General features: G+C 26.9%; 2 protein-coding genes and 4 non-coding genes across 7 annotated transcripts; 5 read left to right on the forward strand and 1 right to left on the reverse strand.

Moving 5' to 3' along the window:
* Positions 1–14,337: 14,337 nt before the first annotated feature.
* LOC107164102 (uncharacterized) lies at positions 14,338–29,406 on the forward strand. Of its 2 annotated transcripts, none has more exons than XM_015511797.2 (19): positions 14,338–14,837; positions 15,860–15,951; positions 16,274–16,338; positions 16,414–16,686; positions 16,783–16,856; positions 18,730–18,871; positions 19,134–19,351; positions 19,937–20,068; positions 20,736–20,924; positions 21,871–25,388; positions 25,448–25,595; positions 25,660–25,734; positions 25,792–25,932; positions 26,008–26,072; positions 26,147–26,214; positions 28,174–28,406; positions 28,484–28,561; positions 28,627–28,689; positions 29,104–29,406. In XM_015511797.2, exons 1-19 carry the CDS (start codon positions 14,805–14,807, stop codon positions 29,212–29,214), a joined length of 5,718 nt encoding a protein of 1,905 aa, XP_015367283.2. In that variant the 5' UTR covers positions 14,338–14,804; the 3' UTR covers positions 29,215–29,406. The 2 variants fall into 2 exon arrangements, with proteins under 2 accessions (XP_015367283.2, XP_015367282.2); XM_015511796.2 differs by having other exon boundaries at positions 14,339–14,837; positions 26,147–26,238.
* Positions 29,407–31,958: 2,552 nt separating this feature from the next.
* Secp43 (tRNA Selenocysteine associated protein) lies at positions 31,959–38,338 on the forward strand. The gene is made up of 6 exons (XM_089220483.1): positions 31,959–32,623; positions 32,687–32,875; positions 34,680–34,839; positions 34,952–35,117; positions 37,041–37,219; positions 37,340–38,338. Exons 1-6 carry the CDS (start codon positions 32,402–32,404, stop codon positions 37,459–37,461), a joined length of 1,038 nt encoding a protein of 345 aa, XP_089076609.1. The 5' UTR covers positions 31,959–32,401; the 3' UTR covers positions 37,462–38,338.
* A 2,579-nt stretch (positions 38,339–40,917) lies between these two features.
* Positions 40,918–41,080, forward strand: LOC149058716 (U1 spliceosomal RNA). Its single transcript, XR_016190664.1, has one exon. It is a non-coding gene; the product is annotated as a U1 spliceosomal RNA (small nuclear RNA).
* Positions 41,081–44,874: 3,794 nt separating this feature from the next.
* On the reverse strand, positions 44,875–45,037 carry LOC149058717 (U1 spliceosomal RNA). Its single transcript, XR_016190659.1, has one exon. It is a non-coding gene; the product is annotated as a U1 spliceosomal RNA (small nuclear RNA).
* A 5,720-nt stretch (positions 45,038–50,757) lies between these two features.
* LOC149058718 (U1 spliceosomal RNA) lies at positions 50,758–50,919 on the forward strand. The gene has a single exon (XR_016190665.1). It is a non-coding gene; the product is annotated as a U1 spliceosomal RNA (small nuclear RNA).
* Positions 50,920–52,907: 1,988 nt separating this feature from the next.
* LOC149058719 (U1 spliceosomal RNA) lies at positions 52,908–53,070 on the forward strand. The gene has a single exon (XR_016190650.1). It is a non-coding gene; the product is annotated as a U1 spliceosomal RNA (small nuclear RNA).
* Positions 53,071–72,089: the final 19,019 nt, after the last annotated feature.

Here is a 72,089-nt window from a genome sequence, read left to right on the forward strand (position 1 = left end):
ACATATTAGTTATTAAGACAATTTTATTATTACCATAACCTATTCTGTAAGTTATAGCTTTTTACTGTAGCTTCGTCTGGATATAATTAATTTTCTAATGTTAATGACTTAAAACCTTTTAACGTAACATACTTTCGGATGTATGCAGCGTGTTTCTTCAATATAGTGATTCAAAAATGTAAAATTATATTTATCACTAATTATTTAATTTATTTCTAACTATAATTTTATTTACGATTATTTCTTCTAGCGGTGGTAATTCTCATTGGTGAACAAACCAGTGCGTATGACAGTATAATTGTACCGTATAATATAATATTTAGTTATTGCCAATATACGAAACGTATTTCACGTATATCTAATAACGAAGCATAATAATGACATATTTTCGGCGCGGCGACACAGGCATGCACCAATAATAGCCACGGAGCTCAACATGTTAAAGAACCTGCAAATGTGCGTAATTTTTGTTCCTTATTTTTTAAATAAGTGAAAGTGAATTAAACATACTTTCTGTGGTCCGACACCTTTTCTATGTCCAATAATTGTAGACAAATCACATTTTTAATTGAAAGTGTTTCCTAACAAACATAGTCCAGACAGCAACGAATACATCCATTAAAATCGGACTTCAGGAAGCATCCTTAACTAACTTAATTAATTTTAATTTTAAACATCCTTTTTTAGTGAATGTCTGCACCATGAAACAAAACTACTGTCCAAATTTCATACTTATAGCTTCAGCGGTTCCGGCCAGATGTTTTTTTTTCATTTTTACCCCTTTTACCACTTTTAACACTTTTAATTCCAGTAGGGGTTGAATTTTCAAAAATCCTTCCTTAGTGGATGCCTACGTAATAATAGCTATTTTTATGCTAAATTTCAGCCCGATCCATCCAATGGTTTTAGCTGTGCATTGATAGATCAGTCAATCAGCTTACTGCTTTATGAGAATTACACCAAAATAAGAAAATCACTAAATGAGAAATCTAGTGAAAATCCAATGTTGTCAAAATTTGAATTTCAAACGCTCTTAAAAACTTAATTTGACTTTCTCATCGGTATTTATTTTATGATAAAGGTTTACAAACTTGTAAGAAATCTTGTATTAAATTTTATAAATTTCTAGCTTAAAATAATTTGCGAATTTTCGTGATTTTTACGTATTTTGTCAAAATTCAAACTTTGAATGCTTATAAAAAAAAAATACAACTATGTATTTCTATTATTTTTCAACTGCTATTGTAACAATATTTTAGGAACCTTGAATAAAATGTTTAAGCTTTTTTACCCAACAAATAAATTTTAATCGATTTTAATTTAAAAAAAAACTAATAATGATCAAAAATTGAATATGCCTATAAAAAGTTCAACTTAAGTCGACATTTTTTGAAAATTTCATGGTGGATAGAATATACCTATATAAACATTTAGTGGAAATCGCATGCATCTATATGGTCATATTTTGTTTTAAAGTTACATCTAAAACCAAAATCGAAAACAGATCGCACGTAAAATTTCCCGTTTTTTCTTTAATTTTTAGTTTGTTTATCCCAATTATTAAGAAAAATATTGGGAATTTTTTACTTTTGACCCCCTCCCCCCACCAAAGTACCAGCAGTATTCACTTTATGATCGAACGAGGTACTGAAGTCGAACATCGAAGCACTTTTACTGCCACAAAACGTGATGACACACACAAAAAAAACACACATCATTGTAAAATCAATACATTCCTCGCTCCGCTCAGAATCTAAGATTCGAACGTCGCCATAAATTATTCTAAAAGTCAAAATAATTTTAAAATTACGCCATACATTTAAAATGCTTATATTAAAATTTGGTAAAAATTTAATGTATCTGCAGTAGTTTGCTTTTGAACTACGATATGAAAAATTCAAAATTCCAACTTTAAACGCTCAAAAAACATATTGATACTGTTTTTTTCGATATTCAATTATCATAGTAAATAAACCACATTAAATGAACAATCTATGACCTTATACTACTTATTAAATTTTTGATTTAAAGTTTTCAACCTTACAAAAAATGTTTAAATTACTTTTAGAAACAAAAAAAATCAAAAATTCCAAATGTCAATAATTTATTATTATCCATAATATACATTATACAAATAGTTCAAAATGTGTCAAAATATTTTGTATATGGTAATATGTTTAGAAAATACTTAATTTGTGAACAATTTAAAGCATTAATTTTTAATTTATACAAAAAATAACATATTGATTTTGTAAAATACTGGTTCTACTTAAAAATGCCTGTAGGACGTAGGTATTCGTTAATAATTTTAAATTCTGAGCTAAGGTGATAAATTTATAAATTTTACAATTTATGTAAATATTTTTTTCGGTGTACATGGAAATAATTCAAAATATTATTAAACCAAATGATTAAGCCAATTGGAAATTAATTCAGTAATTTATAGCAGAAAAAATAATGTATCATTATAAAATCAATACATTCATTGTTCTGCTCGGAATCTAAAATATAATCTAATTATAGTCGTTTTACCAATTTGTCTATAAAAATTATTTTTCATGAATTTGTTTCTATTACTACACAGAAATTCATAATATGATACATAAACAAATATACTTGGCAACAATTCAAAATTTAAAATCCATTTTTCTCATTGTTAAATTATGAAGTTTTTAAGTGTGAAAAAAATATACTTATATCGTATTATGTTTTTAAATATCCTGTTTATTTATTACTACATAATTTAGAGTAAATAATGAATGAACAATTTCAGTAAATCGATTTATCTCTCTACACTTTGTGACATTTAATTGATCCATGCGTAACTGTTAGCATTAAACTTTCACTGCTTTCGTCTGGTGCACAGGCGTTAAACAAAATTAGTTTTTTAAAATTCGCAGTTTTTATGTAGATTTTCTATCACTACAAAACGTACTTCATTGCCGCGGCCCTCGTCTGGCATAATGGGTGTTCGTAAAAAGATAAATAAAATTACCGTCCTAACTTTACGATCACATTTCCGGGGTTTATGACGAAAATACTTTTATAATATAGTAAAATCACAAGTGTATATATACTATATACTATACACTATATTTATTTCCTCTTTTTATGATTTCATATCTTTATATCCTTCCTCTATGTATCCTTATAGATAGTTCTGCAAACATTTCAGGGCGTCATGCCGTCATAAGAACTCCTAATTCCTGATGCACGCACACTAAAGTAACACAAAATGTCAAAATTAATAGACTACATTATCATATATGTCTTACTATAACATTCATAAAAAATAACCTTTGATTGTATTTTTATTTATTTTTGTAATTAGCTATTTTTTCGAAAACACTGGATTTAAAAATGTCATTGTGTGTATAAAATATTAAAATGTAATAATATAAATTTCAATATTATCCTAATTTTGACTTAAAATATCAATAAAAAAATGTACATTTCTTAAAGTTTTTATTCATATTTTTCAAACGTAAGAAAAATATGAATATAAATACTAATATACTAACCTTGTATTATATTTTCAATTCTTAGCTATACAAATGGAATGTTGTCTTTATTTTTAATCATACAATATAATACACAAATAATCGTTCAACATAACTATTAATTAATCCTCAACTTTTTTTTAGCTACATCAATAACAGCATATGATTTATTTTTTATTACATTTTCAAGTCTTTTTACCAAGTGAAAAATTATTTACAGACCATAATTTTTTGAAAAATAATTGAAAATTTCTCCTGCCTATAATCATGCTCAAAAAAGGTCAAAATAATTTTATAAATTTTCAAGTAAAGAAATACAATCATTTGGTGAAAATTTATAATATCTACAGCTGGTTTTGCATAAGAACTCCTGTTTTACTTTAATTTTTTTCCCGACGCTTTTTAAAACGCTTTCTACTTGTAAAGTTGTAACTACCAAAGTACCAACTAGATTTACTTTCTTATCAGAAAAGATACTCAAGTATAAAATCAAAGCATTAATACTGCCCAAAAATATGATAACTAAGATACAAAAAACTAAAAAAATATACTATATATCATTGTAAAATGTCTTATAAACTAAATTTGTTGCTATAAAACTCTCTTAGTCTTATACATACATAAAACAAATAAAAGCAGCTCGATTCAAACTTACGCGATTATTAGTTGAATGTCGCGCTCGCGCTTCACGCGTTTGTGATATCCGAATTCTTTTACGTTCTTTTCGGTCGTCACGTTCTTGTGCACTTTGGTTAGATTGGTAATTACCTTGGTTTGTAGCATTTCGGGTTTTTCTACCTAAATTGTTTCGTCGTATAGGAGACATATCAAATAGTTATATAATAGTTATCATAGATAACTTAACACTCTGCACAAAACACGATATACGAATTTAATTCGTGTATTAGTTGACAAAAGCAAACTCAATAGAGTAGGTAACAGAAAATCCAAGAAAAACAACACTTACGACATATTGACAGTTTGTTAATGTTTCAATTTTCAACTTTTTTAGCAAAAATGTACGTATATAATATACATACACGAATAATGAAAAAAAAAATCTAATGGTATTGTAAATTGTTCATCTACCAAATCATTATAATTTTAATCGTTCATTAACAGAGAGCTCACAAAAAATCGACCACCATAGATGATGTTCCTGATCAGTGATTACATTGCCATGGAGACGATCAATATTATATTATCCAATTATAGTAAGGGCTGTTTTAAAAAGAAAAGGGCTGGTTTAAGGGTCTTCCCAGCAATTCTTCGAATTTTTCTCGCTGTAAAAACCATCCTTGGACTTCAACGAACATTAAAAATAATAATTGGCCAAATTGGTCCAGGCGATGTTGATTTATGCGCTTACCAACACATTTTGTGATTCGTTTTTATATTATAGATTCACTGAAATTTATAATACACATATTTTTAGAAAGTTTCAGAAGCAATATGGGTAAATATAATAATATTGATCGAATAAAATAAAATAAGTAATAGTATGGAGTGTTAATGAAGAAGATGAATTAAAACTTCTCCAGTCATCACCTCTTTTGCAAATCCGATTTTGGTAATAAAATAAATAATTTCTTCTAGTACCATAGAAATACAATCACAGTTACGACAAAATTGTTTATATTCCTATGTCATAAAAACAAAGATTCATGAATATTTTGTCAAAACTTTAATGAGGTAAATATTTATATTTTATAAAATGAACAAAAGTTTAATGCTTAAAAATAAATTACTTTTTTTTTTAAACTCGTAACGTTATTGTCAATATTCTCAATTTCTGTATGTGATCTGTGATCAACAATAATTAAAACGAACGTTCGAAAACTTTGAGACAAAAAGAAAACAACTATTATTTGAAATCGTGTTAATTAAAAACAGAATTTCACTGATTTGAGTAAACATTTACCTCTTGTTAAACATTCAGTTCGTGATTTAAAAAAAATAACCTGTTTAATGCATGTACTAACTATTAATACGTTTTTTTATAATAATAATAATTATTATTATTATCATCCCCTCCGTCCTCACATACCGTATCCCCCTACATTGACCCTTAAAAACTTGTGAATATACTCTTGTAATCGTATTATTCCATCTACATAATGTGCAGTAATAATAATATAATTATTGGTAATGAATCTAATTAATGTTATCTTAGATTATTTAAACTTGGACTGATGTTAATGACATTACATTAGAACAGTAGCTAGTATCAACAAAATAATAATTTTAAACTCAATAAATAAAGTAGTAATGTATAGTATTGTATATAATTGTACGTATATGTTACGGGCAAAGTGGGAATCGGGTATTGTGCACAATGCCCGATTTTCAAGGTCAAAGTTGGAGTAAGTTAACATATTACCCAGGCATTGCATACAGTACCCAATTAGATTTGGACACTGTAGATTAAATGTATTAAAAATTAAATACAACATCCAACAGAGTACTTAGAAAAGTTGTTTTTCACTGACTTAATAACTTGCATCACTTTTTTCGTTTTTCCCGTTTATGTGTTTGATAACAGTTTTACATCCTAGAGCTTTTTCTAAGTCTTCCTCTGACTTTAATGTAGAGATCAAAAATGCGAACGGAGATAAAACCTTTAAATTTAATAAGAGGTCAAATTCACTTTAATTTTTAAACGAATGGAGCTGAGCTAAACGTAATCTGCTGAGCGTAAATTTGATATGTTATACACTTATAAGACGGAAATAACATATGTGGCTTTGATAGCGTATTGGCGTCCTATTAACCAATAACAGACTACGCGACGTTGCCGTAGTGATAATAATCATTAGAAAATATCGAATTGGAATTATTTTTCAATTTCATTTTGAAATATTACCTAGATATAGCCATAATGTGCGCGTAATATACTATAATACTATATGATCACTTTATCGTTAAGATCATACGGATCGGTTCGTATTATCGGTAGCTGTCACATTGTCGCGTACGAATAAAATGTCAAAGTATAGTTTTGTAGTGATACTGTTACGTATAAATGCAATTTGATATAAATTTGTGCAGCGTGCTGTATTTGATTTACTTTGCCCACTTGAATCTAAGCAGGATACACTTTGTCCGTGTAATCTAGAACAACGCCCGGTCAATCGTCAATGTATGAATAATTTGAGTATTAAAATGATGATTCTTATGATTGTCCAAAATATTTTAGAATTGTACACAGTGCGCGGGCATTATAATATAACAAGCATGTTTTTATAAGTTTTATTTAAATATAATTAATACCGTTAAGAATGTATTTATTAAATATAGTTTATGTATGATCTAAAGATATGTGATGCGTAAGTTAATAAATTAAGGAGTGAAAGTGTTGAGGAGTAGGATTTTGTTTATTAGGGATGTTAGATTGTTAAAGCAGCTATAGGAGGGGGTGTAGGATTAATTTTAAATCGTTTAGGAAATTGGTGACGATTTCCAGAGATTGATTGGATGGTGGTGTGTTAGCTGTGGCTTCGGCATATGAGAGTTGTTTTTAGGTTTGAGCTTTCATGTCCACTCATACGAGGTGCAGGTAGTACAGCATGTATGTATATTACGAATTATGACTACTTTAATGTTTTCAGAAAACATTATTATCTATAATAGTGTGCTAAAATAGTATAATCTTTTTATACCAAAAATAGTTCTTTTCGGTTTTAATGATATTCGTTTTTTATTCAACTTTTAGTAGGTTAAATTTGGGTGTTAATATTGGTTTCTTTATCAACCGATTTCAAGTATACATGCAAATATAGGATAAATTGTTATTTTACGTGTGAAAATCCCCAATAATATTCAATATGGCACATTGATATATACGTAACTTTTTTTTTTAATTTGCATTTTATTAAAAAAATAATTATAGCAAAGCGATCACAAACATTTATGTAACTTTATGCTGAAGAATTTTTTTCCAGGAAAAATACTAAGCAATTAAAATTGAAAACTATTACAATTTCAAGCATTAGACACAAAATTTAAAATCTAATATAATTTACATATTTTCGTGATTTTTGAATCAAAAACTTGAGTGTACACTTTTTTTTTTATTCATGGACAGAAAAGTTAGTTTATTTTAAAATTATATTGAAAATGTTTTCAGGTGCTTAATAAAACGTATAAAAAAAATGTTGAATATAATTATTTTTAAGTACATAACATGTAACGTTCATTCAAAATATAATTTCCTCGACCTTAGTTAGTTTGTTTTATGAATAAAACATTACATTTCCTTTATCCAATAATACATATTAGGTGCATAATATTATAATTCTCTTTTAAAAATCAAAATTATATAAAATACTTTATTATATATTATTAAATACCTAAATTAGTAAAAAAGTACTATATGGATGGTGATGTGGTTTCTAATCCTAATTTTGACTGTAATTTTTTTATACCTACTTGCAGTATTTTACGTTACTATAATAATAGTGAATTAATTAAAATATTCGGTCGTGTACAAGCGTGTAAGAAAATAATAAAGAGTAGGTACATATAATACCCATTATTATTTATTTCTACGCACCGCGAGCTGTCGAATAGTTTTAAAAATAAGCTATTCTGTTAATTATGAGACACAATTTACCAAGAAAACATGTGGTGGCGTACAATTTTACATTACGAACACATACTACGCTTCACGTGGTTTTTGGTTACTATTCTTGAAACTCCATTATCATATTATTATTATACATCTAATGTCATCTACCATAATACCTCACCGATCGCGATATTTCGGTCACGATGTCAACGAATTTCGCATCAAAAGAAAAACCAGTATTTAGATATAATATTATATAACGCGTCCCTGTTGCAGTCACTACGGCACAAATACAAACGAATTTTGGCCCAAGTTCAATTTCGTATTGTTTGGTGCATATACACATACATATATATAAATTATACTTGTAATTTTAATTTTTTGTTCATTAGGTAGCCCTCGTAAATATTATATTAATATTATTCAGACACCGCGACGGTGGTGATTATTAATCGCTATCACGTGGCCGCAGATAGTATTTTGGACTCGCAATGTGTGTGACAATTATTATGTGTTCCTATAATCTTATGACGATGATGATGATCATCGTCATCATAATAATAATAGTAATAATAAATAATATACTCATTCGGCGTAGAATATATTCCGCTCTCCGGCAGCAGTGTCGGTCCGTTATTTTTGTTTTGATAAAACGCGGTCGTCACACATATATTACACACCAAATATACATATTCCGGATGAATCTTCCAGGACACTTCTTTCCTGTGCCACTCATAAATCCATCCTCAGATGAGATTCGAACTCTGCTGTTTACCGCAGTAACCGTACCGTGCTGACAAACTTCCGGTTTGAGACCTATGTTCGTACGCGCGTGTGGCATTTCATTCACGGTTATTATATATTATTTATATTATTAAAACAATATTAAGCACTTGCACACGCTTATTTAAATAAAAATATTATCATCGCTGACTGTCATGATGACGTGCCCTCATCATAACGGGTTGCTTGGTATGGAAATACTTTTCGTTCATTTAGTTAATGGATCTATTTAGTGTTCGACGTCGGAGATTGACTTCGTTTTGCCGTCAACTTACATAGGCCTCGGGCAAACGTCAAGTATCCACGTAATTAACATCATTAAGTCCTAATGCAACCGAATGGAAAACTTTGTGAAAAGGGAGGTCGGTTACGCATTACGAATGATTTCAGCATAATATTATAGGATTTGACTCAATAACTTGAACGTTTGTGATGGGTTCGATAACGTTTAGAGCAATTAAGAATTTATCCTAGCGCCATAACATAATTTCGATGACAAAAACCCTTAAAATATTTCAAATGTGTATGAATGATCTGTGATCACTATATTATAGTGTCACTAAAAAACTGGATTTTTAGTTAATTGCAAAAACATATTTGTTTTTCATTAAAATATTAATGATTATTTCGAAGAAAAAAATTATATCAATTTAATTATAATTTTAAATTGTTATCGTGAGGATAGATATGAAGCATATTTTTTAGAAGGGGTGAATAGGGATATTAAAGAGTAATATTTATTTATATTATGATAAAACATTTCCTTAGTTATGCAATTTGGTAAAACATTTCTTAACAATCTTATTATTAAATTATATTTTATGATGGAAAGTATTTTTATATTTCAACTTCTTGACACAAGGACAAAGACTGAAAGAAAAATCAATTGTTGAACAATGACTATTAAAACTGCTATAAATAAGGGATGATGTTTTTGCCTAGACCTAACGCACAAAGTTATCGTAATCTACCTAATATAAACTTGATTTATTCTTAGAAAATTTAAAAATAAATTTTTAATTTAAACACTTCATGATTTAGAGGAAACAATCAAGATCATAGGTGAATTTGATGAAAAATTCGAATCTGTTTTTAGAATTCTCATAATTTACAGATCATTCGATAGGAACATTGTTAAAATAAAACACATCTAAATTCCCATGTTGTGTGTGTGTGTTAAACAAAGACAGAACATCTGATATCACTGTTTTTCAATCTCCTTAAGTTTAAAACTTTTTAACTAAAGATTATTTGTACAGGTGTTAAATAAACTATATTAATTAATATTAAGAAAAGGCTACACAGACATTTGTTAATTCCATCTTACAAGTGTGAAACATACCAAATTTTAGGCTTAACAGATCACGTTGATCTCTGAAAGTTTAAAAATTAGATTTAATTAATTAATTATACATTTTAAAGGTAGGATTATTATTTGAGGCATCTCATTTACTTTTTATTATATTTTAACTTTAAAGTGAGTCATAAATATTTTAAGATGTAAAGACAATTTACAATTTTAAAATACTCATAATTTGCTTTAAAATTAAAATACAATAAAATATACACAAGATGCACAAGACCTTGCCTTAAAATTGTATGATAGGTTACTATACTATTTTTAAACTTACAGAGCTAAACGTGATTTTCTGAGTGTAAAATGTTCTGTTACACTCCACGAAAACAAATGACTGTGTAGCGTCCTTTTAAATAAATCTGCTAAAAAAATCCCAAGAAGGATTATCTTCACGCTCCTTTCCCACTCATTAATCCACATTATTTTTGTTGGAATCCTATTATGCCACTTACATCATTTTACAAATTACAGTTTAGGTGCTGCACTCTATCGATCAAATTGATCAATGTTAAGGGGGTCGAAGCCATAGATAATAATATGTATATATTATGTTGTAGGCCATTTGGAAAATTTGTCTTTTTGGTAAAAGCTAGGCTTTTTGTAATGAGGTAGCCTGTTTGCGAACTATTTATTATTTTTCCGAACAGCCTGCTGTATTTCAGGCTTATTGCATACAGACTAACAGCACTTAGGCGTTTTAAGAACTACGATCTTTATAATATAACCATTTTACTTATTTTAAATGTGAAGTTTAGTTTGTTGAACTTAGAATATTTATTCAAACTATAACCTCCAACTTATAAACTATATCAATGACGTATGTGAACATTCTCGAGTGCTACTAATTGAATAATTGCCTCATTATGATTTATTATTTTTTTTACCGACTATTTTGAATCACCCACTTCCATAATATCATATTTTTTAATCAGTCTATATTGCTCTTGCTCTACTCACTATTTTTTTTTTTTTTTTTTTTGGTTCCTGGTATTTTAGCAGCTGTTATTTCAAAAACAGCATCGGATATTGTTGGAAATTATAATTTGAGTCAATATTCTAAGTTCAATAAACTAAACTTCACGTGTAAAATAAGTAAAATAAATATTATCATATTATAAAGATTGTAGTTCTTAAAACGCCTGAGTGCTGTAAGTTAGTCCGTAAGCAATGAGCCTGAAAAACAGCAAGCTGTTTAGAAAAATAATAAGTAGTTCGCAAACAGGCTACATCATTGCAAAGAGCCAAGTCTTTTCGCAAAAATACCAATTTGCCAAATGACCTACGACATATACATGGATTAGACATCCCTATAGCTATTGCCTATTAAGCACGATATGTTGTGAGCGAAGAGTCTACTCGTTACCATATTGGTTATATGCGGTTACATATGGTTTATGATAAATACAATTTTTATCATTCTGATTTGAGCCAATTTTTTGAATAAAATACGATAATTCATTTTAATATTATTTATTTATTAATATTAATTAGGTACATTATATTAATATTATTTATTTAAAATAATTTATAAATGTTTATATTGCGATATCACTTCCAAAAATAATGACGAACATACCTTGTTTTTTCATTCGTAAATATACATTTTATTGAATTAACATGCATTTTTAGTTATTCTATTATTTACACCAATAAAATATAAACTTATAAGCAATTTAATGCAAATAATATCACTTTCCAAATTTTTCCCTTCGATGTGAGCCTAAAATTGCGTTTTCTTTATTCTTTATCACTTATGGTCGATACCCCACGCCAGAGGCGGTTTGAGTATACTGTTTTTGGTGCACTGCACCACCAATGTTAGGGGGATGGGTGGTCTTGGTTGAGCATGTGCTGACCGCAATGTTTAATTTTAATGTTCAATAAATGAAAAGAGTAATAAAGTACCTAATCAATGACATATGGTAAATGATAATCGTGGCTGAAACTGTTGAAAGCGTCGAGTTAAGAATATAAGGGCCTTATAAATTATAAACTTATTAAAAAATATTTATTTGTAATTTCTATTATGATGATGGTGGGGGGGGGGGGTAAGTGGGTGTCTATATATTGTTTTGGCGTCTTGCACCACTAAAGTATAAAACATTCAAACCGCCTCTGACCCCACCTTAATTATAATTAACCACTTTGGCAACGAGTATACTCTTCTATGACACTTAAATACATTGTCTGATACTCTGATGTCTTATCCATGTATATATCAATATCATCTATGGTCAAAGCATGACATGATTAGACATTTCATATTACTGCATTTATATTCGAGCTGTGTCAATGTGTGAAAAATAAATGAATGTTAATGTGTGTGTAGTTGTTCGTAAAATTAGGTATTAAGTGCCGGCATGGACGGCTCAACATCCACATATAAATTTCCGTACGCGCAGGCACATGTCAAAGATATAGGTTTTATCAAATACGCCATTCTATTCTGCAAATGACAAAAGTGCCAAAAAGCTAGACACAATTAAAAGACTAGAATTCGATGCATTTTAATTTTAAAAATTGGCAGTACGCTGTCGTTCACTGCGCCGTCGTCGTTGCACAACGTGAACCCCTGCAGGCTCGGTCATCTTGGTCCGACAGTCCAATTAATCCTCTTGTGGTCGTTTCCGTTAGACGGCAACGGACATTTGCTGATTTTGCACCAGCGTTTCTGCTCAAAGAGTCAATGATTTTTCCGAATAGTCTGCAGTGATCGTACGTCAAAATTCTATTTCAAACAAACGCTTAAAGCTAAAAAATTTCAATTTTTTAGATTAATAAAAAAAAATATGAATTAATATTGATTATTTTTCTTTTTTTTAAGAAACTATAATTATATACATGTTTATTTTTAGGGTTTCTATTGCCTATGATTGGTTACATAATTTTAAAACAAATAAGAAATAGTCAATTGATTATTGATACCGATTTTAATAATTGTTTCACCTGTGCAAACATCACAAATCTAAAAATTCCAGAAAAAATTAGTTTCTATGTTTTGATATACCTAGTTTTAGATTTGTGTGAAATCTTTAATGGATTAAGGATGGGGTAAATCCGTAAATCCACGAGTAGTTGTCAATTGTCACGAGAAGTGGACAGTGGTGAACATCACTACGCCAGATATAAAATTATAATTTCAACACCAATTTTGAATCATATTATAGAGTTGGTATTTTTAACGGGCAACGAAGTACATGCGGGATCATCTAGTATTTTATAAAATTTAATTATGGTACTTACTTATTGACATTTTAAGTTTAAAACAAATAATATAATTTAAGAATTATACTGTCATTTTTGAAAGATTTATGTTAATGATTTATATTTTTTTAATGAGATAAAAATTGAAGTTTTACACTAAAAAAATAGTGACTTAAATTTCACCGATTTAACTACTAGGAGACACAATACTTGTCTTATAACTGTCGGGAGCCAATTAATGTTTTAGATAATTGACGTGGGAGAAACGTCCGTGGGTTAGTTTATTTTACATCGATAAAACAGCACAAAATCTAATTTTTGATTACAATAAAATTATATTTGAGGTTTTATATTTATTAGACATTAGACATATCTTCAATACGATAAATACACTGGCTGCCAATAGATAAAAACGCAGGTATGTAATGTACCATATCTAATAAGTAATAAGTAATAATGCTCCAAGTCACCTTTGCAAGCTAAAATTACTTTTTTAAATAAAAACAAAAAAAATATTTCCTACATAAAATATACAAGAAGTGAACAGATTCAATTATTTTTTCAAAATGAAAATTATACTTTTGGAGATATGAAGTTATGGAGATAAATTATTATTCTTTCACTTATTGGTCACAGAATAATATATGAAATTTCATATAATATTCTGTGTATTTGTTTAAAAATTTAAAATATTAGGACATGAAATAACGACCAGCGTTCAACAGCCTAAACAAGTTTGTTCCAAAGAACATCGACAGTCGATATGTTTTTATAGTGTCTTTGGAATACAGTTTTGTTGTTGTTTACATTACCAAAATTCACCAATTGGGTATTTGCTATTAATTCCGTTAACGGTCAACTTTACAACTACTGATAACGTTATGATTCGACGTTTGACCTAGTCGTGAATCGTCGAATTGTGATTGTTTCGTTTTCGTAGTTCGAGGGAGTCGTAATTTCATACAACTTTAGTATCGTAGTAGCATTGATTATAATCAATGGTAGTAACTAGTGGTAGTAGTTTATGCTCATAACAAACTTACTATATATATAATATCAAGGTAATACATGTCTTTGGTCGTACTGTCGCAGCCAATAGTTCTATTATCATATGTGTAAGTTGTTCGTTGCAATCGTCGGTCGTAATAATATTATCATACGGTTTAACGTATTTAGTATTTACTATTCAATATTTAACGGTCGTATTTTCGTATTGTCGTACACTCGTACAATAACTTTCATGTCATATTCTCGACAATCATACAGTAAACTCGAAAAGCAATTATATATTGAAACCGAAAAGCCGTATAATTACCAAACCAAATTACGTGTTCATCACACATTTATTCATATGGCATATGCCTATATTATATGCCTGAAATATTAAATCAAAATGGAAAATTTCGAAAGCACTATTCTTCGTTGGGTAAGTCGAATATTATGATTTTATCTCCGTTAGTCAAAGTATTGTCGTTTGAATTAAGATTTTCATATTAATACACAGTTTGTCTCAGTAAAATAAGTTTTCATAACCAATAGCTTGGCAAAATAGGTAACATTAAAATTATGTTATTTGTTAGGTACCTTACTAATATCTATACTAGTGGTGGGCATATATGGATTTCAAAAATCCAAATTATTCGGATTTGTCAAATTGATTTTGCTGTTCAATGACTCATTTTTATATACTAATATTTTAATTCTATAACATAATTTTTAGACATAATGTAATACAGGTATACCAAAGTTAGAACACTATTTAAGTACCGGTGATATCATAAAACTTGAGTATTAATTTATTGTTAAATTTTTATTATAATAAAATAAAATTATTGATTTTACCATACATTGAAAATAATTGTAAGTCGTAAATCACATAAAAAGCAAATCCATAAATCCAGATAATTCGAGAAATCCGGATAAGAATTTGATTCAAATCCAGATTTGGATATTCAGATGTCATGCCCATTCCTAATCTGTACCTATTACCTACCTAGGCCAATAATTCATTTTTGTATTTTAAGGAAGATTACTGTACTTGGTTTAAATAATGTGCACAACATTACTACAATATTGATTAACCCAAAATTATAATGCTCGATACATTATTATTTACTAACTACTGATGTACTGCCTATTATAATTCATTATATTTTTGACAACTAAAACAGAAGGTATACACAAACAAATTATCATATATATTATATAGTCAGTCATAATTACATCTTTTTGTATCTCTTCAAAATCTATTAATCTTTTTTTTTTAATTATTGATTTGTGTTGCTGATATTATACTGTATATACGAGTATTAAACTAATGAAATGAAAATAGTAAAATACATTTCATTTCTTTTTATAAGTACTAGTTACCTACCTGTGTTAACCTGATATCAATTGTAACATATTATTATGTACCTTGATTAATTATTATACTACAAACATTTTCAGATGTGTTTATTTGATGAATTTAATAACATTGAATATTCAAGTACAAAACATCTGATATCCAGTACATCGTTTAAACAATTTGTTGATGATGTGTAAGTATTGTGTTTCATTTATTATATCAATCATACCTGAATATAGATTGCAAACATACTAATAAATGTTTTTTTTAACCTTACTACAACATAAATTCCAGCATAGGTATGCTGGATTGTAGTTAATAATCACTTCACATTTAAATAAATCAATAATGAGCTACTCAAAAATCTTACACGTAATTTAGTAGCCCACTATTGGTTCATTCAATTTTAGTTAAATATTTTTTTTGTGCTACTCAACATTATTTTATTACTAATTAAAACCTATGATTATATAATATTAAATATATTTTGATTTTTTAATTTTTTAATTTTATAGATTTTGTTTAAAATGTTCTTCAGCTTTGAGCACAGATGATACAAAAGTTTACAACACTATAAAAGGTATTATTTAGTTTTAAAGTTAATTTATTCTAAAGTTTTTGTACTAAATATTTTTTTTAAATATATTTTAAATAGTGAACTATTGTGAGTTTGAAGTACAAAACTGTGAAGATTTATATAACGAAGACAATGCAATTTATGCATGTATTATTGTTTTGCTACATGCATTATTAAAATGTACTAATGACAAATTCAGAAATCAGTTGAGTGAAAGAATGGATAATGAAGAGCAAGTATTACTCGCAAATTTCTTAGAAGCTACACAACCCTCATTATTCACTAAGCAAAATATTTCCGAAGCACTGCTGTTAATAAATGATTCTAAGCATACCTCTATTAATGTTTCAGGTAAATTTAGAGATTTTTATTTCTATTTTTAAATGTAGCTGTAGCTGCTATACTTGTTTCAGTAAATAATTGTATTTTATAAATATGTATGTATAGAAATATGTTCAAATAACGACACACCAATCAAATCAAAATCAATGCGCCGTAGCTATTTACAAGAATTTTGTCAGGTAATTTCCCATTTTCTAAAGTACTCCCATATCAGTATATATTATAAATACATTTGTGATCATCCAATTTTGTATTGTACATGTACAAATTCACTCTTAATATTAAGGAGGACTTAGCTAATAAAATCAAATGATATTTAAAAAAGAACAAAAACAACTTTTTCAATTTTGAAAATAAATAATATTTGATAGATTGTTCACTGAATTTTAACTGCGGTAATTCTTAAAATTCCTAATAATTGGAAGTGTGATGATGAAAAATATGAATACAAATTAAAAAATACCTTATTTTTTTTTATTCAATACCTCAACTCAAAATTTTGATACTCAATATTACACATAATATTAAAACCTAGTGAACTTGTTAATCAATATAAATCCATTGAACCAAATTATTACAGTCTCGTCAGTCATTTTGGTGATAATACTACTATTTTAATTGAAAATTATTATAATTTATTAAGATCTTGTAATTTTACTGATGTTAATTATAAATAAACTGACTAACTGTCTAGGGTAGTATTGTGTGGGTATATCACATAATATGCTACTGGTGTGCGGCCAAATGAAAAATATGTATATTATTGTATATTACTTGAAATTATACCATTTCATTATATGGTCTCATGGTAAAATATTATCATGCCTTTTTGAATTTAGAGATGATTAATAAAGCATAAATTTTTCTTTTGGAACATAATAATATACTTGTAGAACACATTTTAGATAAGCAAATGTTTGCAATTTTAGGTTATCTTGCCTTTATATTAATTAATAAACTAAATTGTCTGCATTTAAGCATATAAAGAAAAAATACTAATATATTTCTCTTTCTTGCAAAATCAATGCCTTTAAAAAAAAATTATTTTAACAATGACAAATTTGAAATATTTTCATACTTATCAAAATTTCTCAGTAATATAACAATACGGATATTAATAAGGTAAAAGAAATTATAATTGCTCATCTTATATCCTCACTCTACTAATTTTCAATGTGGATCAAAGAGTGAAAACAGATGACTGACTGACAACCTCTTAAAGCAGTATTATGTTATTTATAAAATAAAAGTGTTAAGTGCATATTTCTTTTGGTAAAGTATTACATCTGACAACTTTAAATTATTAATAATCACCAGGTAAAATAATTTTGCCTTTTTAAAATATGAGCAATTAAATTATTATTTATATTGTGTACTGTGATCTTACAATATTGTTTTAACTATTTTTTATAATGCTTTATTTATTAATATTTGACCTTTCAATGTATGTTACCTCCATATACCTGCATAACTATATTCAATCAGTGTTTAAATTCCTTAATCATTGTTTTATTTGATATTTTTTTACCATCAACAATTTAAAATGAGTTAATATTAATGAAATAATGAATCTTATAATCTTACTAAATAGCTATACTCAAATTAAATTAATTAAATCAAAAATAAAATGAATAAATATTATTTTCCAATTTATAACTAAGCAAATAATGATAAGGCCTTAACACCTAATTTCCTTATTTTTATCTAAGCTTTTTTATGAATGAATCATAATATTTATAGTATGAAATATAAAATTATAATTTTATTAATAAATACTTATTAATTTTAATTAATAAACAAAATTTTTATGTTTAGCAAGAAACTTTACCTTTTGAGTGTAAATGAACATTTATACATGTAAAAAATGAGTTTACAGATTGTCCTCGGCAAATATTAAGCCCAATGTATTATAGGTTATTCAAACTTAATCCTAGATGGTGATTTATTGTACTTATTATTGAAACTTACAATACTAAATAATAATTATTTTTTAATTGTATTTATTATATAAATTATAAATTATGTATGATAATTTGATCATCTATATTTTAGTCGCCAAAATCTCAGTCCTTAATAAATCAAGAAAAAGAAAAACTTATTGCCAAACTTACCGAAGACTATAAAAATGAATGCGAAGAAAACTACAAGTTGGCTGAAAATGTTAAATACCTGAAAGATCTTAATACAAAACTAAGTAAATAATTATACTATGTACATCAAATATAAATAAATTTTAAGATATATATTCATTTATCTGAAAATATACATTTGTTATCAAAAAAATTCTTTTTAAACTATGATTATAAAGAAGGTTAATTGAAATTTTCCAACTATTTTTTTTCGTATATATTATATTTTAAAGCTTATTATACTTTTTGCATAATGCAAAAAATAGAAATAGTAATTTTTTTTACTAATTAAAAATAACTTTTTCTTACTTATTATGTTTAATTTAGGTAATAAATTAGAAGACAAAGATAAAATATTACAAATACTGAAAGATGAAATCAAAGAATTTTCTAAACCAAACCAGTCTCCAGAATGTTTAAAAATAGACAATGATTTAATTATAAAAAAATTAAACAGAGACAAAATAGATTTGGAAATGAATTGCAATGAATTAAAGCAACAAGTAACAGAACTTGATAAAAAACATAAAGACCTTAATGGAAGAGTATGTAAATTATGATTTATTATAAATTACTTATCTAAACTGTCAGTGATTACTTTAAAGTTGAGATGTGTGAGGCCTGTCTAATATCTTGAAATAGCATATAAACAAAAATTCTACATTCATTGGTTGATAAATTTGCAGTTAGATTATAGCTTGTATGATGCCTTAGGTAATGGCATAATATTACATTATGCCTAATGTAAGTATATTGCAAAGATGGCCAAACTTCTTTTGATTATGATCTACTAAAAATATTTTTTCCTTTTTGATCAACACACATATAATTAATTGTTTTTGTACTAAGAATTGCCAATAAAAGATCAGTTTTCAAAATAAAACTTGGGCTAAAGTTTGAACACAATTGTATTCGATTTATTTTTTCTTAGAGTAAATAGGCGCAGTTTTTTTGTGTATATAATTAAATTGTTGTTTTAAATTATATAGTAAAAATTGTATTCCCCCTTTTTTTTTAGACTTTAGAATCCCCTTACCATAATAATACAATCAGACTTGTTTCTGATGACTTAATAATTAATCGTGTAATTTTCTAACCTGTTTATTAATATTTTTTATTTATTTATATAGTTTGAAATGAAAACTTTAGATTATAATAATCTTATTGTTATGTTTGACAATATCGAAAACGAAAATATGTTGTTAAAATCAAACTTAAAATTATTTGAAGAAGCCATACAAAAAAAAGACACAGAAATAACAGTAAGTTTAAATTTAAAAAATGTATGCCTTACTTTAAGTGGTACAGAGTTAGGTCGTCCACTACTAAAAATAATATGATTTATACTAAAAAATGTTTATATCATAAAATTGCAGCTTGAATTAAAAGAAAATGATCATAATTTAGCTTAAATTACTTGTTTACCTTTTCTTGCATATAAATTATTTTTAATAAAATTAAACTACTGTAAATTTATATTCCATTTCTGATGTAAAATCTATTATTGAGCTATTCAATATTCAATTTTTATATTGATATTAAATAAAATCATTGATGTGTTATTAAGTTTGTAAGCCAATACTACTTATACCATTGTTACATATCTTCATCTTGTTCAAATGTTAGTTTCTTTATCGCTAAAGAACTTCAGTGTATGTGAAACCCATTTTTTCTATCTACATTATATTCTCTTAAAAGTTAAAAGTGTATATTTAGTAAACATAGGAAGGTTGTATCCATATGTTTATTATCATTGGCTTTTTTTTATTTTTTTTTATCTGATATTGGCTAACTAAAAAAATATTGTTTAAAAAATCTACTATTACTTCTTTGTTCTGCAGTCTTTCAAATTTCAAACACTATATTTTCAATAAATTTTAATTATAAAATATCATGTTGAATAAAATGTATGACAATTTTTTGTTTTAGTCCTTAAAAGATGAATTATGTAATAAATCAATTACAAATAATCCAACAAATATAAGCGGTCAAGAGAATAATGCTGTGCCTTCAAATACATTATTTAATGAATTGAGTTGTTTGAAATTAGAAGAAATAACACATGATAAAGAGAAGTACCGACATAAGTACAAATCAATAAAAAAAGATTTAACAAATGTAAGTATATCAATAAATATTTTTTTTATGAATTTCTTCATTTAATTACTTAAAATTTGAGTCATAGTTTATGTGTTTAATATTATAGTATCTTCCTAATAAGTACAGTTGTCTCATTATTAAACTTGGTGTACTAATAGTCACTTGAAAAACTTTAAAAATTTTAACATTTAGAACTATTTACTAATAACAAAATGTAATTTATCTAAAATATATTTCCTGCAATAAAAATATAATTCAAGTTGCACTGATAATCAATTTAGTGATTCTTCACTCACATAATATGATGTATCCATTTTACAAATTTATGTTCAATAGAACTAATTTTGTGTGAATTCTTTATAAAAATATTATTTTTGGCATTTAATAGGATTTTATTATTTTAATTTGTATACCTTAAATATTCATAACTTACTTTAATATTTAAATATTATTAAAAGGTTAAAAAAGTACCATGGATTGTATTCTTACTTTTAAATTAATAATAGATTCATTTTCTTTATATTTTGTTTCAAAAGAGAATAATATACCAGTTCACCTTTCCCCTTCATATGGTCACTACTACATTTATTGTTAGGAGGTTGCGCTATTTATTGGTGGGAGGTGCATATTGCTAGGTAAAACTTGTTGCCTGGTGTATTAACTTTTGGACAGAGTATAATATTATAGCTAAATATGGAAAAATCCTAAAATTGGTTCTACTAAACACAAGTTGTTCACGCGTTATATGTATCCAATTAAAACTAAAAACTTCGGTAGCAATATTTGTTTATCTAATAAATAATTCCAATTTTTTTTTTTATCAACCACTAAGCCAATGAACTATTAATGGGTTAAGAAAATAGTTTGATTATAACATCACACAAATATTCTGCCTATTAAATAACTGATAACAAATGTAATATCATATAATTGTATTTATTCTTTTTTTCTTTATGGTTTTTAGACCAAAATTCATGTTAAAGAATTGAATGAGAAAATTATTATATTAGAAAAAAATTTGGTTGATTATGAAACTCATAAAGATGAACTGATAGACCAATTCTCAGACAAAATTAAAGAACTTCAAGAATGCCAAAAGAAAAAAAATAATTTAGAATCAAAAATTAAGCATCTTAAAGATACTATTCAAGATAATGAAAATCATATTGAATCCCTGTGCTCTAAATTAAATAAAAGGGACAAACAAATAGAAATGTTATCCATGGAAATAGATACTGTTAAAAAATCAAAAACTATGATTGAACTTATTTTAAGCAAAACTAACACAGAAATAGAAGCAATACATGAAGAACATGACGAAAAAGTTAAAAATTTACAGTCAATTATTGATGAATATAAAAATTCAGAAAAATTATCTACTCAAAAAATGATAGATCTAGAAAATAATATAAAAAACATTCAAGATAATTTAACAAATAAAGAACATGTTATAATTTTTTATGAAGAAAAAATGGCTGAAAATTACCAAATTGTTGGTAGTCTAGAAGAACAATTAAAAACTATGTATCAAGAAAAACTTATGTTAGAATCTCATTTAAAAAATATAAAAATTGAAATTGAAACACAACAGAAAAATTTCAGTGACAAAAATTGTGAAATGGAAAACTGTTTGGAATATTATCTTGATGAATTGAAAGATCTAGAAAATGAAAAAACAAAATTAGTAGATATTGTACGCTGTAAACAAAATGAACTAGAACAACAACTAAAATTGATTAACAATCAAAAAGATATGATTAAAACATTACAATCAGAACAATGTAGCCATCAGCTAATCATAAATGAGCTTAATGAAGCTCTACAACAAAAATCTTCCGAAAATAATGATTTACGTGCAAAAGTACTAGATTCTACAGTAGATTTAGATAAGTTGAAAGAGCAACTTAATGCAGCATTGGTTGAAAATAACATGATAAAAACAGACTTAAGAAATGAGGAATTGAAAATTAAATCTATGAATGATGAATATCAACATCAGATTAATGATATGAAAGATATATTAGAAAATCAAAATAATCAATGTATATTAAAGGTTGAGAAATTACAAGATACTTTAGAAAAAAAGCAAAATGATTTTGACAAACAACTAATAACATGTAATGAGCTAACAGAAACAATTTCTCTGTTACATTTAGAAAAATATGATCTAGAAGAAAAATTAAGATCAACTAGTCAAGATTTAAATCAAAAACAAATACAATTAGAACAAATCACTGTAGAAAATAATAAATTCAAAGAAACAGTTGATTATGCTGATAATCGATGTATTGACTTGGAACAAAAATTAAAGGAGTCGAATAACATTATATTGAAAAAAGAAGAAGACATTAAAATATTAAAAGTTCGTATGTCAGAATTTTCAATCTCTGAAGAAAACTTACAGAAACAAATAATTGTAGTTCAAGAAATTTTGAATAACAAACATATTGAGTTAGAAAATCAAATTCAGTGTTGCAATGAGCAAAGAGATACTATTGTTAAATTAAATTATGAAAAAGAGTGTCTTAGCGATAAAATAAAAAACCTCGAAGATTCTTTATCTCACAATGAATACAAATTTAATTTATGTGAAGGAAAATTATATGATTGTAGTAACACAATTGATACTTTAGAAAAACAATTAAACTTGATGAGTGATGAAAAGTCACTTTCAGAATCCCAACTAAATGAAACTATTACTAAATTAACCAATAAAAATCAAGATCTTGCCCTGAAACTAGAAATCAATGAAACAAATGTATTAGAAATTCAAGAAAAATTAGTTCTAAAACAAAATGAGTTAACGAAACAAATAGAAAAGTCAAATGAACTAGTTAAAACAATTTCTTTTTTAAATACTGATAAAGAAAGATTACAAGAAGAAACCAAACAACTTCAAAAATGCTTGAATACAAATGAATTTACTTTAAAGTCATTGCAAGAAAAAGTTCTTATTTGTGAAAAAGAGTATGAAGAATTACAAACATTGAAGACAAATTTAATGTCTGAACTTAATGAAAACCAGCTAAATTTTACAAATTTACTCCAGGAATCAAAGAAACAACAAGAGGATATGGATATTAAATATATTGAACTACAACAAAAATGTAATAAAAAAGAGATTGAACTAGATGAATACATTAATAAATATAACTGTCATATGAAATCAATTACAGATTTAACCTCAGAAAGAGATAATTTGATAAATAAAATTGATGTGCTTGAGAGTACTTTATTAAATAAAGATAATGTTATCTCAGCTAATCAAGAAAAATTGCTTGAGTATAAAGAAATAAATGATAAAGTATTAAGCGAAAAGGCTGCAATGGAAGTAGAATTAACACAGCGTCTTGAAGAAATGGAAAACAATTTATGTAGCTTACAAGAAATATTAAATTGCAAGCATTTAGATTTAGAAACTAGAGAAAAAGAAAAAGATCAACTTTTAAAGACCATCTCTAGTTTGACCTTAGATAAAGATAATTTAATAAATGAAACTAAAGCACTTAAAGACTGTTTATTAGAAAAAGAAAAAACTTTAACATTGAGGGATATTAAATTGTTTGGATTTGAAAAACAATTAGAAGAACTTCAAAATCAAAAAAATAACTTAGAAACAGAATTCAATGATACTAAAATACACTCAGATGACATTCAACACAATCTGACTCAAAAACTTGAAGTTACTAATAATAAACTACAAGAAGTTGAGGAACAGCTTGTTAATCTGAAAGAAGAAATGAATGAACAGAATAAATGTTTAATTGAACAAGTAGAGAAAATCAATTCATTAACATATGAAAATAATAATTTGGTAAATGAGACAAATAAGCTCAAGGAAAATATAGTTCAAAGTGAATTTGATTTAGAGTTAAATCTAAATCAATTGCAGGATTTCGATAAGCAAAATAAAGAATTAGAATGCCAAAATACATTGTTGGTGAAAGAACTAAATGAACTGAAATGTCAATTAAATAACTTACGCCAAGAATCCACTGAAGAGTTTGATAAAATGGATAAAAAATTGTTGGAAGCTCAAAAACAACTTAGCTATAAGCAATCTGAAATTAAACTTAAGAATGACTCAATAACAGATATTTACCATAAAATAAATTACTTAAAAAATATGAAAGTTGAACTTGAATCAATACTTAAGAACGAAAGAAAAAATGTTGAAACATGTTTTGAAACTTGTTTGAATTCATTGTATCAAATTAAAAACAAACCCATATTAGATCAACATCATGATTCATTAATAGAAGTTATAACTTCTGCTGATACATTTATCGAACAAAATGGTATTCAATTAGCACGAGTTGAAAACTGTGATGAATACTCGATTATTGAAAGGGTGAAAAAAGTATTTGAAGCATTGAAAATGTTTATAATCAGTTTAAAAACTCAAGGAAATGAACAAACAATAAACCATTCTAATAATGGATCCAATGATGCATATACCGAATTACTTGCTTTATCAAAAACGTATGTATTTCACTTAATTAAATTTTTTATGAACAATAAAAAAATATATTTAATTTCAGTCAGCAAAAAACCATTAAACATCTGGAGACTGAAATGGCTGCATTGAAAACTGAATGCGTTTACAAAATGACAAAAGTGCAACAAAAAACTCAAGAATATGTAACTTCAGAATATGAAAAAAAGTTTGAACGAAAACGAGAACAAATGGTAAAAAAATAAAAACTATCGTAAAGCTAAATATTAATATTATTATTATTATTTTTTTTTTTAGAAACAATTTTGTAAAGATTTAGAGGCAAAAATTCATCAAGATTTTGAAGCTAAACTATTAAAATACAAAGACAAAGTATGTTCTATACGTTCTGTATTAATTTTTACCATCTTAAATATATTATTTTAATAGATAACCAAAGATGAAATTCACATCAAAGAACTCGGTCAGCAGTTATGGGAAGTTAGTGAAAAATATTTAAGATTACAACAAAAAGATAGAAGAGAATCAACAATGTCCTTACCATTTGAAATGTCTATGATTTCTGAAACAGTAAATATTTGAAATAAATGTGTAACATAAGTTTAAGGTTGTAAACAGTTATTTGTATGTACACTTCTTTTACAGACTACCACTCTCCCAAAATATAATTCTTTTACATTGCCAAAGTCTAGCTCAGCCGGTCAAATAAGGTAAAAATTATAATAAATAATATATTTGTGTAATACAATATTTTGATTTTTTGTATTATGATTTAAAATTTTAGATCACTAGTTGAAGAGACTACTCGTTGTTATCAAGATAATATTAAACGAAATGTCCCTGTTGGAATTGGTAAAAAATTCAGCTTATCGTCTGGTGCGTTACTAACAAAAATCTAACATTATTGATATTCTTGAGACTAGTATCAAATTAAAATAGTATTACCTAATATATTACTAATTATTTCAATACCTATACAAAATAACTTGATTTAAACATTTTTTACAATATCAAACATGTTTTTTCTAACTTATATAAAACTTCAATCTTAAGTAGTAAATTATGAGTTATTGTTAGAGACCAGAATTATGTGTTTTCATATTCAAACTGAGTGTACGCAATACCATAAAAGTGAAATATGAGTGTTGCAAATCAAATTGATTAAGTAAACCAAGTTGTATTTTATATTAATGCATATTTGAAGGGTTATGGCATACTTTGTCATTAGAGAGCATATAACTTGTATAATTTATCTATTCCTTTATAATATGTCAAACAACAATTAATTTCAAATTTAATTATTGCTGAAAGATATTTAATAAACAAAAATCCTACTATGCTACTAATTGCTATCAAAGAATAAACATAATTAAATACCTACTTCAAAGGTTTATGATGGTCATTTTTGAGGGGACTTAGTTTACTTGTCTTGTTATCACTGTGTATTAATTTGTCACACATTTTTAATGCTCATACCCCATATTCTGAAAAATGTTATAATTTTTATCTTGCACACTTCTATTATATTTTTCACATTTTTAGTCCATACAATTCTGGTATCTAATTAAAGCCTAAAAAATTATTAAATTATTATGTTTAATTTGAACTGAATCTTTATTTGGTTGCGCTTAGCATAATACATTTAATTTATTCTATAAAATATAATAGTAAATATGCTTTGCTACTCTAATTCATTAATACTTCTGTTGAAAAAAATTAATTTAGTATAATTTTTAAACTTAAATACATTGTTTCCAGAAATACTGCTTGGGTTGATAATAAGGGTTTTACTGTTACTTAATGACTGCTATGCTTATAATTAAATACACTTAATCTCTTGTCAGCTATTTCATGCAAAATGTACAAAATCCAAAATAAAATACACTATAATATGTGGTTGATTGTCAACAATATCAAAAAATTTAAATCCAAAAAATAATTGATCAAAAGTTTTTACAATGATTTACTTAACATGTTGACTGCCATGCAGCCACCGGCTTCCGTATAAAAATAATTAAGTATTGATCATTTTTAGATCGCCAGCTGCTACATCATATCATTTGTAGGAGGCCATACGGCCGCAGGCTGCCGTAAATTAATTTGGATTTATATTATTAACTTTTCAGTGGCGCTACAATAATAATCTTGAAAATACGCTGTGGGGTGGTGGGAATAATTGCAATTTTTTGATGCAATAAACATAATTTTAACATTTATTTTTGTATTTTTAATTTTTTTTCAAATTAAATAGTTATATTATACAAATACAAATTTATAATGACACTGAAAAATTTCCTTGGCGTACCTATGATTAATATTCTTGAGGCCGCATGGCAGTTAATGTGTTAATATTAGTATGACTAATTTTCCATTCAAACAAATAGAAGAAAAAAAAGTTTTGTTGAAATTTAACTGTAACTTTTATTAATTGCATTTAAATTGTTATCAAATTTAATGATTTACTGGTATTATTTAAAGAATCTCCCTGATTAAATATTTAAACACAAATTGAATGCTATAGTTAGTTGAATATATTAATTGACGAAGATCATATCGGTCATGGCTCTATTGATAGTTAATAAATTTTATTATGAATATTATATGAAAGTATGTCTACTGTCTATAAAGTTTTATAAAATCAATAATAAATGCATATGTAACTATTTTATTATAATGGTGGGGCACCTATGTCATATTGAGAATTAAATTTAGATCAGCTGGACCCCCCCCCCCCCCCGATCCCATTGGTTCCTCCCCTAGGCTTATACTCCTAATCATAGACATTTAAAAGCATAATTATATTTTTATTAGGTAAAATATTTCCGAAAGAAGAAGATGAGGAAGGTGAAATGTTCAACCACTCATGCCTTGCAGATCTCAAACAAGGTAGGGTGAGACTCAATGATAATAAAAAACAATATAATGAAAGACTGTCAGAACTACAAGCTCGCAACTCGCTTTGTCCGCCACATTTAAGAAGTTGTTATGCTGCAGAGACCAATTTCTTGCCAAATACCTCATTAGTTTCAGAAGAAGATATTAAGGTGATTTGTTATTATTTTTTACAAATTACAACCAATCATAATTGATTCATCATTTAAATTTGATCCTTTTATTATAGACAACGGCTAATTATAGTGATTATGAGACTGAAAACCTTATTCCCAATGATCGTATGAAGAAAAAAGATAGAAATCAGGTATTTTTTAATTAATTCGTGTGCCTATAATTAAGTATTACTTAATGTTTTTATATTATTTTCAGACATCCTATAAAAAACCAGGACCACCAACTCCAAGTAAAAATGGAGGTCGTGTTTCTTTATCGGTATGATTTTATTATTATCTTAAAAATAAATATTTCTTAATTTGTAAAAAATTATTTAAAATTAAACACTAATATTTTTTATACATCTATAAATTAATCTTACATAGTAATTTTGTAATTAATAATTATTTGTAAATTAAATTATTTCTTAAAAGAAGCCAAATTTCATTAAAATTAATTTTGTCTTTCACATTTTTTTTTTAATATTATCAACATCATATTTTTTTGATAGTGTTTGTAGATGATTTTTGTCATATAAATCCTACACTAAACATTTATTATTTCCGTTGTCTTTGAATTTTAGATTTTAATATATTTTAGTTAGAATTAATAATAAGTATATTATGTAATATATTGCTATATGTTGTGTTCCCAATGAATAGTTAGATTTATCCAATTCTTATATGATTTCAGAACAATCAAAAAAACACATTAAAAGAATCTAAAGAATCAAATACTAATAAAAGACGAGCCAGCAGTACTCCAAACAAATTATTTAGCTTATTTATGAGCAAAAAGAATTAATTTTATATAATTTTTCAAAATGTTGAAGTATCTAACTATTGCACAATTATGTGCAAACAATGTTTATAAAAATTGTATATCTTACTACATTCTACTTTATTACATTTTTTGTTTTTAATCTATTTTTATTATCACTTTTACTATTAAATTGTATTTAAATTTCTTAATATAATAAAATAGTATTATCATTAATTTATCAATGCTTATTGCTCATTACTATTGCTATTATTATTCGTTGATTCTCTTGGGCCTTTTCACCTATACCTGTAACCCATTGAAACGTGATCACTTGGTTCTCGGCACACCAATTGCATCATTTAGATGTGCAAAAAGTGATTTTCTATGCAATGAAATTCCAACTCTGTTCTTACTCTTCTGATATAACTTTATGCCATCATATTCATACAAATTATGAATTGTATTAATTGTTTTCTTACATACCTAATATAACTTAATATTAGTGTACACTACTACACTAGGTATTTGATAATGCTGAAATGTCAAATTATAAAAATGTTTCTAGAGTATGGAGTGGAATACCATTCCAGGGATCTGTACATAAAGTATGTATTGCATGTCCCTATTGAATATCTACTCAGTAGCAATCCGCATACCTAAGATTGTTCAATGGAGAAGGAAGGCGAAATAAAGTAAATCAAAATTTGATATCCATTACCTTATACTAAACTGTTATTAATATATCCTGTAACTAATAACCTTTACAAACAATTAATGATACACAGAATATTTCTACATTCTACATAACTATTTTTAGAAATATGCTTCATAATTCATAGTTTGAACTATGCCTATTATCATATAAAATGTATACCACAACGTGGCCTGAAGTAGTGAAGTCTCTTTAGCCTCCCCCCCTCCCGGTAATCCACTGGTCTTATATAATCTATATATTATGTCCTGAGAAATTATATAAATAACAATCAAAGTAGGTATACTATATTGAATTTATAATATTGTTTTGTTAATGGAAGAAAGTTTATAGGTCCATCTTAAAAAATAACAATAAGACAAGTATTTTTATTTTGTAGTTTGAGTCTGTAGACATTTCTTATAGTAGAAAAAATGCTTCAATCTTTAACTTAAGGTGATCGTAGTAAGGCTGACAGTATTTTCGAAATACCGTATGAGCAAAAAAAATTTGCAATTTATAAAATTTCTTTCCTTATTTGAAGGTTTAATTTTATCAAATTCATCTTTTTTGCAGTCAACATTTGTTTGAATTTTGAATCGGTAGGTTATTAACTAATTTTAATAACTTAAATAATAAATATATATAATTATATATATATATAATATATAAATTTTCTTTTATATTTTTAAAAAAAATTTATATTAAAAATTGTTTTCTTTTTTTTTTGTTTTACTTTATTATGTTGTAATATGACATACCATAAACTTTAATTTTAATTTAATTTTTAGTTCATTTTTAATATGAACTCAGATTGAAACTAGTTTATTAAACATGTTTTTCTGTATTCCACTTCTTGTTTGTTGCAATAAATTCTAATTTTTAATTTTTAATGATAATCGTCTAAAGCCGGCTGGCGTACTTGATAAGTACGCCAATACTGGAGCACTTGTACGAGTAGCCAAGTACACTGTTCCCATTGCTGGCTGTTATACGAATCGGTCGTGGGATCAGTAGTACAAGTATATTGGCCGTTCCTTTGACTTGTGTCACATTTACCGACAATCGCCGGGAACGACACCAGTGACAAATAATTGTACAAGTATGGCGATCTGACGGCATGGCAAGTAAAGAGCAAGGTTACAAGTAACCACCAGTACCAAATAACCAAATATTTGCCAAGTAAACTAGTCGTGGCCTCGTGGGATATAGTCTGTTTCACAACACTCTATAGCAGCACGAAGCGTGGCCTAAGTTTTGCATTTCATTGTTTCCCAATATTTTAAAAAAACCGCGGCAATTCTAAATGTTCGTATTATATTATTTAATAATTTTGGATTCCCGCCATAAAATTATCATTTTATCATAATTTATATTTTGTAAACATTCACCTCTTAGATAAAAGAATTTCGTCCATTTTTACGGCTATGAGTAAAGTGTTGTCCATCTGGTATTTTTATATATCTGTGGATAAGAGCCATCTCTGTCTTTCATAGAATATACCTATCTACAAATGAGCAATAATCATCGAGGCAATAACCTAACCTAATAGTAATAAATAAATAGAGAGATTATGCTTAAATAATATGTAGCTACAAAGTATACAATACATATTATACATATTGTTATAAATAACAGGAACACAACTTGCTCCACATAAGCGGCCTTTTTCTGGAAATCGTACTCCATAATCTGATGAGCAGTTTACACTTCACTAGTCTCATATCTCCAGCTTTCCAGTCGCGCACTGAGCCACGACTGAGGTTTAACCATTGTATCAATTCTGTGGTTTAACTGTTTAAGAAAAGTGTCCTATATTCTGATATTCATATAAGTATTTAAGTCATAATGTTAGTTATAACTTGACCTATTATTATATAAGACGTCGTAGTGTATATTCGGTAATCGGTATCGATAAATATTTATAATGTAAAATAATATTATAATTTATAAGTAATTTATAACGTGGTGGCTGTCACACGATTTAGGATATTATTATTTAAATTTTAAATTATTTTATTATCAATATCATTATTTTAATTATAAACCTTATCAGTATTTTGTCATAATCAAACGCATTTTTTGGGCGCGTCTAAACGTTTTTACTGTTTTTAGTCTCGTCCCATAGTCGCTACAATAATTAAAGCATAAGCATGTAATGTTATTACAGCTGACTTTCCCTACTGTTTATACTGTATCCAGACTACGATAAAGATAATGAAATTTTTGATAATCGTAAACCACACGTCAGGTAATGTTCGAATCACTCAAGACTCAACAGACAACGCTACAAAAATCAACCACTTTTAACTCGGAAAAGTCAGTGCCCCGTGGTTGCTGGATGTACAGAATTTGCTTTTGCTATATGACTGGATGAATAGATAAAACATTTATTTACGGCCGTAGCCTACGATTAATGATATTATATCGTTCTGTTGTCTTACATAATTGAATTCATTAAATACTTATTCATTTCAGTTGTGTCTAGAAAATAGTTAATTAATCCAGCTCTTCTTTTATTTTTACAATTATATCAAAATGTATACAAATCAGTATACTCCTCAGTATTCACAATATAATCAACAATATCAGCAATATCCATCTAATTACTATCAAATGTACAATTATAACCAACAACCTGCTTATAACGTTCCACCACCGACGCAAACAGCTGCAACTTTTATAAGTCCAAATGTACCAGTCCAACAACCACAAGTATCAACTCCCGGACAAAATGTTACAAGTTTGTGGATGGGAAGTGTATGTGAAACCATATTTTATAATTTTTTGGTAATAGATAACAATGAAGTATTATTATTTTAGCTGGAACCTTATATGTCAGAGAGCTTCATCACTGGCGCATTTCAAAAGATGGGAGAATATCCAAAGAATGTTAAGTTGATGCGTAATAAAAATACGGGTGAAACTGCTGGTTATGCATTTGTTGACTTCTATGATCCTGTATCTGTTATGCATAAACTTAATGGAAAATATATACCTGGTACTAATCCAGTAAGTAGTAATTTTATTTTTATTTCCCTGTCCATATTCATTCTGGGTCAATCAAATCAAACAGTTGTTTTATTATCTATTCGAATACCAGTAAATTTAAACATTTAATTTGTTTAAACCAAAAGAAATATGGACCATGTAAAAAAGCAACTTTATAAAAATAAATACAAGATAATTTTTAGTTTAACACTCTATAATACCAATTTCATACTTTTGTCAGGTATTTTATAAAACCTTTTAATACGCATGTATAATAGGTATATAATATTTTACTCATATATTTAGATAACACTATAACAGAATACTATGAAATAGAATGTATAGATATAATACACAATCATTATATAATATTTTATTAATACCATAATATACATTATGTATAAAATTACACACATTTTTCACAGTTGAGGTTGCTAGCCACAGCAGATGCTACTGCTAGTTTGTTTATCCAACCAATAATAATGTTATAATATTGTCCAATAAATGCTTACTGATACACACGCTAGGGCTTTTAATTTTAATACTAAATATGATTTATTACTCAATTTTTTTAGATTTTTTTAGTATTAATAAGCAATACAATATGGTATTTAAAAATAACATCCATTAATAAAATTACATAATAAAAAATACGAATAAATTATTTGATTAAAATAATTATAGTGTTTGACAATCATGACCGGCTCTTTAAATTAAAGACAGACTTTCTTCTCAGATTCTATCTGACATATTAATAAGATTTGTAGCAGCACCCCGCTTGTTCAACCTGTACACATCAGATCAACCCACTACCAAATTTTCCACCACTTGTTACTTTGCTGATGAGAATTTTTTCTCTGCGTAGTACAAAAAGTAGGGATTCAAACTCAACAAATCTAAATCCATCCTCTGCACAGTCACACTCAGATCCATAAGCTACCCCCTCTCCAACATATTCAGTAATCAATCTCTCTCAACTGTCCAAAATTTTCGTTACCTAGGTCTATATCTAGATTATCATCTCACATGGGCTACCCTCATACTCAACAAACGACTAGTTCTCTACAATTGTCTAAGACAGCTTCGCCACTTCCTCTTCTCATCAAAACATGTCACACTACATAACAATATTTTTATCTACAAACTACTTCTCAGACCTATCTGGTCGTACGGAATTCAACTCTGGGGATCAGCTAAAGACTCAAATATAAATAGAATCTAAAAATGTCAATCCAAATGTGTCTGGTGTATTATCGAATGATACTCTCCACAGGGACCTGCTCATTCCGATTGTCAAAAATTTTGTCAAAACTCTATACAAATGCTTCCACCGAAACCCCCTCAATCAAAACTCTCTTCTCGAACAATCCCAGGTTACCCTGGAGGCTTGGACGATGTTTCAAGTGTAACTGGTGCCATGACTTATTAGTCAACTAACCACTACCCACACCATGAAATACTATTATTGAACATTTCTATCACGTCAACCAAGCCATCTTATGTATTCCTCAATCTATTACTTGAACTTTATCTTTTACTTGTTGTAAAAATATTTTATACAGATTGAACAAATTAAAATAAATTTGACAAAATTATTATTATTATTATTATTATTATTATTGCCAGTTTAATATATTTACCAATTTATAATTATTTATTAGTCATACTATTATAATTTATACATTAAATTGTTGTGTTGTGTTAGGTATATAAGATGTGTTAAATATACATTGTTATACATGACTTATTTTTAAACAATTAATAGAAATCTTTAGGGTTTTTTTTTTCAGTAAAGCTTAGGTATTTATTTTAAAATATTTTACAGCCTGTAAGATTTAAACTCAATCATGCTGGAAATAATGGAAAAAATACTACGAGTGATAAAGATTTTTCTGTGTGGTTGGGTGAACTTAGCTCAGATGTAGATGACTATCAATTATATAAAACATTTGCTTGCCGTTATCAATCTATACGTACAGCTAAAGGTAATACTTAAAAATGTAAAATAATGTTCATTGTCATTAAAAATATTGTCTATAAATATTAAACACCATGTTTACTATAATAGTAGTTTAATATATAGTTATAACTTTTCAGTGGTCTTGGACAGTGCTGGTTACAGTAAAGGATACGGATTTATTCGTTTTGGCAGTGAAGAAGAACAAAAGCATTGTCTTAACAATATGAATGGTTTTCCAGGTCTTGGTTCTAAACTAATTAAGGTTAGCAGTGTCATACCAAAATCAGAACGCCATATTGTTGTGTAAGATGATTTCATTGTTTTGTTATTTTTCTAAATTTATTGTTAAGTGTGGACCTATAAAATTACAAAATGAATCTATTAACTAATTTTATTTTTTTTATTTTTACTAAAATGATTACAATACTGATTATATTTTAAATGGTGTATCTTAGTTTTTATATTTTTACTTAATGCTTAAACTATGTAAATTAAACCATGCTTTGTAATTGAAATATTGTAGAAGTTCTTAGAATTCTTATCAGTTAGAACCAAATATTCCCAAAATCAATTGTTGTTGTACTCCAAAATATTGTATAGTAGACAAAACTTAAGTGTTTTTTTATTCAAAACATTCTTTTAGTTCATCATCTCATGTTGATATTTGAAATAAATTGTACAAGAAAATAGGATTATTAAAATTCATACATTTAGGTTGTAATAAAACCAGTTCTTTAATAGGTTATCAAATTTTATACTTTTTATTACTTTTATCTCATACCGATAACACTCATTTAATCTGGGATACAAATAATACCTACAGTAGAGCCTTGATAGTCCGGTGAACGCGGTAATCCGGACAGCAAAATTCCATTTGTTAGTAAATAAATTTTACGAGAATTCTTGCAACCCAATTAATCTATAAAATATTGTTATCGACAAATACAATTTCGTCATTTTTATTATCTACTGTTCCTAGTAAAGACTAATACATGTATGTAGGTACATAATAAATCAATGCTTCTTTCAAAGTTTCTCCTTCAAAAGCTGTGAATGCACTGAATACTGTATTGCAATGGGCGGAAGATGAGAACATGTATAGTACTGATATTTTGTTGGTACGTTGATTAAGGGACCTCGCTTTTGAAATTAAAATTAAAAGTATTATTCACTAAAAAATTACAGACTACAGTAGGTACTTAAGGTCTACATACTGTTATAAACATTTTTTTTGTAATTCATTAGTTTAGTTTTAATTTAATTTAATTATTATTCTTTTAATTTAAAATGCAATAAATATAAAGATAGTGAAATTCAAAATAAAATCTTAGTAATCTGAGTAGGTAGGTAATTTTGAAAAACTTCCGGTAATCCGGAAAAATCGATAATCCGGACGATGCTCGGTCTGAATTCGTCCGGACTATCGAGGCTCTGCTGTATTTCCAAAAAATAAAAACAATTTTTAACTATGGCTCAAAATAACTTTTTAAGGTAATTATCTTTAATGATACATTAAAAAAAGCTCTAGATTATAGTTGCTATGATACTTTGTAAATTCTAAAAAAAAAATAACATTTAAAATTTTAAAAGTACTTTTTTTGTTTTTACATTTGTGCAAAACTTCAAAATAAGAATCGAAAATTAATTTTCAAATGATTCCACTAACCATATTAATTTTATTACAATATCCAATATTTATTAATCAGCTACCAGTGTTTTGTGGATATCAATATATCAATGTAGTATAATCAACATTGATAATAACAAAACTTGTTTTATATAAATAATATTACGTGTACTAAAATGAACTTTGTATGTTAAATCATAATATATTATGTTGATCATTCCTGATAATATTCTTATATCTACATTTTGCCAGAAATTTGAATAATATATATATTTAAGAGGATGTAGTGCAATACTTATTTTTTCTCTCAACTCTTCGCGTAACATGGATTACAATCATATAAAATTGTTTTTTTTTTATGATTTAAATAATCTTAAGAGTTACTTATTACAAATATTATACAGGATATTGTCGAAGATTTGACATTAGTTTTATACTTTATTATTATTTGACTTTAAAAAAATATATATATTTTTTGTTAATTTAAATGGATATTAAGAAATAAATTGTTTTGAGTCATAACTTAAGCTTAGTATTAAATAATATTGCAGTTTTGGTAATTATATTATTTCACTTCTATAACTGATATATTATTTTAGTGCTTCAAATGACTCTCAAGGGTATAAGGCTAGTCAAGATTATGGACAGTATTTTGAAACCAACTATTGGCATCGATACTCTATATGGAATCAACCAGAAAGTCAGAATTGTATGCTTAAGCCAGAACCAGCTATTGAAAATACTGTTCTTAAAACAAATGGCAATTTAAATCTAGTTGGTATGTCATCATATCTCAACAAAATATAACTAAATACATTTTAAAATTTAAAAATATGTTTTTAAAATCATAAATGTCATTTTAGTACCTATATTCTTTTATAAATTAAAAATTTTGCAGATTACAAAAAATCAATTGACGTAGATGCATTAAACAAAGACCTCGTCACACAAGATTACAATTTATGGGATGCGCTTGAAAGTTCTAAATGGCTACCACTCGACTCAATAGAAATTATTTAAATATTAAAGAACATTTAACCTAGTTTTTTTCAAATCTCATATTCCTTGTCTATACTTTATAACATGATATAATTATATTTTATATTTTTATATCTTTTAGAAATATAACTAAAGATAACAAAAAATTCTGTTGGATAAATAAAATTACTATTCAAATCATTATAACTTAGATTATTAATAAAATTATAACATAAACTATTGATTCTTATTTAGATTGATTAACCAAAAATTATATTAATTCCATTTGTATAATATCATGATTGTTATACCTACCTACTAAATAAGTTTTAATAAATCTATAATCCTTTATGTTCTAGGTAACCGTTGTTTTCTGAAATAATTTCTTATTATATTTATGTTTGTTTGATACTGATAAGGTGATTTTAGTTGTAGTTATGTAATTATGTTTTGATGTAACTAAGTTAAAATATTAAACAACAATGTATATCCTGTATTATTTTTACTTATATTTTTTTAATTAAGGCTGACTCAAATTAAACATGTATTTTAACTATTATTTTAATCAAATTTTATAGTTACAAGTAATAGCATTGATTATAAATGTGATTTATTTATAATTAAGAGGATATCACCACACTAAATCCATTTACTCGGAATCATTTTTTTTTTTTTGTGTGTGTGTTTATAAGTAATCTTAGAGTAAAATCACCCATTACAAGAAAGATAAAGGATAATATTTTTGAGGAATGACATCAATATTATATTTTATTGTTATTTGATTTTGTATTCAACTTTCAAAATAATCAAAAAATGTTGTAAATTTAAATGACGTTTAAATTGTTTTGAGACAGTATTTATTCAAAACTATTTTATACTATAAATGTAAAATATCTAAAAAATAATTATTTACTTTTGATTTTATGAGTTGCTATTTTTACACATAGTTGGATATATTGCATATAAGTGTGATTTTTTTTTTTTTAAATTAAAATATGGTATTAAATATATATTCTAGTTATACATTTTAAATTAACTATTCCAGGGCATGGCAGAATCCTACAGGTTCCACAATAGAAATTCTGCCAAATAGGTATCCGAACTATGCCTTCGTGCTTACTCCCAGACATAGCGCCATACAAAAAAAAAAATTAAGTAGTAAGTAGGTACCTCATTTTCTAAAATTAAGTGGCTATACAATGGTAATATTCTTGACTAAGCAAGTAATCTATCTTAAATTCCTATCTAGAACTCAAAAGTGATTGAAATTGGAATTCTAATTTATGAATACATTAGTAGTATCTAATAATACTCCCACAGTCCTACCAAGTACCAGTTTTATATTTTCATACTGTACTTAAAATAATAATATTTTGGTTATTTAAATTTATTTTGTTTTATAATTTTACAAAAGTAAAGTTTTATTGGAATATTGTTTATAAAAAGGCAAGCTTTTGTTCAGAAGTTTAAATAGCTATTGAAGTAGATTAGTTATAACTTATGACTGATCATAGGCGCACATTCAGTCTTAAACTTGGGAGTGCTAAAATCTTTTACCTCAAAGTGACTAGTGGGAGACTTTCTCTCTACACACCACCTATACGGTTACACTTAATATTTCAAAAAATTACTACATTACTACATTAAAATTCTCAAATTAATGAATATGATTTTCAATATATCCTATAACCGATTATTATAACGACTATTATAATATAATTAAATGAACAAGTGTTGAAATTAGGGTTGTCTACATTTTCACTACTTTCATCATTTTTTTTTACCCAATTTAAATGTACTGGAAATATTGAAACAAGTAATATAATGTGAATAATATAAAATTTGTATTTACTGCAGGCTAATAACCTCAGGAGTTGAAGCCTTATTTAAATTTAAAAAAAAAAAAAAAAAAAAATATAAAATATTACATTTATTACTTGACATTGAATTAATAAATTGTTGGTATTTATGCAGCAAAATGGAAATAATAATAAAATAAAATAATTTAATATCAGTGAAGTTGTCACTGAATCAAAAACACCATATTAAAAAACTACTAACTAAGAATAGATAGCTGAAAATTTCTATACTATCAAACTAAATAATTTTAGTTTATATCATTATTTTCATATCAATAAATCATCATTCCGATAGACATTGCAGTATACGAAAACAACATTTTTAGTAAAAATTATTGCATTACCGATATAAACTGGAAATAATTCATTCTAAATGCAAAATTACACTTAAAACAAAATTTTCAATTCAAAATAATTTGGGGGTGCTAATTTAAGACTTAGGGGTGCTAAGCACTCCCTGGCACCCCCGTATGTGCGCCAATGTAACTGATTAGTACCTAATTGAAATGTACCAAATATACAATATACCATAAAAATAATTAAAATGTTGCAAGATATCATTACATAGGTATTTGTATCATTTGTGTCTGACAAGAAGCAGCGTGACTGTGTCATAACATGTATTGATGTGCGTTTGCAAAATTTGATGGATATTTGAAGGGAGCCTTTACCACAGAAGGAGCTGAGACTCCATCACAAAAAAAAAATCATTTATAAATAAATTTAAATAAGAAAAATACTAAATAAAAGGATAATATTTTAATAATTTATTATACACTATAAAGTACCTATTATTATTATTTTTAGAAAGACTTCTTGATACTAAGTAAAGGACATTATAAAAGCTGAAAACTGTTGATTGAAAAATAAATTTTGAAATCGATAACTTAATCCTAAGCGGTCATATACCTATCTCATTTATTCATACACTGCAAATTGTTTCAATTATAATTATTTACAGATGGTAAATCACTTAGTTATGTTACTATTTATTAGCACGCTTTAAGATATTTTAGATCGTGCTTATTAGTAACATGTAAACCTTCAATGTTACGATTAACCCAAACCGTGAACGTGTTTCAATTTCTAATTAATTTTTTGGATTTATAAAATAAAAATGTTAATCACAAAGTTTTAAAATAAATAGTAAAACATATTGAATCATTGTTCGTTGTACGTAAAACTTGAGATTATGTTATGTTGACAAAAAAATTTGAGAACTCGAGTTCGTAGTTAAATTTTAAACCAACACGACAAAAGTTTTATTAACGATTGTTCAAAGAAGCGTCGAGACGGCAAATGTGGAGAATTTGTGGAATCATATTCAATTTGACTGCTGTCCGGCGGCAACATTGCAGTTAGTGACAAATTGCGTACCACAGATGGCGCTGTCCACAGAAGTGCCATCGGACAGTCGAATGAACACTTACAAGAGACTGATTTCGGGACAGGATAAACAGTGACTGACATTCGGTGTAAACGGGTAGACGTTTCCGTTGTTTTACCTATGCCCCACGACACCCACAATCGCATCGATAAGAGACCGAACGCAAACGTTCAGTCATGTTTAGTAACCGACTCGCACCACATCGGGTAAATTGCACATCACATATAACCGTATTCGTGAGTCCAAATGAGCATACTTACCTGGCGTGGAGGTCAACCGTGATCATAGAGGCGGTTCCTCCAGGATGAGGCCGGTTCATTGCACATAGAACCGGTTGACCCCTGTGAGTATCCCTAATGTGGATACCTCGGGCGCAGAATTTTTGATAGCTGGGACTGCGTCCGCGCCGTCCCTACATAATACATAAATACTTCGCACATTCATGATAATTACTGTAGAAACACTCGACTTATTACGAAATTGTCATAAATAGTGTCTGGTCATTTCCACATGAATGAAAATGATCATTCGGTTAATGAGAATTACGTATTATTTTATAATCTGACAATATTATGCTTCAAATTAAATAAGTTTGATTGTGAATTATATGTGTTATGACGGTCTTACATGACGCATTCGTAAGTGTAATAATTCCTTGTCTTCTATTTTACTATTTTAATAAATTCATACGACTGATCTAGATGCATAGAAAAGGCATCGCATGAATATTTGTGAATGCATTAAATCATTTTTTTTCCTACTATCGTGGATTCTAGCTAGAACCGTAGCCTGTACGCATTTATCTGATACTATATTTAGTGCTTTTCTAGAATACAATTATTAAAAGTGCCTCAAAATCATGGATTTTAGATCACTATTGATTCGTTAAATATTTAGTAAAATATGTAACTCAGAATTAGAGTAATAAACTATAAAAACGGGCACACTACGGGTCACAGCTCGCAGACACAGGCCTCAATCATTAATAGCAAAATTAACAACAGTTAACCTCTCTTACATAGTTACATAATACAGTAACCAGTTAACCACGACCAGATGTCACTGTTAAAGTCGAACGCTAGGACCGTGCAGGATATGTAAACAAATACAAAACAAAACATATTTTTTTACAATTAAAAGTTGTGAAGTTGAGTTTAAAATTAAGAGCTTATTTTTAATACTACTTGAAACAACATTTGTAATTATTTACTAAACTAAAATCAGTTTGGAAATTTAAATCAAAATCAAGTTTATTAATTATTTATTGATTAACTTTAATAGTCTTTGAGTATTTAGGTAATTAATATAATAATGTATTTATAACATGTTTGAGAAAAAGTCTTGTGTTTTATTTTATGTCAAAAACATCTGGGTTAAACAAAAACAAGTTAAGTTAATTTTATTTAATTTTGTGAACTATTGTAGGAATAAAAATTGCTGGTAGGTACACATTTTATAAGGTTATAAGTATGCTAACAAAATGTGTACTGTTAGCTTTTGCACACATAAAATAGTAATAGTTCTTTGGTCTAATTACATGAACAATTTTAGGTTCCGATTATTTTAATTTTACCTATAAGAAAACAAGAAACTTTTTTTAACTTAACTTGAGTTAAAAAGTTAATATTAAATTTTGGTTAACTCTTAACTTAATTCAATTGATGGAACATTTTAAATTAACTTTTAACTATTAACTTGATTTAAATTTAAATTTAACTTAACCTAACTGAGTTAAAAAAAAATCATTAACTTGCCCAGCCTTGGAATAGACTATAATAACTAATAATATTCTATTCTATATAATCAATAGTGAAAGTCTATCCTATTACAAGCAGAAATAACTAATATAAAAATGTAAAGAGATTATGATTTTATTTATATTAATAGTAGCCAGTAGGTAAGCTCTTCTACTATAAATGGAAAACCGTATTATTAAAGACGTTATCTAAAAAAACAAAAATAACTTAACGATTTTTTAGCCACATGGTTAGGTTAGGTATATGGTTTATTACTTATTAGTTATTACACAGACACATGGCGTTTCAATAAGTTTTGATTTAAATTTATTTATTTTACATGATATAGGCACATTAATATTTTTATGTTGCTGTTTTCGTATAATACAGTATCTGCCATTTTAATTAAATAGGTATTCAATTTTGTAGATTTACAGATATACTAAATGATAAAAATATAATTGATAAACTATTATACGAAAACAGCAACATAAAAATATTAGTATTAATATGTTACCTAAATAATCACCCACATGGTAATAAATATATAATGACAACTTAGGAAATTGTAGGCCGTAATATTTAAATACAAACATAATATTATTCCAATCTCCTATCTGATGATCTCTACCTGACTTTGCACTTAACGTAATAACGTATATCATGCATATTTTTTAAATGTCCATCAAAATCCACTAACCTGCACAAACTATAAATTTGAAATGTGTATAATTTATATAAAAAGAATACAATTTAAAAGTAAGTAAACAGTTTATGTATTTAATTTTTATTGACTCAATAAAATGTACAGTAATATCGTAATTTATTACATATTAATATTATACTATTTCGTTGTATTTAATATTCATTAACGTATATTTTAAAAGCGGTAAATGTATTTATTGAATACAATTTTTTTAGTAATTTTGTATTTATGTTACTTTTGTGAATAATATGTTAATTTTATTATTATAATATATTATCTACTTATTAACTTTAACTATTTTTAAACTAATAAGGTACGAAGTGAATAGAAACTAGAAACATAATCAGGAAAGTTATTAGGTACTTCGACGTCTCCTCGACCAATATTCGTTTTATCGATATCACACCAAAAACAATTCGTTATAGCTACGTATGTGTAAACATTAAGTTAAAAAAAAATTGTTATGATTAAATATTTAAAAGGCGTAATATATTATGAAAACTAAGTAAAATGCCATTTTATAATATCACAAATACCTATGACGAAAAATAAGATTAATTGTAAGATTTATTGTTAAATACTTAGTCAAGTAGTCAACATATTGTTTATACATTATTAATTACAAAAAATAGGAGTGGTTTTATATTTATATATATTTAAGTATACTTCTACATTTCTACGTCCATCCAAGTAATTGAACAAATTTGTAGTATTACAAAATGGAATTTTACTTAGTTTCCATAATATATAACGTCTTTTAAGGATTTAATCATTATTGAATTTATTTTATTTTTAAACTTAATGTTTACACATACGTAGTTATAACGAAGTGTTTTTGGTATGATTTTTTGGTTTGTTTTATAAAATAAGTCGTGAATCGTGATTTTATTTATTTGTATATAAAAATAATAATATTCAGCTAGCATCGTTGGCCTTCTGTTATACCTTACATTTTAGGTTTTTTATCTATAGAATATTATATAAACAACTTTTCCGCCACTAGGTCAGCATTCCATGCTCATATCGTTACATCTAACCCATTAATTATTAATTATATCCAATGGGATTTGAGTCATAGATGGCCATGATGAAAAATCACAGAACTAAGAGACGTGATACCTGCATATTGTGTTATTGTCTCCGTTTTACGAGTGCGTAACATAGCAAATTTTACGCTCAGAAGAACACGTGTAGCTGTTAATTTAAAATTTAGAGTGAATTGACCTTTTGTAAAATTTTGAGGTAAGATTATTAACTAGACAACCTCATAGGCTTTTATTATATTTTAATTTAAAAGCGAGTTATGAGTATTTTAAGATGTAAAAACTATTTACAATGTTTAAAGATTTATAACTCGCTTTAAACAGAGCTACACGTCATGTTCTTCTGACTTTCTGAGCGTAAAATTTGAGATGTTATGCACTTGTAAGACGGAGATAACATATGCGGGTATCACGTTCTCTTAAATTTAATAATAGATTATTTCACGCTAATATTAAAGCTAACAACGTATTTAGGAGTATGAGATTTATTTTTAGTATACAATAATTTTATTATTTTGCTCAAATGAGGTTGGTCACATCTCACGATTAGGTATGCCTGGGCAAAATCCGTAATATACTAAAATATGATAATTTTCCCAAGAATTATGGACAGTTTGGATTTTGGCCACAATCAGTACTTTCATTTCAGGAGGAACATTATGAAAGATAGGAACATTTATTATGTCTCATGAGTGTCAAGTGTAGTAATCGATTTATAATATGTGAGGGACGGCGCGAACGCAGTCCCAGCTATCAAAAATTCTGCGCCCGAGGTATCCACATTAGGGATACTCACAGGGGTCAACCGGCTCTATGTGCAATGAACCGGCCTCACCCTGGAGGAACCGCCTCTATGATCACGGTTGACCTCCACGCCAGGTAAGTATGCTTGTTGGACGTGTACCGAGATCTTATATCATGTGCTCTAGTAATCCAAAAATGGTACACGCTCATAGCACACCAGCTACCACATTAGTTACCCGACGATGACGGTAACCAAAGATCGCTTCCAAGGTTGCGATGACAATTTTATAAATTAAAAACGTTTATGGAGATTTTAAAAATGTTATTACGTGGCTATATGATTCGGTAAATGCCTGCTGAAAAAGGCAGTCGACGAGCAGCGCTTTCTATGAGTGAAGAGGAAAACGCACTTTTTGATTCCGCCGTCACAGCTTAGTGCTTACGTTTGAAACATTCACCGCTGGGCGCAAGTGTTTCTTTTTTTAAGAATACTGAATAAGTAATAAATAATAATTAACCATTATAATATTATTCTCCTTGCTATTACAGTAATAATACAATTTGTAAACTTAATTTACGATTGTAAATAATTTTTGGTTAATATACTAACCGTGTCTACTTTATAGTTTGTACCAGTAGCTGTAATCTGTAGAATATAATAAAACTAGAATTTAATAATTTTTAGAAATTTATATTTTTTAAATAATCGCCAATCAATATTTTTAAATTGTATGATATATTTGTTCGCCAGTGTTATTGTTAAGGCTGTATTTACTGTAAAGTAAGTACTAACTACCAACAATAGGGACCAAAGAAAAAGTCACTTCTATTGGAAAACAATGATGAAGCTGAAGACTTTTTTAATTCAGTATAAAAGAATATTATTTAATCTAATATTTATTGGCACTTATGAACACATTCTCTTTAAAATAATAATAAATATAGATAGAGGGGAATTTTTCTCAAAATGATTCAATAAATAAGAATTCAGGTGAATTTGAGTATATTTAGTTAAGTATTGTGTACCTATCTAATTATTCTAGTCCTATAAAAATCTTATAACTAACCTAATTTAAATCCGTCCACTAGGTAGTAGCATTGATTATAGAATTCTATAATCAATGGTAGTAGTGTTAATATTTTTAACATAGGTACATTAAAAAGTTTTTTAACACATTTAAAATAACATTTTGCTATAAAGAAAACCAAATTTAGTGTATTATTGTATGAACTTTTATTCAATTTTAGGAATTCTGGAAATTATATAAATAACTGATAAAAACTGTTGTGGGCTTTTGTTTTGAGGTTGAATATAAGATATAACTAATTTAGTATGGTTAATGTCCTCTAATAGTTAAATCTATTTTTCGTCAAATTTTAAATTGGAGTTAAAACAATATGATTTATTGGTAACAGTTGGTTGTTGGTTTTTATGTAATATATTTTATGTTAAATATAAATCTAGTTAATTATTTCAGTTGATATTTATTTGAAATGGACAATGAACTTCTAGACGTCAGAAGATTTACAAGAAATACACAAATTTTGATTTATGAAACTCTGACCACTTGATTAATTAATTAAATTAGTTTTTTTTAAATAAATTATTATTATGAATAATTGAATAGGTAAATAAGTACAATGAATGAATAAATAAATAGGCCAATAGGTACTTTTATAGGTTATCATTTACAATATCATCAACAACAATTTTACACCTCATAATCACAACATTTTATTTTTCAATTAGGAATTCCATTTTAATATATTATAGTTTAATCTTAGAGATGTTTAATATATTATACTTATCTCATAAAACTTTAAAGCACCTATTTATCTCATTAATAGCTTCTCTGTACATTTTTAAATAATTATTTATGCAATCATCATCTACTTAATTTTTTAATGAATTTAAAAAAAAATCTATGGTAAGAAAATTTTATGGAAAATAACTTTTTTTTTCCGGTTAGAGTCGACAGCAAAGAAGGCTTGTTTGCACAATACTACTCCTCTGATATCATTGTTTTTGATGAATGACATTAATAACATTTAAACGCAATACTTTACAAACGATTTTACATAGCACACATAATTAACATCAGAAATTGTCTTCTGCACTTCTTCAGTTAATACTAAACATGGAAAATAATTTGAATAGGTATTCAACTTAGTGAAGTGTAATTATAGGTACTTAGATTTGGCCTCAGTGCCATAACTATGAACTTTTAGGCTCGTGTGCAATGATATTTATTTTGAGGCCACAAATTATTATCATTACTGTTGTTTTCAAAACATAACAAGTAAGTTAAAGTTACTTTATTAGTTATTACTTTCCATCATAAGCGTGCGCAGGTTTTCTTGGCAGGGGAGGCAATACCTTAGATCCAGACTCCAATCCCCCCCCCACGATTTTTCCCAGACAAAACCTTGGTGTGAGGCAATGATAATTTAAATTAATCCACATACAAAATCAAGTAGGTATATGGTTCTATTAAATCATGATATCATTCTATGCGGTTAGTTAGATTAAACATAAAATTATCAAAAAAGCTTTTAATAAGTTCTTTCTAATAATAATATCTTTATTTATCAAGGAGTTATAAAAAAAAAAAATTAGAAATACATAATGAAAAAAAATTAATAAATAAGAAAAACTTTTAAAATAGGTAGGTAAGTATAATATGTTTTATTAATGTTTCATAGTGTAGGTACCAGTATATCAATAATGAATATTGAACATATACATATAATTATTTAAATGTTATCAAAAATTGTTAGGTAAAATATACGATCTTGTTGAAGCAGACAATTTTGCAGGGGAGGCAGGTGCCTCCTGCCTCCCCTGTGCATACGCTTATGCTTTCCATAATCATTCCAACAAATCCATATCCAGTGTTTTTTTTAGTGTGTAGTATGACACATTTTGTGCAGTGAGAAAAGTAATTGTGCAGTGAAAATTGTTACTTCGTGCAGTACAAAAAAAGAATTTCAGGGTGATAGGTATATATTATTGTATATTATAAAACAATAATTGAGTAAACTTCAAAATAAAAAAAAATGTTTCTATTAAAATTAATAATTGATTATAATATTTGGGTATAATAATTAAACTATCTTAATATAATTCCTTATTATTTATTCAAGTATTGAAAATAACCAAAACTGATTTTTTTTTTCATCTCTATAGTTATGCGATTCCCTTCTGTATAGATCTTGAATATTATGTATAGAATATGTCCCTTTTTATATTTACTGGTATTAAGTTGTAGTGTTTTGGATCTAGATAATCTATGCATTTTTGACCAAACACTTTTATAGAATACTCCATTCTGACATCAAATTCTCTTTTTTCTCTTTTAATTATTACCTTTTTCATATCAAGCAAGGATTCAAAGTTTTTAATTATATATATAGTAGTTATTTTTTATATACAGACTAAAATGGTAACACATCTAATAACTTAAAGTTTTCTTTAGTTGAACCAATTAAAGTGTTTTTACTTAAACATAGCATTTGCCATTTTGATTCTGTAAAAATTATCATTTTGACTATTATTTGATGTAAAAGTATATTACGAAAATTATAAAGATTTATTTTTTATTAATTACATTTTAAAGCAGTTTGACATAGCAAAACATTTATATGGATATTCTAAAAAATTTCAACATTTCCAATGTCTATACTTAGTTCAATAAGAGAAAAAATATTTTTTAAATCATACCTATAGAAAAAACTATTTTAATAATACTAATACTTATAATATAATATTTTGTGAACATTTCAAGTATTTACAGTTATTCGTTTTAAATGATAAATTGTTAATTTATGATGGGTGAATATCTAATGTTGAAAAAATCTAACTTCAAACACTCATAAAAAATTAATTTTACTTTTCAGTAGGTATACTTTTTTTCAAATCTTGATGAAGAAAATGTTTTAACATTTGAAACAGGTAATTTTTAATTTTAACATTTGGTTTTTAGAAGCCCTCTAGAGCTGGAAGTACATATATACATTGCAAACTTTTCACTTTCAATTGTTAAGGAACTGGCCTCCAACCAAATTTGTACTGAAAATCATATTCCAAATATTTTATATATTAAATAATTTCAATTTGTTTCTAAGGTCATTGAACGAAAATTGGTACACAATTATAGGTCCTTCATAATTAAATAACAAAACTTGATTTGCTCTAAAATTGGTCTACAACTTAAATTAATAAAACTTTCACAAATTATGTTGCTATTCAATCAGGGTGATTGGGAAAATTAAATGATTTGATAGCAGGAGTATTTATGTAATTATTATAATTTATAACTATTGATTACATGCACATTTATTATTGTTTTATTTAAAATATAGTTAATAAAATATAAAACAAATATATAACAACATTATTATTAATTATGTGTGTTCCAATTGTGTGTATTGTTAGTTTTAATATTGCCCTGTTTTGTAATAAAAATAAAATAAAAAAATATTAGAATCTAATATAAAGTTTTAAGATACAATATTATCTGATTTTTCGTTGGTTTTTTGTTTAGTATTTTAATAAGTGGAATGTGGATGTGAACTATGAAGTACCTATCACACTTCAAAAATGCTCACTCACATCCCTTCAATAATTTAATATTGACAAAAGCAAATAATATTCTTAGTTATATTCCATAAATCATAATATCTAAATAACCAGTATTCACTTTAACTGTATTTTTACTATTTTCGTCTACAGTCTGTACAATATGGAAATACGGAATTAAAATTAAACAGATTTCAACACAAACATTGGGTTTAATTATTGAATAGTAACTCTATACAATATTATATATTTTATAATCAATAATAATTGAACATAATGAGCATTTAAAAAATAAATGTTTGTTAAGATCTTTTGCGCCATCTACGAACCCAATGTATAACTAAATAATTTGTTTTCTCTCGTTCCGTAAAGCAGTATGGCTGCTGTTTAATGATATATTATTATTAATATTTAATACCTTAAATATAATATAATATATTATTTACATGATGTTTATAATATTTGAAATGTACCTATGATATATTAGTGTTATTATTCACGGTGATGGTGGTCGGTTAGTCGTTACAGAACATGAAAAGGTACGTACGATCGAAATCGGTTTCGCATATTATTATAACTGGTTCACTAATTAATAACATGTTTGATTCACGAAACGCTCTCATAAATCAATACATTATATTTATTAAAGGTTACAAAATGGAAACAATTTAAGACTACCTGTTTAAAACGTAAACTGATGATACTACACGAGTTGGTCTAATAAATAGAAGTGGTACCCATTAATAATATTATATTTTGATATCTTCAGGGAATAGTGATTAATCTTTTGTCGATTGTCGATGGAGTGTATGAAATATCGATACCCAGTACGGAAAACAAAATATGTAAACGAATCCCCCTCGACTTTTCGCGATATTTTCTTTTAAATACCGTCAAGTGTAATTGAATTAGTGATGTGATGTGTCATGTGTGGTAAAAGTCAGTAATTTGTTGGCGAGCGATCGATCGTTCGAATGAGCGGTAGCAGCGGCGACGTAAAAGCCGCGTTCATTTCTAGCCGACAGATGGCGGCGCGCCGGTCGCCGTTTGTGGTCGCGCCGCTGGCCAACCGATTTCCTTGCGATTTGTCGACGGTGCGTCGTATCCGACAGCTGCCGACGGCCACGCGACCCGTTCACCGTCGGATCGTCGACCGCGACAAGTCGAACATTGACCGATTAGTCGCACGCAATCAGTAAACTGAACCGGCGGTCGTTCCGTCAAACAACCTGGGCCCAACGGAACCGATTCATTATATAGGTAACCGTCAATGTGGCAATCGGCATACTTACTTGGTGTCGAGGTCAACCGTGATCAATGCGGCGGTTCCTCCAGGACGAGACTTTCCCATTGCACTTCGGGAAGGTTGACCCCTGCGAGTATCCCTAATGTGGATATCTCGGTCACGTAATTTTTGGTAGCGGGACTGCGTTCGCGCCGTCCCATAAGATCGAAATGCGATATGATAATGATACATAATTACCGCAAATCATGCTACGTGAAAAGCGGTAAGGTGTGAAGTATGCACGTTTGCTTCCTCCCGAAACCTTTTGAAATTTTAGTCCATTCGAAAAATGTTGTTGTAAGGGGATAGGCGCCCATTAGTGTAATCATGATATAATAATATTGTGTGTTGTAATAATACTCAGTGTAATAAAACATTCAGCCATGTTAGTAGGTTCAGTAACTTGTGTGTTCTGTAAACAGGTAGTGTGTCTTATTGAATTCACAGGTGTTCAATGGGTACGTTTAGTTGAGTGTTCAAAACTGCACGGACTAAACGTGAGCGTCGTCGACGTAATAATTTACTAGATAATAAATATCATCAACGCTGCGAGAAATGACCGGCAGCTTCTATATTATTAATTAATTTTGTAATTACACACATCAATAAATTTCAAAGAGTAAATTACTACTTGAAATTTAATGTAATATTTCAGTTTTTCTTAATCTTAATTTCTCTTTAAATATGCATCATTTTTTTTTTTTTGTAGATTTATGAATATTATTACAAAAATAGTCAGTATTTTAACGTAAAATGTCGGTATATTATTGCTACTAGCTGGGTGTGAATGACCTTATGTTACGAGTACTTTCATAGTATTAAACAGAAAAAGTAAATAATACTGAAAAAAGAAAATATCGAAATACAATCAGAAATAAACATTATTAATAGTTATGGTGTATATTTTACATATTGTATGATTGTAATTTGTAACAGTTGACAAAAGAAATCAAATTATATTTCCGCTGAAATAATAAATTGAAGAACATATACCGAAAAACGCCACACGGTTAAATTGTTACCGGTTAGCGCCTACTGCCTAGAAACTAAACACTGTTCGTGCATAATAATATTCATAATACAGGAATTAATTACATTATTTTTGATTTTTTAAATAATTATTCAATATTTTTTATCATAATCCCGTTTAATTTCTTCAAATTGACAAAATTACGAATTTATGCATATTTGTGTTATGTAAAATTTGGGTCGTAACTATCTGTTGTTATCTATGCTTTGCTATGAGTATAATATTTTCCTATACTATATAGGTATTGCTTTATAAAAGTAATACATCAAATAATTTATCATTGCATTTATACTATTACGCATCCATTGTTATATAGGACATGTTTTCATTAAGCAGATCATTTTTGTTCATTGTTGACTTCTTTTTGAAATACATTTTTATAAGAGACTAAATATAAAATAATTGATTTTTTTTATAATTAGAATAATCAAAATCTATAAGTACAATTGTAGGTATTCCAGTATATTTTTGTTACATTATTTAACGATAAGCAACAAAATGTATGTAATAGTAACTTAAATTGATAAACATTGTACTTTGTACTCAAATTATATTCTTTAGGATTTACTTCAATCATTCAATTACTTAAATGTTAAAATTTCAACATTTTAGTTTGAAAACTGTATTCTTAGTTCTCACTATATACATATGTATTATACTACCAACATTTATTTGTATTTGCAGGGGGATAAGACCTGTTGCACAAGTACAAAAATCCTGTGTATAAACATCAACGTTCATTCAGAATATCTTTTGTGAATAAGTACAGTATATCGTTTTTGTCACATCAAACATCTATATCGAATAAAATAAATGCAATAAATTATTGTTTACTGATTAGTGAATAACAACATTGACAACTGTTGCGCTCATAGGGGGCGCTACATACCAATCGACGTTTTAGAAAAACAGTTATCGTACCTCCTAGGAACGTAACTATGTCCTAAATAACTCAATAAACATTAATAATTTCTCAAGACTGTCTTAGACAACCCCTGGTCCGATTGCCGGTTGATATAATTGACAAGCGACTGATTTAGTTGTGATAAACTAAGGATATGAACCGCTTTGTGGTGGCTAGAGTACATGATATAAGATCTCAGTACTCATCCATCGAGCATACTTACCTGGCGTGGAGGTCAACCGTGATCACATAGGCGGTTCCTCCAGGGTGAGGTCGGTTCATTGCACATAGAATCGATTGACCCCTGCGAGTATCCCTAATGTGGATACCTCGGGCGTATAATTTTTGGTAGCTGGGACTGCGTACGCGCCGTCCCTTGATAAGAACTCATTTGATTTAACAATCGTACTATTAATTACACAATTATACGCTTGCTGTTGTGCGGCTTGTTTAATAGCAATGTTAACAGGACCTGATCACGGAATTTGTTGCTCACGTCTTGTCACGTATGACATTTATTTTACTGGTTTCAATAGTGTGGACATTAGAATAAATTGATGTGTAAATAATATTTTAGGAAAGAACATATTCTGAGCAAAAGAGTAGGTTTTAATTCTATATTTTAATTTTCAATCGAGACGTGAGCATTATTAATTTGTGATATTTCACATACCCATATCTTGTTTGATAATGAAAAAAAATTATAAAATCGTGACGCTTAAGTACATATAATGTTCTTATCTAAACATTTGATTACAAGTCAAGTCACCCTAATATCTAAACTAAATACTAATAGCATACCATTTAAACTAGTGAATGAAGATATGCATGATAAGTATCGAGTTATAATGATATAGTATTAGTATACGCACATTACACACCCACTATAGGAAGTATATTATATTAATAGGAAAATTATTGAATAAAGCAGTAGGTACGGAGACAGTCTCCGAATGGCGTACTTTTTGTGGAACAAATTATATATTTGTAAAAACCATTAACTACAGTTAGTACTATCATTGTAAATTGTAATAGATGTGTTTAATTTGAATTCAATAATATAAAATCATTGTATACTAAAAACGATTTTGAGCCAGGACTGGTAGGAGTCGCCTATATTACTAAGTATATTTTTAATTTTATGATATTATTGTCATTCAAATAAATTATTTTACTACCTATTAGTAACGATATTAATATAGGAAAAAACTAAAAAAAGTTTTTAAATATCTATAAATAGCTCGAAAACAGTAAATAGGTATGCGTTGAAAAGTAAGATATCCAGTGTAGATAATAATAAAAATAGATGTTTTTTGAATGTTTCTAGTATTTAAGACTGATTTTTTTTTTGAGTTACAATAAAAAAAAAAAAATCGTTCGAATCGTTAATTTGCGGGTGAATATTGAATGCCGTAAAAACTCGTTGAAACGCTCGTAAAGAAGAAGAAATTCATTTGACTTACTGGTATACTTTAAGATTCTGAACGAAGTGATGAATGTATTGATTTTACAATTATGTGTGTTTTTTTTTTGTGTCAGTGTACCAGAGGTGGTTTGAATGTATTATACTTAGTGGTACAAGACAATATATAGACACCCCCCCCCACCATCATAATAGAAATTACAAATAAATATTTTTTAATAAGTTTATAGTTTATAATTATAAGGCCCTTATATTCTTAACTTGACGCTTTCAATAGTTTCAGCCACGATTATCATATGTCATTGATTAGGTACTTTATTACTTTTTTCATTTATTGAACATTAAAATTAAACATTGCGGTCAGCACATGCTCAACCAAGACCACCCACCCCCCTAGCATTGGCGGTGCAGTGCACCAAAAACATTATACTCAAACCGCCTCCGCTGTGTACAGCATAACTAGTCGAAATAATGCTTCAATTTCAAACTTTGGGGGGTGGTTTCTGATGTAAAAGTGAATATCCTTGGTGCATTGTTGAGGTAAAAAGTAAACATTTTCCAACAGTTTTCAAAAAAATCGAGAAAAACAAAAAAAAAATGAAAGAAAAAAGGGAATTTTCACGCAAAACCAGATTTTGACCAAATCGATTTATTTATATGGTTGTAATTCAAAAAATAATCATTGAAAATACTTGAAATTTTCACCGAATGTTTATGTTAGTGTTATCTATATACAGTTTAATTTTCAAAAATGTTGACTTTTTTGAGTTATTTATATTATATAGACAGCTGAAATTTTCAATTTTTCTGAAAAATTTTTTTGAAATGCCGACAAAAAAATTTTTGATAGCCAAAAAAACTTGAAAATTTAATACAAGGTTTCTTATGAGTTGTTCTTATTGAAGTAAAAAAAAAATTTAAAATCGTTAGTCACAACTATTTTTTATAAGCGTTTATAATTCAAATTTGTACGAAATCTGTCGAAAACGCGAAAATTTGCAAGTAATTTTGAAGTTGAAAAATCATAAAATTTTTGTGTTTATAATTAAGGATTAAAAATACAACACTAAGTTTTCCGTAAGTTTTCCTTCAAGTAGCTATAAAGAAAACTCGAAGTATCGTTATAGGAAAAATTTTGGGTGGGCCGTATATGCGCCTATATGCAAAAACCTCGATTGCGCTTAATAAAATTAAAATACGTTAAATACTTATATAGGTTACAAATAAATAAATTTGGCAACATTGCAGTAAAACTTAAATTTCTCGTCCGACTATTTTCAGACTTCGAACTGACAGAATAAAATTTATTGAATTATTCTGGTGTGGTTAAAAATTTGTCTTTACTGTTCTGTTGTGTAGTTATTATTTTTTATTGTACCTATTATATTTTTAATACATTTTTATTTTTATTTTTATTTTTCTTCACTGTTCGGTTGCGTCGTTGTTATTTTTTATGTAGGCACCTATTATATTTTTAATAAAATACAATTTTAATTTTTCGCGTTACTTTTACTTTGTTACTTATATTTTTTGTGAAGTTAATTGTTGATGTTGATGTATCTCTTAATTCGTTGATAACTTGGTGTTTTTTTATAACTGCTTTATTTTTTATTTGTTTTATTGTTGTTTTAGCAAGATTTATTTTTAAATATGTATCTGTTTGAAATTCTATTAGAACTTCCACAAATTGTATGATTGATGGATGAGCGTTAAAAAAATATGAATTCAAATGTTTATGAAATGATTCACATGCGTTTGTTGTCTGTGTTAGATTATTACAACCTTGTGCCCATACTTCAGGGGGGAATAGACTATCTTCGCTTACGAAATTTTCAACTAAATAATCAGCAAATGATTGTATTATTTTTTTCTGCTGGAATTTCAGACATAAGTTCCAAAAAGCAATCTGATACTTCTTGTGGATGTATAAATGGAAGACCGAAACAATATTGTAACCATTTTCCTTCTGGACTATTAGATTTATACATATTAGTTAATCCAAGACTTTGAATTTTTCTGTACCAACATTGCCCCAAGTGAAATCTGCAGGTGGAAAGTTTTATATCCGGCCAAATATTAGATGCAGAGTTTAAAATGCTTTTTTCAAAGTCAGAATATATTTCAACAGGACAAACTCAAAGTTTAAATTTGAACATAAACGCTTAATATTTTCGAATACATATATTCGATATAAATATAATCGTAATATATATATATAATCATAGACGTCACAACATTTTGATGGTAACAAACAAAACACTAGAGGTACGTAATGATTATTATAAAATCCATGAATTGTGAAAAGTTGACAAAAAAATTTTGTGCAATAAGTAAATGTACCATCGACGTATATAGTATTAACCAAACTTAAAAATTGCAAATTTGTGGTACACGTAAAAATTACAATATTTTTTTCTATGTCATTCACTGCAATCATTGATTCTCCTTTAGATGATAACATATTATTTGATACTAAAAATTCTTGAACTTCAACAATATTTTTTGGAATATTTGTTTGTGTGTTTCTACACGGGTACATTCTGTCACGAATTAATTTAACGTCACCGTAATCTACTAATCTAACGTGTCAAAATTATTTTTTGTAATTTCAGAACGTATAATTTTAATTGGACGATCAATCATGTCTTTGGCTCTTTTTTTACACGCACTTCGAATAATTTGACGATTTAATTTTTTTTCATCAGTATTATGGTTATGATTTAAATTGCTACTTACAGTTGCATTTCCATTTTTAATTAGTCTTGCTAAACACGATTTCATTGTACAACGCCAAGTTACATTACCAGATATACTTTCATAAACTTTTCTGATTTTAAAACTGTCGATTATAAGTAAATCTTTAAAATTATTACTCGCACCTTTTGCTAATATATTTTTATTTTCTGTCATTTTTGAAACAAAAATACACCAAACTTAAATGTCTAATTAAGTGCAGTACAGCGACGACTGACTATCTGAGATCGAGATTTTAGAAATACCGCCGTAAAATGCCTAATATCAACTATTTAGGTAATACAAATTATCTATAGCATAGATAAAAAGTTAGATATGATTAAAGATAAGTATCCTATCAAGGTATATCGAGTCACGACTGATATAGAAATTAAATTTCCCAATATTTCACAGTGGTTCAAAAATGAAAATAGTTGGGAAAACGTTGTTGCCAAATTTATTGATTTGTTACGTAATGGGCACAAACAAGTATTTTAAGCGCAATCGAGGTTTTTGCGTATAGGCGCAAATACGGCATTTAGGCGCAAACACAGTGCACCCAAAATTTTAAGTGCGTTTGAATTTTAAATTTTTACGAAATAGCGTATAACAAAAACGATTATCCTCAAACGATTTTAAATATTTGTTATTTTTCAAAAAGTATAAGTCGTAGAACCTTTACATGACTTAATTTTCAAAATATTTTGACTTTTTTGAGATATTTATAGACAACTGAAATTTTTAATTTTTCTGAAAAATCGAATAAATTGTCGATAATTTTGTTTTGGCCCAATCAAAATACTTGAACATTTAATACAAAGTTCCACATAAGTTATTCTTATAGTGATTAAAAAAATATAAGAATACACATAGGCACAATTTTTTTTTATAAGCATTTGAAGTTCAAATATTGACAAAAATTCGTTAAAACCATGAATATTTGCAAATTATTTTGTAGTTCAAAATTCATAAAATTGTTTGTATTTATATCTAAAGTTAAAAATTAAGTTTTCATAAGTTTTTCTTCAAATAGCTATAAAGGAAATTTGAAGCGTCATTATAGGAAAATTGTTTTGAGCGTTTGAGTTTTAAATTTTTATGAAATCGCATAACGATAACGATTTATCCTCAAACCAGGTATATGTATATCTATGATAATATAAGGTATTATGAATTATGATAACTACATGCAATGTTTTTGGAAAAATTGATTAACCATGCCTTATTTAAAATGCGTTCTAATTGAAAAATAATATATTATTTGTTTCAAAATAGAATATTTTAAATTTATAACTATATTTAAATATAATATATCCTAGACTGACAAATCATCTCCGTTCAGAATCGTTTTTCGTATACAATGATACCTATCATTGCATTCAAATCTAACCTACCCTAGTCAGAGGTCCACCCCACCACCTAATGTACAGCAGAGCGACATTCACTTACCTACCCGCTTTTTTTTTAAGTTAATTAGGTAAATCTAATGATGAATCTTGTATTAGATTTTTAGACATTAAATTTAAAAAAATTATTACTTTGAATTTCTAGTCCAAAATAATTTTAAAATTTTCAGGATTTTAACGAATTTTGTCAATTTTGTAACTTCATGCTATCAAAAAATTATTGTGGATTTACACTCAACTTTTTTTTTTAAATAACACTAATTATAACATCTTAGTGGGAATCTAAATTAAAATTTTTTTTTACCAAACAAAAAATTAGGTGTTCATTGATAATATTTTTAAAGAATAGAATCAAAAAATTGGAAATTTCATAATACGCTTATTAATATTATGTAGATCAAAAGAGTTCATATTTTGAAAATTGTATTATACATAAAAAATGCTCATATAATAACATTATATGTTATATATTTTGTTCTTATAATATTTATATATCCTTACAGCACTTATACTTATTGTAAAATATTATATTTACAGATTGTATAATAAAAAAAAAAAATGTTATTATTTATTATATACATTATATATAATATAATATATTCTAATATGGTTAAAAATGATCTACAGTTATTGATGTCTGAATTACACTAGGTACTTACAAAACAAAATCCGTTTTGTAAAAAAATTTCCATTTTTTATTGCATTATTTTATTTTATTATTTTTTTATGTATCTTAGGTACGCTTTAATACTACTGAGCATTTTTACTTTCAATCCCCCAGAGAACCAGCTAAATCCACTTTCTTACCAGAAAAGATGCTGAAATAAAAAACAAAGTTTTTTTACTGTCCTAAATGGTGATCATAGAAAAAACAGAAAACAAAAACACACTTCATTGTAAAATTAATACATCCATCGCTCCGCTCACAATTTATAATATGGCTATTATGAGTTTTCCTAATTTTATTTTTGTGATAGGTATTAATCCTTTAAAGTACTCGTCATTAATACGTTATTTATTACATATATTTGTTTAACTTAAATTTAATTTAAAGAATGAATAAATAATTAATATTTTTATTTAATTTTTAATGAATTTAAATAAAATTCGTTATACATTTGATATTTTGCTTTGAATTTGTATATTTTATGCTACATATTTATTAATTATACATATTATAATTTATAAATTATTATGTTTTATATTTATAAATAGGCTATCGGGTGGATTAATAGTTTAAATATTTCATAGTACTTATAAATGGATTGGGTTTTGTAATTTTGTTAAATCTTTTTACTATTTAAAAAATAAAAAAAATATAATAAAATATCATTTATAATCTTGTTATGAATTCATCGATACTCATAAATCATAATGAAATAAAGACTACAGCTAAATGTACCACCATCACTTCTTTAATGGATAACTACTCACTCAGAATTGGGTAAAATTCATCCAAGTTCGATTTTCTTCAGCGTGTTGAATTGCATACTCGATTATGAATAAGGCAGTTCAAGTTTTTTACTTATATTTAAATAAAATTAGAACCTATTTAGTATTTACTAAAACACAATACAATTAATAAAACGATTTTTGATATAATAATAATAATTATCGAATCCCTATTGAATTATCATGGTAGGTATTGATTATTTACTAACGTATTATAACTATTAAAATTATTTTATGAATTATGATGAGAAATCACATTCTACATAATAATGACTACACTGAGCATCGAGTAATGTAAAATAATGTATTATTATATGGTTGATTTTTATAATGGCCATGTTGAACATAATTTTGAGATTAATGATTTTCCGATACTCAACAAATATTGTGTTAGATATATAAATATTGATTAATAACTAAATGCTTTAGGTATCAGTATAGTTCTACCTTCTACGTATTTATACTTAACAATTTAGTGACTTATATGACCTAAAGACAATAATGTTAAGCACAGAATTTAGGTACATAATTTCTAGACTTATTTATACTTTTCATCTTAATACTTAATACATCTCAGTAATATTTTTGTTTTAAGAAAATGTTGTTAAAAAAATGATTTTATTGTGCATTTCTACTATTTTTATAACTACCAACGTAATAAAATTCATTTTTAACCATATGTTTTAGAAACTCATTTTGTTCATTGGATTGTTTATTATTAATGTTAAAAAATTTAATATAATATAAACGGAAGTCTGATCATCCCTTATTTTTAAATGTGTAGGCTATTCAACGTACATTCTACAATCATACTAAAAATAACATTTACTTAGTAAAACATTTAAGTATATAAAGGGGGAAAGTAGAAAATCGCTTTGTTGCAAAGTAGGTTTCAAAGTGTACTTCGTAATTAAAGCGTGGGTCACTGTAATGTATGTGTTAAATAAGTATTGAATTATTTTTTTTTTTAATCTATTAATATGATTGTTATTTGTTTCAATACACCAAGTAGTTTTACAATGCTTTTACAATACTTGTATTGAATTATAAATAAATCATTGTATACGAAAAACGATTCTGAGCAAAGACTGTCAGATTATATTTTAAAGTTTATTTTAGGATATATTTACATTGCTATTTACGTAATTTGTTTTTCGATAAATAATACGGAAGGTTGAATTAAGTTTTACAGAAATAATTTCATTTGAACTTTTGAAGATGTGCAAAAAAATATAATAATATGGATAATATTTTTATATCACTACACGTCGTGTAGTACACGATAACTTAAATCGTTATTTTTTGTATAAATATTTCTAATTTTATCAAAATTTTAAGTTAACATTTCTATAAAATCTATGATGATACATTTTTTAGTTTTAGAATGAATTATTTACGAGATAGTAAGAAACCTTGTATTCCATTTTCAATGTTAAGGCTACGAAAATTGAACAAAATTAAACAAAATTGTATGTACAAAAATATTTTGAAAATTTTTGTCATCATAAAACCTTAATATTTCGAGCCACTGATTTTTTTTTATCTATATAAATAAAAAAAAAACTAAAAAATTGAAAATATTGCATATAATATTAAATATTAGTTACGTTATTTATTACTAGGAGCGCTTTACCCCTTGAAGTACTTCTCATAGAAAATGTATGGTGGAGTGGCGATGTCGAAAAATTTGAGGTCCGTTCCTATAATCTGTACTACCTCCCAACCATATCGATTATCGATACTAGTCCAGTATATCTCGGTCCATGGTAAAAATCGATCGTGGACCTAATGGACCTATAAGGTAAAAATAACTGTGGAATGTTTTTTTATAAGATAATATAAAATATAATTGCTCAGAACTTTAGATCGCGAATCGTGTTCGAAATTAATAATATGCGTGTGGTGCACAGTAGGTCAGTATAACATAGCTTATACACTCTAAAATACATTATAAACCAAAATCCAACTACAAAATTAAATTCAAATATTTTTAAATATGGGAATGAATATACCATTTTGAGAATAAATAAATCAAATAGTTGGAAGTGTTCAAAAGTGACTTCTACTGGAAAATTGAATATAAACCTAAAAATCTTTATGAATCGGTTATAAAACTAAGTTATAAATTATAAATCATATTATTTTCATAATTATCATTATTTAAATACTTTTATTTATGTCATAGTATGAATTGTTTACGAAATGGACTGATCATAATCACGATTCAAGTGATAAAATATTTAAGTTAAAAATCTTGCACTAACCAATATGAAAAGCTGAGCTATTAGTAGTAGAGAATCAACAAATCAAATTCTCCAGTCCGTAACTCATGAAAAGAGTTCGAGTTGAATTTGAAAAAAATTCACAATGCCTGCAGTGCATAAAACGGATTTATAGCTACAACTAGTTTGCGCAAAAATACACAACTCGATTGCGCACATATATATTTTGACTACCTGTGACAAAAATCCCTATTGTCAGAATTCGTTTGCGCACACATTTTCATTCTCACTTTAACAGGCTTAGGACTGTGTGTGTGTGTGTGTGTATGATGTGTGTTGTGTTACATAAATCGTTATAACATCATTAGTCAATATAAAAATATAAATAAATAATATAAAATATAAATACAAAAATATACTACAATTAATATGAAATATCGTTGTAATTATTATTATTTTAAATTAAATGTGCATGATGGAATTTATTTCCAATATTTTTTATATCAATTATAACTTATTAGACTATATTGCTATAAAATATTTGATAATTTGTACTGCAGTCTGTGGCGATATATACATGTGTCATGTGTGTGAATGATGTGTTGTAGTTGTGCGCAAACGACTGATCTATTTTCAGGAAAACGACTGATTTCGTCGTGTGCAATCGAGTCGTCGATTTTCAGGTAAAAAATTTTGAATGTGTGCAAACGAGTTGCAGCACGGATTTATAATAATAACTATAATTATTATTTTTATGGGCGTAACACGTTACCCATTTCTATCAATACCCGTTTCCACCAAAATTGTACGTTTTCCTTGTTTATAGCATAATAATATTGGGTTGAAAAAATTATATATTATTGTATACTTTAGTTATGTATATTGTACCCATTGGTATATAATTGATTGGTATTTTTTTTAAATTGTAGAATACATATACTTTACGCGATTTTTTTGGATTGATGTAAAATTTATATACATATATATATTGTACTATATTGTATTTGATTGTATGTTAAATACAATTATTACGGTATTATAACTTTTAATATAAATAGAGTGTACAATTGTTTTGTTAAAAACGTGGTCAATATCTTATTATTTGGTGAAACGGATATTGGTGGAAAAGAGGCAGGTCCACTTTTGGTGGAAATGGGCATGCATCCACCTGTGTTTTGTATTAACAAATGATGTGATATGCATGCATTTTTTTTTTACTTAAAGTAGTACAAACTGTCCACCATATTGACTTTCAGTGTTTTAATTTTTCTAGGTAACCGTACAAAGCGTCCTTCAAATATTTTTTCACCATGAATCGTGGAAGTACCTAATATACATACAAAAAAACCGCATAAACCATTGTAAAATCAATGCATTTATCTTGAATAAAGTATAGTACGATAGGGAATGGAGGATAAAATTATAGTTTCAATTATTTCGTTTAAACATCAAAATTTTTTAAGTACATACCGTGCAATAAAACGTTATCTTCACTAATTGTATACCTTTTTTTTATGTTAAATCACTACATGGAGGTAATTGTAAACCTAGTGGCTAGTGATATATATTTTAAGAAAAAAGCGATGTTACAGATATATCTTTGAACTTTAAACACATGCAGATTAAATGAAAAATTATCACGATGTTTAAATAATTTTTTTGAGTTTCAATTATACGTTAATTGTTCACTGATGTGAAATGTCAATCGTAGGTTGTAGTGAATTCAACTTTGATGACGGCCGTAATAACATTTATACGGTAAAAATGACAAACTAAATAAAAAACGCATTATTGAAGGTATACTTCTAAGTCGTTGATTATGATTTATGATAGTAAATTAAAATTATACAGTATTTATTTAACAGTCTTGTAACGAATACTTTATTATTCGAATACATTTAAGAAAATATATTCTAAATACATATATTCGAATACTATATAATATATTTTTTTCCGCAAGTATTTTTCAGTTTTAAAATGGTTAGAATTAATGTGGGTCAAAAAAATTTCATTCAAAGGGGAAAATATTGTTAATAAGTATTATAACTTAAAATGTGCCAAATTTATTTGTTTTATCACAAATATAAACCATTTTTCAATTATAGAAGCATTTTTTAATGAAAGAAAAAAAAATTATTCAAAATACGTATTTGAATACTTTTATTTGAAATTTATTTACATTTACTTTACTAGACTGCTATTTACAGTATAATAATCTGCACAAGTATTACCACTATTAACTATACTTACATATATTGTTATATATATAGGCAAGGCTGGGCATTAACGCGTTAATAAGTTAAAGTTAAGTTAATTTAACTTTTTAACTTAATACGTTTTTTTTATGTTTATTAACTTAATTAATAACTTTAGGAGCTTTTGAATTAACTTTTAATTAACTTGAGTTAATTTTACATTTAAACAAGTTAAGTTAATTTTATTTAATTTTGTGAACTATTGTAGGAATACAAATTGCTGGTTAACTGGTATGCTAACAAAATGTGTATACTGTTAGCTTTTGCACACATAAAATAGTAATAGTTCTTTGGTCTAATAACATGAACAATTTTAGGTACCGATTATTTTAATTTTACCTATAAGAAAACAAGAAACTTTTTTTAACTTAACTTGAATTAAAAAGTTAATATTTAATTAACTCTTAACTTAATTCAATTGATGGAACATTTTGAATTAAATTTTAACTATTAACTTGATTTAGATTTTAATTTAACTTAACTTAACTGAGTTAAAAAAAATCATTAACTAGCCCAGCCTTGTAATATAGGTATATATATTATTACAGTATATATAATTAACTATATCGTAATGTGTTAATATAATAAATAGTATACATACGTATAATATTATTTTGTAATTTAGATACCTATATTATTATAATATATCATAATATTTATAATTAAAATAAATAATATATGTTTGTCGCCTTAAAAAATAACAAATAACCATGACATTAACACGGCGATAGCATAGTCTCGTTAACCTTCAGGGATTTTTCAATATACTTATTTAACAATATTAAGTGTTTTCATATTATATTATACTAACTTTGCACTGGGCCTATACTCGATGACGTCAAAATTCTTACGAGATATGCATGTAAAAATAATTCATTTTTAAACTGGTTTTCTGGTTCCCATTAATACGCTTTTGGAAAACATTTTAACTTTTAATTATATTTAAACAATTATTATTCATATTTATTATGATTTATTAATTCTTCCATCTTAAATTTATTTCAGAGTATATGCTTGCCGGAATCTGTAAGATTACGGGACAAGTTCAAATTGTATGAATGTTAAATGAGATAATGGATTCAGCTAATAGCCTTTTGTAGGATAACTTTATTTGCCATCGTTAGTCAAATATTTTTGGAATGAGTTAATTTTTATAAGACAATAGGGAAGATTAAATGGGTGAGAGTTGGTTTGCATGTGGATCTCTACTCTCTAGCAGTCTAGCCCCAATATTGTGGTTTACATTTTTTGCTTGATGTACTAATTGTATTGACTCGTTTAACAAAAGGAAACACGAATCCGTACCGGTTTTCCTACTTTCAGAATGTGGATACAAGAAAATTGGCAATTTATTTTTATTTGATTGTCCGTGCCAGGTTTTTGGGTATATCTATCCTCATTTCTAACAACTGTTTTATGAATGCTCGGTGTACCGTTATTATATATCGTGATTGCATATCAGAATACAACAATAAATTAAACGTGCAACGGGTTTACCGGAAATTGGAATATTCCAATATATATGTAAGCAAACGGCTTTTGGCTGGTTTAAAATCAAGGGGATTATGAATGATTTATTCGTAAAATGTCATAGGTATAGATTTTTTTATCACATATACATATATCTACTAGTGAACCACAATTATTGTATTTTAAACGCTATATTAATAAGCTTGAAAATCACTGTGAAATTAACGTCAATAATATGTGTATATGTTTGTTAATACTCGTAGTATTATCGCTTATTATTGATGTCTATATTTCTATAGCTCCGAGCTTCCGACGAAAATAAATTGTATCAATTTTTTTATAACTTAAGGTATTTCGCGTGACTAAATTTGTAATTATGAACATTGAAAAAAAAATGTGACTTGATTTCGGAAAAGTTAAGCAATCGAGATTTTGAAGATAAGTAGTATATAGGCGTAACTAAAATTAATCTGTTTATGAAAAAATAAGTGATCAGCCTCTCAACAATTATTTAAAAAAAACCATGATAAAATATAATAAGATATACGTATATCAAATAAGTTTATTAAATTAATAAAATATTGGTGAAATAAATACAACACCTATATAAGTAATGATGATTTAATCACCTACATCCACCGAAAGAATATGTTTAGTCAATGTGTTCAAATATATTTTCAAAGTAAAATATTGTTAAGTTAAACAATAATTGTTAGTTTAAATAAAATTATAATTATCTTTTAAAAATACAAAAAATGTTTTTTATAATGTTTACAACACATTAAATGTTTGATATTTAGTGATAACCATCATAACTGATAAGCCTCAGGAACATTTTGGCCGTGAGCCTGTGGCTTTATGTCCGTAATGCCGTCACTTTGTCGTTACATTACTACCATCTGTGTTTATGCTATATGGTTAGACCTTGTTACTTATCTCAACTTATGTAATGATAGAAAATACTTGTCCTAATCTTAATAAAATTTGAGCAGTTTATATACATTATGCTAATTTTATTGAATAAGTTTTATAAAATTATAATTTTAAATCAAAAATAATTAAAAATGAAATAATCATTCCGTGAGATCACTGATAATTATACAATATACTTATTATATTTAATATTTTTTATGCGATTATGTTTATACGAGTATATATACATTTATTTACATCTAAGTTTTAAATTGTATTAACTTTCACAATGTATAAGGTAAAAAAAAAACTAACACGCTTTTTCCATACATTTATAATTGAGACATTAAGATTAATGACAAACTATGTTTTAAAATGTATATACCACTTGACTGGTTAATATGTTGTTCATAATTTAATATTAAAAAGAGTGGGAAGGGAAATAATAAAAGAACGCCGATTTATAAATAATATATTATATATATGGTAACAAATTAAATAAATTAAAAAAAAATATTGTCTTTCATGAGCTGATAAAATGCATGCCTTAGCTACCTATAGGGCTTGAAAAATAATCTATAAACACGCTCCAAGTTTCAAGGAATCTATTGATATAACTTATTGAAAATAGATCAGCAGTTTTTGAGTCTATTAATTATTTCACATACTTTAACATGTCAACATCAATTTTTAACTGTATATATACATATATTATATATATATATAACTTGACCTCATCCGTGAAAAAATGAAAAAAATTGAAATATAGCCCTATATCGGCGTATCTTAGATTTATAGTGAAATTCAGTTCACCAAACAAATCGTGGTCAGTGTTCCTCGCTTTTTGAACTATTTTTATCGAGCTGAATAATTCGCTTGGAACTTGGTCAACAGCGAACGTGGTTCAAACTACTGTCAAAACTTTCATGATACCTATCACTTAAACAATTCCAAATTGTTGCGCCTCATTAAAACGTTAATTTTTGAAAATCCTTTCTTAGTGCATCCCTAAACTTTTAGTATTCTCGGCTTTTCCAATTTCCTGTAAAAATCTTATTTAGACTACCTATTACAAATTATCCAAATCCGTCTAGCTGTTGTAAAATAATGCAATTACTGATGAACATCTCTTTATTTTTAATTATTTAGAATCATTTTAAACTATTTACACAAAAAACTTTAATCACTTCACTCATAAATTCTTTGATGGAATGATATAAAAATATTTGAAAGTTAGAAATTTAGGTAATATTATAAATACTCATTTAATGTATGCATATAAATCTATAAATAATTATATAGGTACATTATTATTTTGTAAATATTAAAGGTACACAGCTAATTATTAAAATAATAACCAATTTAAAAAAATATATTCGGACTATAACATAATTCAATTTTGGTTTATGGTTGGACGCAAAACCTTGATTCTTAAAAATAATTTAATAGTGTTATGCCCAAAACGATAAAATAAAAATAGGTACTAAATAATAAGTGCTTGGCGCTTACAGTGGTCGAGAAATCTGTTTATTTGGCATTCGTTCTTTCTTCTGCTCAAGTTAAACTCACCATTTTGATAAGAAATTTGATGGTCATAACATTTTATTACTCATAATTATATAGATCGATAGCTTGTAGTATTCAAAATCAAACGGACTAATGTCTATAAATGTGGTTAGGTAGTAGGTACAATTTATTAAACGACGTGTTCCTTAGACAAAATACTATAAAGTATATAATTGACAATGTATCAAATTGGGTCGTTTAAACTATAAAATCTTGAGGTTATATGTTAGTATAGTTTTAATTAAATGTTTTAAATGAAAAAAAAAATAATAATAATATTTATAATTTACCGATTAGTGTACTCACGTAAGTTAAGTCACAGTAAAATGAATGTAAATTATAAATTAAACATAACATTATGATACATACCTAACAATCATTGGTATACCTACTAAATACATTTTTATCTTATATAAAGTATTGGTGTCTTATAAAATTACATCATAATAAAGATCATCACATACATTTATTGTTTTATTGATTAAATTATTTTATCAAGTCTTAGAGTTAAGATATTCATTAAATGTATAAAAAAAAAATTGTAAAAACAAACATTTTGTTGAAACAATTATAATTAATAAATGAAAAAAAAAGATATTCATTATTTCATGTTTTAACAAATTTTATCAACAATTTGAATAGGTAATAAATGACTATATAAAAAAAAAATATATCGTGATTAATTATGTTAATTAATGTTTTTAAATCGATGTAAGAACATCTAACGTGGCCGAATCATCCTAAGGCTTCTACCTCCCAAAGCACTGATAAGATTATCTACCAGTAACCACCCACAGACCACAGTGTTGAAGTAAATTGTACATACATACATAAAAAATGTAATTACAGATAGATAAAATACACACACACACACATGTTCATTATTGCAATGAAATTTTCTTACTCCAATCACAATCTAAATAAGATTCAAATATTATCTTACAAATTTATAATAATTTCCATTCTGTTTAAGTCGCATGAGTGGATATCAACATATTATAAACACTAAAACCACCTATGTTTATTTTCTATGTACAATAATCAACGTCCAACAAAAAATTGATAAGCATTGCTCTTCAACATGAATAAAGATAGATAGGTACATACAACTACATAAAACAATGTTAGGTATATTTTAATCCATATAGCACCTATTTAATGTATTTATTTAACGCCATTTTGCAAAAACGATTAGCAACATGTTTATTCTCGTTAAATTGAACAATTTTTTAAAACGTTGCTTCTGAATGATTAAAATTTATCAATATTGCATTTTTAGTTTATTGTGATATTTATTTTTAACATTCAGAATTCAATACTTTATTAGAATTTATTAGACTATACTGTATTTTTTAAATAAGTTTTATTTCATCTTAGATGTTATGGTATATTGATCTTAGTTCTTCGACTTCCTTGTTGCTGGGGATAAACAATATACATTTTAACTGGCTTGTAAATTTGTTCTTAGAATTATTTATTTCAACTAATTGTTTGAGTAATGCTTCATTGATAAAGAGGATCATTTAGACATTGGGAACATATTATGTAATATATTTATTATTTATATATGAAAAAACATCTTATAAGGATTGGAGCAGATTTCAAATAATTTAATCAACGATTTAACAATGTATAACTCATGTAATAGTTATAATTTATCAAATATAAAATTATTTGCATAAAGTTTTAATGAATTGAAATTGTCAGTTGATAATTTATTTGATATACTACCATAAGATTAATAAGAAATCACCATACAATAAATTAGGCTTATAAAACTGTTTTGGTTGTAATTTGTTTAATGTTTTTTCCTGTAAAAATAAAATAATAATTAGCTATTTCATAAAAATTGAACGGATTGTCGTAGAATAGTTTGTATAAGAATAGAGTAATTTTATAGTTACACAGACACATACACACGTTAATTATAAATTATAGTGCAATATTTATTAGGTATGTAAAAACTTGTAAACAATAATAATTAAAAAGGTGGGCACTCTCTTATTTAAACTAACTAAACTAACTATTATACATTTTTTTTTTTTTAGCTTTTAGTACATTAACTATTACAGCTCAGCAATTAACTTATTTATACAGATTTCAGAATTAATTAAAATAGCAATAATAACAAATATATAGTATACAAACTATACAAAAAAGATACAATATGGCAGGTGAAATAATAAGATAATTAAAGGAGTATTATAATCATTGTACAACGAGGAACAAATTTGAAAAATCTATAATAATACGTAAATGAGGGAAAGATAAGAAAAGAAATGAGGGGTGTAGTGGCCGGGTGGATTAAGGCGTCGGCTGCGACACGTACCGTACCAGTTCGAATCCCTGTCATGGGCGGCATCGCTTTCGCAGTTCACGCTGTCTGAAAAGAGAGGCCGCGGCCCCCCTCGCGGGCATGGCAGAAACCTACGGGTTCCCACAAGAAATTCTGTCAAAAACACACACGTTTACCAAAAACCTACCAACTTAAAATCCTACAGTACCCTCCCTACACCCTATGTTGTCGCGGGTTAACTAATAAAGAAAAAAAATAAAAAAAATTAGATATGTTTTAATAAGGAAAAATATTACGAAAATGATTAGGGGGAGATAGTACCTTTAGCGATAAGAGCATTTTATATTTGTTGCTGGTAATAGCTTCAGCGTAGGTTTTTGTATTCAAAATTGAATATGATCTAGGAACTGTGGTTGGTGGGATCTTCATGTTTTTTTTTTGTTTTTTTTTTTTTTGAGGCTGACTTAAACATTTGACATCCCTTGTAGTTGGCAGTATGGTCTAAGGAGCACAGGATACATTTGGCTGGACTGTTACGATCCTTGGTACAATCTTCTGTGTGGTCGTGGTGATTGTCACTAAATTTAACGCATCGAGAGGTATGATTGTAATAATTATGAGTGTGGCCAAAAGATTGACAATTATGGCATTGCCGAAGGCCATATATTTTTGTGTGAGGTTTTCAACAACGACTTTCGTATTAAGTAATGACGAAATGTTATGAATATCTTTATTATTATCATTCCAAAAAAGATCTACAAAAAATAGTGGTAAAGGGTGCACGTTTTTATCCTTGGCGTTATAAACATTACGTTTAGTAGTTAAATGCCCTAATTCGGACACAGCCGAGGAGATATCGGAACATGGAGTGGAGAAAATTATTATTCATATAAATTAAAATAGAGTTTGAAAAAATTATTCTTTGAATAAATTATATACAAATTAGGAGTATTGATTTCAGTCAGGAGCATCGATTTAGTATATTAAATTGCAGCCAGGTTTTTAAAGTGTATAATATTATGTAATATGTTTCATTGATCATATTATCTAGTCTTATGGGTCTATAATATTAAACGATCAAACAAAATTTATTAATTTTTGATACAAAATATAATTATAAAAATGTTAGTAAGCAGTTTTAAATAAACCTGAACCTGCGTGTTATTGTTTAAAGATGACGTTATTATTATTTAGACGTTCTTTTAAGTTTAAGATATTATGTAGAAATTGTACAAAGCTTGCATTGGCATGTAGATTGTATAGAGCATAGACTACATTTTTATGATTATTTTAATTACCTAAAATAATATAAAATTAAATGTTATCAATATATTATCATAGATAATCATTATTTTATCGACTTAAAATGTATGAATATTTCATTTTCAGCTTACCTAATAAGTAATAATCTAATGATATTGTATGGTAAAATATACTATAAACGAAAATCCTAGATGTTTTAAATGGTAAATACTGAAAACAATTTTATTTTGAATTTTGAATTCATTTTTCAGGATGTATGTGTAGTGTATTTTAACATGTATTTGTCGGGATTTTAAATGAATTTTTAAAGTTTTTTTTACTGCATTAAATTCACAGTCGTAATTATAACAATTTATGCAACTCAATTAGGTAAGTTTTTTCTATATATAAATTATATAG

Source organism: Diuraphis noxia, unplaced genomic scaffold (assembly GCF_037042655.1).
Source record: "Diuraphis noxia isolate RWA-SAM2 unplaced genomic scaffold, SU_Dnox_SAM2 contig0002, whole genome shotgun sequence".
NCBI classification, from domain to species: Eukaryota; Metazoa; Arthropoda; class Insecta; order Hemiptera; family Aphididae; genus Diuraphis; species Diuraphis noxia.

What these genes read in the sequence shown, in the direction of transcription:
- LOC107164102 (XM_015511796.2), top strand. Translation starts at nt 14,805, where the DNA reads ATGGAAAATTTCGAAAGCACTATTCTTCGTTGG. An exon ending in AAAGCACTATTCTTCGTTGG is followed by an intron (nt 14,838 to 15,859) that starts GTAAGTCGAATA and finishes AAACATTTTCAG; the next exon opens with ATGTGTTTATTTGATGAATT. An exon ending in AAACAATTTGTTGATGATGT is followed by an intron (nt 15,952 to 16,273) that starts GTAAGTATTGTG and finishes TTAATTTTATAG; the next exon opens with ATTTTGTTTAAAATGTTCTT.
- Secp43 (XM_089220483.1), top strand. Translation starts at nt 32,402, where the DNA reads ATGTATACAAATCAGTATACTCCTCAGTATTCACAATATAATCAACAA. An exon ending in TCAGAACGCCATATTGTTGT is followed by an intron (nt 35,118 to 37,040) that starts GTAAGATGATTT and finishes ATATTATTTTAG; the next exon opens with TGCTTCAAATGACTCTCAAG. An exon ending in TGGCAATTTAAATCTAGTTG is followed by an intron (nt 37,220 to 37,339) that starts GTATGTCATCAT and finishes AAAATTTTGCAG; the next exon opens with ATTACAAAAAATCAATTGAC.